This window comes from Zingiber officinale, chromosome 9B (genome assembly GCF_018446385.1).
Source record: "Zingiber officinale cultivar Zhangliang chromosome 9B, Zo_v1.1, whole genome shotgun sequence".
Taxonomy (NCBI): domain Eukaryota; kingdom Viridiplantae; phylum Streptophyta; class Magnoliopsida; order Zingiberales; family Zingiberaceae; genus Zingiber; species Zingiber officinale.
Window position 1 is genome coordinate 15,198,682 of NC_056003.1, and position 72,089 is coordinate 15,270,770.

Consider the following 72,089-nt stretch of genomic DNA (forward strand, 5'->3'; position numbering starts at 1 on the left):
TTATCTGAATATTTATTCTTAATTATTTAATCGATCTAAAAAAATATCTCTATACCTTCTTCTATTTGAATTGGATATCGAAATCGACATCGAATTACCATCTCTATTCATCATATGTGATTTATATGAAAACTTCCTATCCCCCTTTTATAGTATTAAACATAATTTTTTTAAAAATATTTTAAATACTTATAGGGTATATCGGATAAAGTATTTTGATATCTTAAGCATCTTACCTGTACATCCCGTACGTATTTAAAATATTTTTAAAAAATTTATGTTTAATATTATAATAAGATTCTAAAATTTTAAAGATAATATATATATATATAAAATACATTCACATAGAAGGCAACCCGGAGATAAAAACGGGTCACGGCCTTAATCGGGGCCCATTTCATAACGGGGCGGTAGCCCACTTAGGCGTTTGTTCGAGAAGGAAGTGGAACCCTATAAAACAGGTCAACCCTCCGTCTCTTTCTGATTCATTCTCTAATCTAGATCTGATCTCCAACTCCTCGGAAAAGAAGATGGCTTGGAGAGGACGAGACGAAGCGGCGGACGACTTCGATGAGTACGATCCCACTCCCTACGGCGGAGGCTACGACCTTGCGCTTACTTATGGCCGCCCGCTCCCGCCGTCGGAGGAGACCTGCTACTCCATCTCCTCCTCCGGCGTTGACTACGATAGGCCGCAGTACTCTTCTGGATCTGTCCCCTCCGCTTACGGAGGCGGGGGCTACGAGGCGCCGGATTACGGTCACTCCAAGACTAAGCCGCAGCCGGCCTATGGCTTCCAGCCGCAGCAGGAGGTCGAGGAAGGTGGATCAGGCGGTTACGGTGGCTTCGGCGGCCGTCGCCCCGAACCCAGGCCTGGTTATGACTATGGTAATCAGGAGTACGGATCTGGCTACGGAGGTGGAAGGCCCAATCGTGAAGAAGAATCTGGGTACGGATCTGGTTACGGTGGTGGAAGGCCCAAGCGAGACGAAGAATCTGAGTACGGATCTGGTTACGGTGGTGGAAAGCCCAAGCGAGACGAAGAATCTGAATATGGATCTGGTTACGGTGGTGGAAGACCCAAGCGAGACGATGAATCCGAGTACGGATCTGGTTATAGTGGTGGGAGGCCCAAACGCAACGAGTACGGGTATGATCAACCAAAGCCCTACGGCGAACAGGGGACTGAGCAAGGGTATGGATATGGAACTGGAAGCAAGTACCAGGGTGGTGGAGAGTACGGATATGGTGGTGGGCAGTCGTACCAGAGCGGCGATAGCTATGGCTCGAAGCCAAGTTATGAAAGGCCGAGCTACGGCGGAGAGGAGGAGACTGGGAGCTATAATAGGCCAAGCAGATATGATCAAGGTGAAGAATATGGACGCCCTAGCTATGGAAATCCTGGCTATGATCCTGATCAAGGCGAAGGATATGGACGCCCTAGCTATGTAAGTCCTGCTATCAGATAACCTTTTCAACACAATTTCTATTGCCCACATAATTGCTTTTTCTTCTATAATCATATCACTCCTCAACTTTTTCCACTGGCGTTGGCTCTATTTTTATCTATTAGAATTTAACAAGAGTCAGATTGCTTTCAAAGAATTTGCTATGGTTAATCCTCCTATAACGTTGTCTTTAGAAGGATTTTACTTGTGCAATTATATGTCAATACATGTTAGAATTTCAGCAAATATTTCCACTGCCTCACAATAGAAAGATTAAGGTGGAGTTTATTGTTTGATCAAATTAAGGGACAGGAACAACAAAATAGCTTCAAAGATAAAAAAAAAAAGAAATGAAATTCATGAATTTGCCCAACCAAGTATTAAAAAAAGGCTTTTCACGAGAAGGTACTTGATTTACAGATGAAATTAGATGAAGATTTAAATTGTGTACCATGTTAAGGTTTTTAGGAGTAATTGATAATTTGTTTAATATTGTATTTTAAATTTTAAAAAAAATTCTATAGTTAATAAAGGAAAAGCTTGTAATACCAATATAGAAATACAGTACTTATTAGAAATTGCAATATGAAAATTGCAAGCCTTAAACATTCCTGCGACTAATCTATAGATTCAAATATGAGTATTTGTGTGGTTGGGCAACCATAGAAACTATTTATTAGTTCATCAAGTCAATAATGGAACATAATAAGCGTTGAAGAATGATTTTTTCATGGCACATCTTTACCTTGTAAATGCCTGCAATAGAGTTCTTAGAGACTTGTTGTGGATGTTAGAGAAGAACTGCATCTTATTAAGTATCGTTGACACAATAAAAGTCACATGTGATAATGATTAACATGTAACTAATGTTAGGGTAGTTAGAGGGTGTTGAATTTCCTATGCATGGAAATCATCTTTAAATCAGCAATAAACCTGACAGTTTTATTCTCAATGGGTTTACATTGGAACTGTTGGTGTAATTGTCCTAAGTCAAGGTTGACTAAGTTGACTAAGCTCGAATTGACTCGAGTTTGAATTTTGATATTTGATAATATGTGAGAGAGAAGTCAAGTATGTCAAAGGAGGATCAGATACTTGATTGGGAAAGCTCTAACGGGAGGTTAGATAATGGAAAGTCTTAACTAAGGTTAGGCAAGGGAAAATCCTAATTAGAGGTTAGACAACGAAAAGTCCTAATTGATGTTAGACAAAGGAAGTCCTAACTAGAGGTTAGGCAAAGGTGAGAAGTTTACTTAGTGATTAGTCCTAACTGGAGGTTAAGCAAATAGAAAGTTCTAGGGGGTTATGCGGTGGAACTAGGCACTGAAAGTCCTAGCGGGGCTAGGCAATAGAAAACTTAATTGTTTAGCGGGGCTAGACAAGGGAAAAGTCTAAGTGAGTTAGACACTCGGTAATCGATTCTGATAATGGCAATCGATTCTGATAATGCCAATCGATTAGGGCAATCGATTGGGCAGTGTCTCTCGCCAACAGAAAGGTTCATAATAGATTGAGGCAATCGATTCAGACTTCACCAAATCGATTGCAACAAATACCAATCGATTAGGCTTCCATGCCAACATTTCTATTCTTCGTGTTCTTAACCACTTTATGTTTGACTCACTATCCATGTCCAGGATAAGTCCGCAACAACTTGTGTGTAACTGAGATGTTAATCAATGATTTTGTGAAGTAAACTTTAATCATGACCTTTGAAACTCTAACCTTTAACTGAGAGAGTAATTTAGGAACATCAAGGCCTCATCTGGTATATGGGATTTGTTTTTCTGTACCATATCAGCTAAGATGAATAGATTATTAAAAGACGGTAGATGGTTGGTGGATTTCTAGATACCTCGGACCATTCAGGAGATTGACAATGGACTTGCTTGCTAGTCAATAATCATTAATAGAGCTATTGTAACCATAAAGTTTGCAACACATGCCAGTCTTCATGCTTTGGTTTAAGATTTGAAATTTTGGGTAATGAGACTCACCAAGTTATAGGTCGGTATGTAATAAATGTGAAAATTTGAGATTGATATTTAGGTGTAGAAGACATAAAGAAAATACTTTACTATTAGAATGAAAGAGACGACTTATGTTGGTATTCTTCCATTGCTAAGAGAAATGACCCATGGATTCAGTAGTTGTGAAAAAATGGGTCAATAAAGGGGTTATGAGATAGATAGGGAAAAATATTTCAAGTACATTAATAAGTCGAGCAAAGAACCTTTTCTTTTCCCCTTCTATCCAATCTCCTTTCTTTCCCCCTTCCCACTTCTCCTTTGCTTCATTTATCTTCTGCTTCCTTCATCTAGGTAAATGGACCATAAGCAAAAAACTTGTCTCACCCCTTTGTAATTGTAGATCATATAGCACGCTCATTAATGGCTCAAGATAAAATCTATTTTATATTACACATTAAACAACATAGCAACAGCTAAACTTTTGAGTTTAGACTCATCCAATACATTGTATCATCTCTAGCTTATTTTCTGCTCTATTTAAAATTTGATCTTATAAGAAGCTACTTGTCAGTGTCTTCCCTATGCTGGACTAATATAAGCAAATTGCCAGGGTGGTGACCGCTATGGTGGGGAAAAGAAGCATCATCAACACCACCACCACAGGTACAATGATGATGAATGAATGACTTCCACGTTCCTAAATGCTCTGCTTGCTGTGTTGTCCCAAAATATCTACTAGCTAAAATAAAGTTGGGAATATAATATGTTTGTGCTTGTTTTACTGGTGCTTCCCCAGAGAGTTTCTATTTGCTTGCCATGCAAACAATATTTTCAATATTAAACTGTTTGAATGACTGCAATGGATTCTATAAGCACTGCGGCTTAACGTGTTGTGGGATTATCAATTATGGAATTACAGTAGAATTAATAGATAATTTTGTTAATAAACAATTATATAAGGAAATCAACTAAAATTTTTCTACGATAATTTATCAAAGGATGCATGTAGAAATTTAAATTTACCAAAAGATGTATGTTATTTTGGTATTTATCAAAGAACGTATTTTTTTAAATACATTTTTTATTTTACCCTTATGACAATTTGATCTTTTCTATTTTTTTTTTCATTATATTTCTCTCTCTTTTTTATGGGCAGAACATATAAATAACATTAGTCAATTTTTTAGTAACATTTTAATACATTTGAAGAAGTAAAAATAAATAATAAATAACATATTTAAACTCCTTGCAATTTTAGAAATTCACTGGAACTAAAATAAGTGTAATCGGAGCTCTCTAGGTCGATCAGTGGATTTCGGTTAAAATCCATTGATGGACCTAGAAAGTTTCGATTGAACCCATTTCAGTTCCTATGAATTTCTGATGTTGCAAGGAGTTCAAATTTGGTGTTCATTATTTATTTTGACTTTTCATAGATGTTAACATGCAAAATCAAAGAATCGACAAAAACACCACGTTGGGCTTGATATGGAATGATATCAGGCCCAACGTGGGTCTGATATCATTCAATATCAAGCTCAACGTGGGCTTGATATGAGTTCATATCAGGTCCAACGTGAGGTTTTTTTTGTCGATTCTTTGATTTTACATGTTAATATCTTTGAAAAGCCGAAATAAATAATGGACACCATATTTGAACTCCTTGCAAGATCAAAAATCTATAGGAACTGAAATGGGTTCAATCGGAGCTCTCTATGTCCATCAATGTGTTTTGACCGAAATTCACTGATCGACCTAGGGAGCTCCGATTGCATCCATTTTAGTTCTTATGGATTTCTGATGTTGCAAACGTTCATTATTTATTTCGACTTTTTATAAATGTTAACATATAAAAATAAAACATCAGTAAAAAATTTCACATTGGGCCTGATATGGAATCATATCAGGTCCAACAAGCGTTCATTATTTATTTCGACTTTTTATAAATATTAACATATAAAAATAAAACATCAGTAAAAAATTTCACATTGGGCCTGATATGGAATCATATCAGGTCCAACGTGGACCTGATATGATTCCATATCAGGCCCACGTTGGGCCTGATATGAAGGGAGAAAAAGTACTTGCTCGTTACGCATAATGCATCATCATGTGCCAGGAATTGTTTGATTCAAATACAGATAGTAGTTGAATGTAGCAGAGGTCGAAGGAAAAACAATATTATGCCTCTGTTCGCAACTACACATTTAAATCTTTAGCTAATGCTTTATCCTTCTACATTTAGAGTACAAAAATTCAGCCCGATTTTTTTTTGACAATTAAGACCTGAGAAAAATTATGCTCTTATTTACAGAGGAAGCAACACAAAGATGAAATTATTATCTAGAACTACATTGATCCATTTCCGGTGGTCAATTACTTAGCCAGCAATATTAACAAAATGATCAGATCCTTGTTTAAGGGCATGACGCTGCGACACTTCAATTCTCTAAACGATTTTGGAATCATATCATTTTGGAAGCAATATTAACTAAATTATAGTGGTGTTGATGAAAATTGGGCCTGATATGGAATCATATCAGGTCCACGTTGGGCCTGATATGATTCCATATCAGGCCCACATTGGGCCCGATATGAGTTCATATCAGGCCCAACGTGGAGTTTTTTGCTGATTTTTTATTTTTGCATGTTAACATTTATAAAAAGTCGAAATAAATAATGAACACCATATTTGAACTCCTTGCAACATCAGAAATCCATAGGAACTGAAATGGATGCGATCGGAGCTCCCTAGGTCCATCAGTGAGTTTCGGTCAAAATCCACTGATGGACCTAGAGAGCTCGAACCCATTTCAGTTCCTATAAATTTCTGATGTTGCAAGGTGTTCAAATATGGTTTCCATTATTTATTTCGGTTTTTCAAATATGTTAACATGCAAAATCAAAGAATCGATAAAAAAATCTCACATTGGGCCTGATATGGACTCATATCAGGCCCAACGTGGGTGTTTTTGCCGATTCTTTGATTTTGTATGTTAACATTTATGAAAAGCCAAAATAAATAATGAACACTAAATTTAAACTCCTTACAACATCAGAAATTCATAGGAACGGAAATGGGTTCAATCGGAGCTCTCTAGGTCCATCAGTGAGTTTTGACTGAAACCCACTGATCTACTTAAAGAGCTCCAATTACACTCATTTTAGTTCTAGTAGATTTCTAAAATTGCAAGGAATTCAAATATGCTATTCATTATTTATTTTTACTTCTTCAAATACATTAAAATGTTGCTAAAAAATTGACTAATGTTATCATATGTTCTGCCGATAAAAAAAGAGAAGAGAGAGAAATATAGTGAAGAAAAAAAAACGGTAGAAAAAGTCAAATTGTCAGAAGGATAAAATAGAAAATGTATTTAAAAAAATACGTTCTTTGATAAATATCAAAATAATATATACCTTTTGATAAATTTAAATTTCTACATACGTCCTTTGATAAATTACCGATCTTTCTACATAAAATATTCATGATACCGAACCCACACCCTACATTAGCCAATTGGGGCAGTGAAATTGTGAAAAAGTGCATGTGGAAACCTTAAGTTAGTTACTCCAGTTCAATCAGTTGCTTTTGATTATTGTGTTTTAATCTTTTTTGTTGTCTCTGAATCTCTTTTTTATATATAGATATTGCAGATTGGGGTATTCATTAGAATAAATAACATTGAAATATTAAACGATTTCATGAACATAGCAATTGACATTGCATGTGCATGCATGACATGCACAAGACTTTGTCGCATGAAGTGGTGCATCAGATATTGAAGAACTCATACATTGTGGACTCGTTGAGATGCATTTAATTTGATATTAGAGAATCGATGTATTTGAATACCTTTCAGCATTTTACATTAAAGAATGGATGCATTGGAACGGTCTTTCTTTTGCAAGCTCTCCTCTGCTTACAGGTCTCATCGTGGGCTCGTCGTCCTAATACATGAGCGTTTGCCCTCGTTTATCAATCTTCCTGTACTCTCCCGGTGCCTCCGCCTATCCACCTATATGAGCCCCTTCAGTTCACTCTTCCTCCTTGTGTCAGTGAACTCTTTTTTACTTTGTCCATTTTCTGTGAGTCTTTTCTCTTCCTTGAGTTCCTCTTCCTTCTCCTTTAATTGCCCAGAAAATAAGGAGAATTTTCATCAAATACAGAAATAACTCTTTCTCTATATTTGTTTGTTCTATATACAAATCTCATTTAACATTTAATGCTAGGGAAACGCACTAAATATATTTATATTATATGTCAACACGTCAGTTTAATCCTGGCTCGATCAAGATTCCCATTGTTGCACGTTTCAAATCTACTAATCAAAACTCTTTATGCCCATCCATTTCAACCCCTCGCAACGAAGGAGAATTTCAAACAATCCAGATGCAGTACGGTCCAATATATTTTTGAAGTGGTGTACTAACCGATTGTGAATTTCTTCTCAATTAGATCAGCAACGATAATATATCATGCTGAGGGTGGTAATGGTTTAGATAGCTTTCCGGTATCCTCATGGTACTCTCGTTTCTTGCCATCGCAACATTTAGATCAGCTCAGCTCACATACTGTGTTTGCTACTTTTGTTATTTCTCTAGTTGCTTGTGTATTATCCTATCCCCATCTAGCCAGCCATTCAAATCGGCAACGGTACATTATATTATTTGTGACCCGCAACAACAGTCAAAGATCAAACCAACCACAGCTCTCATCTTCATGATATCAATGGACGGTCTGATGTCCTATTCACAAGGTTGAGATTGTTATTATGGCCAGAACTCTCTATGATAGGCACGGATTGATTATCAGTAAAGTCAAATAATTCTTCTTGTAATAGTCAACTATAATTTTTCTATTTATCTTTTTATATAGTCATGAGATCAGAGCATGTGAAATTATTGGGATGATAAATTCTATCCTTTTACTTCAATTAGGGTTCGGTTTGAATCACTTCCCCCTAACCGTCTGACCCTTGCACCGTTCCCAACTCAACTCGCAGCTATATTTAATTGCACGATGGAGACAGCGAGCTAACCCCACACCACCCTAAAGATGTGCCTCCATATCCCACCAACCCTAAACTTAATGCCCATATAAGCATGAGATCACCTTCTCCTTCATTGTTATATCTTCTCTTAATGACTTTATGAACGCCAACACAGTGATCGAGCTGAACGCAGCACGCAGCACGCACTGTTCTTAAGTTACCTCAGCTCTTGCTAGAGGGACAGAATTTCGTATCAAGTTATATATTTATTAAAAAAATTTAATTTTTCAATTTAGACAGTTCGTCGATCCTCCAAATTAAGTCTAAGATGACGGAGAACTGGCGATGGCCATGCCCCATCGTTTTCCAGTAACAGTTCCACGTCGAAATCCAGTTCACTGTTCAATTACATTTCGGCGAGGTAATAAATTTGATTATTGCTCTTCCCTTCCCGCACCACACTGTGGCTGATAGTGAGAGAGGCAAGAGGCAGCAAAAGAGGCGCATGGGGATTGGGGAAAGGTATGGAAAGATGAGCGCAGCAGAGCAGCCAATAAATGGCCAATCGAGGCGGCCGCGGCCGCAGCAGCAGCACCAACAAAGCCGTCTCCTTGGTGGCGTCGAAAGTGTAGTTCTGCTGCAGAAGCGAGAGTGATCGATCATTATAGCGTCTAAAGTGTGTTGGCGTTTTGCTCCGGCGACGGTGAAGATTAGGCAGAAAGTCTGGCCGGTAATTGATGCGTTGGCGAGCAGTGAAGTAGAAGGAGAACAGGAAAGAGTGGTTCTTGCAGCAGCAACAGTGATCATTATCGCGTCTTTTCTCTGGAAAGTTTGCACCTGTGTTGGCGCTTAGCTCCGGCGACGGTGGCGATTAGAGAAGAAAAGCCGGCCGGGAATTGATGCGTTAGCTAGAAGGCTGATCGGAGTGGGAGAAGAAGAGGAAGAGATCATGGAGGCTGGATTTCCTTTCGGAAGCGGCGGGGAGCAACAGCAGCCCCCGCTGAAGGAGGCTTTCTTCCTCTATGGCGGCGGTGGTCCTAGCCGGAGCGACGACATGGATGGCTGTGTTTACACTCGCGGTTTCGAGCTTACGTGGCAGCAGCAGCAGCGACGGAGGTACTCCGGCTTCCCCCACGAGCTGCCGCTGGCGGGCTCGGCCGCCATCGGCGGCTGCGGGGGGCAGAGCTGTCAGGATTGCGGCAACCAGGCGAAGAAGGAATGCGCCCACCTCCGTTGCCGCATCTGCTGCATGAACCGCAGCTTCAAGTGCTCCACTCACATCAAGAGCACGTGGGTCCCCGCCGCCAGGCGCCGCGAGCGCCAGCAGCATCAAGCCGCCGGCAGCAAGAACTCCAAGCGAATCCGCGAAATCGTCCCCTCCACCACCGCCGCCGCCACAACCGCCGTCACCACCACATTTGGTACTACAACGAACTTCCCAAAACATAAAAAAATTGGTTTTTATTTTTTATTTCTAACTGCAGGAGCAACCCTCGACTCTGGGATCTTCCCGCCGGAGTTGAACACCGAGGCCATGTTCCGCTCCGTCCGAGTCAGCGCCGTCGACGACGCCGACGAAGAGTACGCATACCAAACCACCGTCCGCATCGCCGGCCACCTCTTCAAAGGCATCCTCTACGACCACGGCGCCGCCAGCAACCTCCCCTCTTCCCAACTCGCCCGCGAGGCATCCACTTCCTCTGCCACCCCCGCCGCCACCTCCACACCGGAGCTCCTCGACGGATACTCGACTCCCCTCACCGCCATCGTCGCCGACGCTTCGTTGCCGTTCTTCCCCCAACAACAAAGGCCTTCCTGATCAATCAATCAAAACACTACTAGCAAGAACACTTCCATGCATTGAGATAGGCGATCGACCACTACTTCGTACAAGTACTTTTAACAAATTATCTGTCTCTCTCTCTAGCGAATCAATAATTTGATATAGAGAGCTGCTTTTCCCATCCGCTCTTACGCACACCCCCTCCACCTCCTCTCTCTCCCGGCCAAAATGTAGTCTCCTCTTTAATTTTTTTTATTATTTTTTTTATTTCATTTAATTCTTATTTAGTTTTAATTTTTTAATTAATTTTATTTAAAAATAACTCTCATATAATTATATTTTTAAATTTATTTAATTTTATTTTTTAATTAATTTAATTTATTATTTTTTATCAATACTTTATTTTTTAATTTTATATAAATTTTATTTAGTTTTTATTTTTTAATTAATTTAATTAATTATTTTTTTATAATACTTATATTTTTTCAATTGATTTTTAAAAATTTTATTTTTTTATTAATTTTTTTAATCAATTTCTTTATCAATTTTTTATAGTTTTATTATTTTCAATAATTTTTTACATGTTTATAATCTTTTATTTATTTTTAGTTTGTATTTAAAACTAAAAAAAATACTACCAATTAATAATGAACACATTCATAACTTAGGAACAAACATATTTTTTTCAAATGAAGAGTACATGTAATAATATAAAAAAATATAAAAATATATAAAAATAGAAGTTTTAATTAATATTGCCTCCAAATTCTGCTTCCGTGTTTGGTGGTGGTGCACCTATTACTTCGTACCACAAATGAGCGCGTGTCTTGTAACGAGTGACCCATTTAAAGGGAGAGAAGATTATGACATGTGTTAATAGTTGAATGCGAGTAATTTAAATGTCAAATTAGGAATGTAATTTAAAGGAATGAGTACTTTAAAATTTATATAAAATAAAAAAATTTAAAAATTTGATAAAAAAATAATAAACAAAATTGATTAAAGAAATAAAATTAAATAAATACTAAAAAATTTAAAAAATAATAAATAAAATTAATTAAAAATAAAAATAAATAAAAATTAAATAAAATTAAAAAATATAAGTATTAATGAAAAAATAATAAACAAAATTAATTAAAAAATAAAACTAAATAAAATTAAAAATATATATAAGTATTAATGAAAAATAATAAATAAAATTATTAAAAATTTAAAATATATAAGTATGAATGAAAAAAATTAAAAATAAAATTAAATAAAATTAAACTAAATAAAAATTTAAAAATATATAAGTATGAATAAAAAAAATTACAAAAAATTTAATTAAAAATAAAAAATTAAAATTAATTAAAAATAAAAAGATAAAAATTAAAAATATATAAGTATGAATTAAAAAAATTAAAATTAAAATTAAAAAATTAAAAAAACAAAAAAGATAGAGGGTAGAATGATCTTTTGGCCCGGAGAGAGAGAGAGAGAGGAGGGGGGGTGCGTGTGTCAGGGGAGGGGGGAAAAGCAATTTGCTTCAATATAATGCAGAGAGTGTGGTGATATTAGGGCGTGGATGAATGCTGCCATGGCAGCTCAGGCTTTGAAAGTCTGAAATGCTTTAAAAATGGAGGAAAGACGTCGAGGAAAAGAAGCTAATCTGCAGGAAAGGATTTATTGTACGGAATTTTATGTGGTATATCATATTTTTTTTTTTTACCAAAGGCTAATTTTAGAATTCTGAGTTTCTAACAAGAAAGACTAACAACAATTAGATTGGTATGAACTATATCTGCTCTTGTTAGCTAGCTATATTGCTATAATTTATTCATGTTGTATTCTCTAGGTTGACTGTGCGTTTTTGTTCATTGTTCACATATATATACAGTATTGAATGAACTATATATTATTTAGAATTATATTTTCGGTGACTTTTTATCGAAACGTGCATGTTGAATATATTATTTATCAAAAACATAAGTTGAAATGACGTATAAAAAAATATAATTCTCCTTTTACTTCTTTTACTTCTTCTGTCAACTTTTTCTTTATTAATCATTTTTCAAGCATCTAAATTATATTTTTAATTAAAAATAATTTTATGATTCGGATGAACATGATCTCACTCTCTTTCCCGTCATCCTTCTTCTTAGTCTTATAAACATGAAATGATCATAAATCTTTTTTGCTTTCTCTGCTTGTCATACGTCTTCGTGCTGCTTGTCATACGTCTTCGTGCTGTAATTTGGTAGGATTGCAAAAGACTATTTAGACTTTAGGGATATGTTATAAGAGCTTCAAGAGACAAGTTGAAAGGACAACAACGATTAAGAACCTTTATATTGAAGGATAAATTTCTAACAAGAGTGAAATTAGTAGAAGAAAATATTTAGTGATGTATGTATAAATTTATTATTTTAAAATAGGATTGTTTTATAAAAAGAAATTACACTTTTGTAACAAGGGTGATGACAAAAATCGTATTTATGGTATTTTTGAATGTGTGGAGAATAAATATTGAACAACACCTGTAATATGATGTACTTCATTACTTAATCGATTTGCAAGGTGTTTCATTGTAATGTAAGATTTCAGCTAGACTTTGCTCATGCATATTAGGTTAATATAGTAGGTAACAGTACGTTGGGCTTGATATGCGATCATATCAGACTCACTTTATTTCTTGATCAAAATTTTGATTTGATACCATATCTATCTTCTCATTGTTCAACCCTTCGTAGTGATTGTGAGTTTGCATAAATCCAATTACACTAGATCCATCAGTGGATTTTTACCAAAATCTACTGATTGATCTAAACATGTTTGATTACACCCATTTAACGTGTTGTGAGTTTTTGGTGTTGAAGGAGTTAAATTGTGCTATCCATATTTAGGGCTCTAAGTGGTGGCCCAACGTTGCGAGAAGCTTCTGCTTCAATGTGGGCCTAATATGGGATGATATTAGGTCCATGTTGGGCATGATATCATCCCATATTAGGCTCAACGTGATCTTTGGTTAAAACTTTGCTTTTACATCATATAAATCTTTTCCTCGCTAAATTCTTACTAGTGGTTACAAAATTACAAAAATCCTATGTCTATCAGTCGAATTGTGTCATAACCACTGATAAATTATGAAAATATAATATGTACACCATATCTATCAAGTGGTCTTTGCTAAATTAGTATGTACAACAACAATTGATTATGTAGTTGTTGTTGGGATCGTTCGTACTCGGCTAGAGAGGGGGGGTGTGAATAGCCGACCCCAATCTTTCGCGTTTCTTCCTACGATTAGGTTAGTGCAGCGGAAATACAACGTAGAAAGAAAACAGGAGAAGAAAGACAAACCATATAACGAGGTTCGGAGATGAACTCCTACTCCTCGGCGTGTCCGTAAGGTGGACGAAGCCTACCAATCCGTCGGTGGATGAGTCCCCGGAAACCCGGCTAATAGATACTCCTTGTGGGTGGAGAAACCTCGCCACAATAACTCGCAACAGCAAGATAGAATACAAGGAATACAAGAAGTAAATACAATGAATGTAACAATACAAGCTTGCCTTCTTGTCGTCGACTGAAGTCCTGGAAGCAACAACTTCACAGACGAATGCCAACAAGCAGCTCAGCCGAAAGAAGCTCACACGGGGCTTCGGAAGTGAGCTCAACAAAGCTCAGTCGAAGCTGAAACTTCAGCAGCAGAACAGAAGTTCTAAGGAGGAAAAAGAAAGAGAGGTCTGCACAGAAGATGCCCTCGTATCCTTATACCTGCGAGAAGAAACTAGCCGTTGCGTCACAACGGCTAGAACCCTGATCGGTCTGTGGACCGATCAGGCAACATCCTGATCGGTCGGACCGATCGAAGAAGCTTCGGCCCCGATCGGTCCATGGACCGATCAGAAACATCCCTGACGCCCGATCAGGGAACCTTCGATCGGTCCGTAGACCGATCAGCTTCCTCTGGTTCGTCAGATCTTCGCCGATCGGTCTCCGGACCGATCGAGAACACCAGCATTTTAGCACGCCCGATCGGTCACCAGACCGATCAGATGAGCCATGTATCATTGGATCGGTCTGCAGCCCGATCCAAACTTCTCAGCCCTAAACCTAAGGCTTCCACACAACCTTGACCTGTTGGTACATCATGCCTAGCATCTGGTCACTCCCTTGACCTGCTAGCACTCCCCGCTAAGTGTCCGGTCAATCCCTTTTGACCCACTTAGACTTTTCCACACCAGATGTCCGATCATCCCTGATCCATCTGGATTTTCCTCTTCGTGCCAAGTATCCGATCACTCCCTTGACCTACTTGGACTTTCCAACACCAGAAGTCCGATCTTCCCTAATCCATCTGGATTTTCCCTTGCCTGGGTTCACTCACCAGGACTTTCACCTAGCTTCACTCACTAGGGTTTTCACACTGCCTAACATCCCAGTTAGGACTTTCTCACTACCTGGCTTCACTCACCAGGACTTTCCAACTGTCTAACATCCCAGTTAGGACTTTCCCACTGCCTGGCTTCACTTACCAGGACTTTCCAACTGCCTAACATCCCAGTTAGGACTTTCCCACTGCCTGGCTTCACTTACCAGGACTTTCCAACTGCCTAACATCCCAGTTAGGACTTTCCCACTGCCTGGCTTCACTCACCAGGACTTTCCACACTGCCTAACATCCCAGTTAGGACTTTCCCACTGCCTGGCTTCACTCACCAGGACTTTCTCTCGTGCCAAGCTCCCTGCTTGGACTTTCCGCGTGCCAAGCTACCTGCTTGGACTTTTCCCCAATCAGGTCAACCAGGTCAACCTTGACCTAAGGTTGCACCTACAATCTCCCAAACACCTATTCTTGACAAACATCAAGAATACAATTCTCTTCTCGTCAAACATCGTCAAACATCAAAACACAACTCGAGTCAGGTCAACTCGAGTCAGGTCAATCAGGTCAACCTTGACCTAAGATTGCACCAACAGTTGTAAGTTTGCTAAATTAGTTTATAATTTATTTATCAGGGACGATCATATTACTAAAGAAATTCTCTCCAAGATATAGAATACACTTGATGCAAATTCTTGCATGGGATATGGAGCTAATGTATGAGAATTATTCAAAACAAATATTACATTGTCTTCTAAGTATAGTAATGTGCAGAACACAAATATAAATACAAGCAACAATTTGACATTTGATTTAAATAAAGAAGCAAGTATTTTAGAAGATGAGGTTATGAATCCTTGTACAACACTTGTTGTTATGAATCCTTGTACAACACTTGTTGATTACTTTGAGCCTACTTGGAGTGAGGAGGAAGAGCATTATACATGAATCGGAGAGGAATTACAATACAATATAGATGTAAAGAATTCTTAGCTGATGATATGTAGATTGAACAATATGAAATTCTCCCAGAGTAGTTCAGTGACTTAGAGGAGTTCCAACAGCTGATGATCTATATATTCTAAATTCTTGATTGCTCCAAAGGCCAATTGAAGAGGCAACAGATGAGCATGAATTTTATGTTGGACAAATTTTTTCCGTCTTGACAAGAGTTTAAGAATTCACTTATGAAACATGTCATGATTAAACATATGAGACATAACCCAGTTGACGCAAAAAAAAAAAAAAAAGCTATCTGCTTCAATCAATCATGTACATGGAGAGTAGTTGTCTGGGGGATGTAGAGTTCGCTGTTATGAAATATGTAAAGGAATACCAATGTGACACCATTAGGAAAAGTGCTAATCATCAAGTATGCTCTTTCTCCTTTGTAGTGTCTTTTATTGAAGAGCAATTTGTTGCTAATGAATAGTACAAACAAAGTATGATTATATCGGATATAAAAGTTAGGTTTGAAGTAATCATATCATACAGAAAAACATACATAGCAGAAGAGAAAGTGATGAAGAAGGTCGTTGGAGATTATGATCAAACATATAAAGATCTTCCACTATATTTGCATGAGTTAAGAGTTAAGGATCTTGAAACTTATGTGACACTACATAGGAATGGTAATAATCAGTTCCAGCGTTATTTTTGGGGGTTTGGAGCTTGTCGAAGTGTATTCAGGTCTTATCTATGCAAATTTATCGAAATTAATGCCACCCATCTAAGAGAGAAGTATCAAGGTGTGTTGTTGATGGCTAGAATAATTTATGCTAATGACAATGTTCTCCTAGTAGCCTTTGGAATCGATGAAGGTCCTGTTTGATTTTTGATCCCTGTGTCTAAGTGTGCAGGAACTTAGGAGCGCAGGAAATCGAGCGGAAGACGCAGCTAGCGACAAGGATGACACGGGAAGGGAGCCAACGGGTTCGGTGCGTCCGAAGGACGAAAGAGCTGCGGAAGAGTATTCCGGTGGATAAGAAGAACATGCACGACGTTTTTGGGACGAGAAGCCGGGACAGAAGCTGCTCGAGGAGAAGGCTGGAAATTGGGTTCAGGTGAGCCCTATTTCAGTTGGCCGAAATCACCTAAGCGATTAGAGCTTCAGAAGAAGAAGAAAAAGAGAAGTTGGAAGCTATTTATACCATGCAGGTTGAAGGCACCCTCAACAGCATTGAGGGCATCCTCAACATTGAAGGCACCCTCAATGCCATTGAAGGCACCTTCGACCTAGTCTACTTGACCGTTTCGACTTTGGATACAGTTTTATCCGATGCCTCGGTTGGAGGGGCCCTCAACCCTTTTGGAGGCACCCTCAAGACTCAAGATAGAGTTTCCAAGAGCTATATAAAGGCCCCTGGAGCTAGGAATTAAGCAATCAACTCTGTAATCAATTCCTAGCAACTTGTGAGCTTTCTTAGTGTGTAAAAAGATTTATCCGCCTACAGTGAAGGAGATTCGTAGTGCACTTTTTCAACTGTCTTGAATTAACAACCATCTAGGTTGTAACCAAGTACAACCCTGAGTCTTCTTTTCCCTGCTTTACTTTTATTTCTGTTTTATTTTATTATTGTTGTTATTCTTGAGTTGAAAGAACGAGGAGGGTTTTGTTTTATTTGCAGGCAATTCACCCCTCCCCTCTTACCAGCCCCGCTGCACCAACACTCTACACATTAGAATGAATACGATCAAAAGGATTAGGAGAAAAAGATAGACTTTTATTGAAAGGTAATGCAAATTTTTTTTATCAATTTACAACCACTATAATTTGAAATATCATGACTTTTTAAAGTTCCTAATACTCCAGATGAACCTAAAAATTATAAACGAGAGGCTGAAACATAACCTAGACGAGTATGTCACAAATAAAAATCAGAAGAAGAATGATTCAATCAGAAAAATGACAAATCGATACTAGAAGCTGCAACATCTGGTACTTGAAACTTATCCAAGACATAGAGTTTCCCTTGCCTACGACCTATCCCAATCACCTTTTGAGATAGCGGGTCCTGCATATAATAATTGGACAAAGAAAAAGATATTGAATATCCAAACTCAAACAATTGACTAACAGAAACAAGATTAAGTGTAAAATTAGGAATATAATAAACATTAGGAAGAGACAAGCAAGTTGTAACAATAGAACCAATACCTAAAAATGACATTAGAGTATCATCGGTCGTCATAACTGATAAAGATGAATTAAAAGATAAGGAGATAAAAGATGACAAGTTAGGTGACATATGATGAGAGACTCTAGAATCTAAGATCTATAAAGAGGAAGATATATCTGATGTCCTAGAGGATGACAAACCTATTTGAGAAGAAATAAACATGACAGAGGGTTGTGAAGTAAGGAATTGTTGAAACTGCTCAAGTATATGTGGATCTAAAGAGGAGGCAACCACTGCATTACTAAACTGAGATAGTCCATTTGACAAATATTGTGGTTGATTATCATATTTCCATGAAGTATTATGATGTAGCAATGGTGGCTGTTGAGGTTGTTGCTATTGATATTGCTATTGCTATTGCTATGGTTGTTTTTGCTGTTACGGTAGTTTATCTTTGTTCAACAATAATTGACACTAAGACTTCCAATGTCTTTTTTCTTTGCAATAAGTACACTCATCACTAGAAACCTTTGAAATTGACCTACTTTGATTATGTGGCATAGACCGTTGTGGTGCAAAAAAAATAGATGGCGTAGATGGTGCAATAGTCCTCTTATCAATCTGAGACTTAAGACAAATCTCCTCAGCTAACAATTCATGTACTACTGAATCAACGGAAGGAAGAGGACTATGATGTAAAATTATACCACGAAATCCTTCAAAGTCATCATGAAGGACTATTAAGAATTGGATCAGACGTTGTTCTTCTCTACGAGTGACATAAACTGGGAATGCTAGTAATTCTGATGATTCTTTGAGTGCTAACTGATTCCATAGTTTTGACATGACATAATAAAAATCTTGGATTCCTATATCTTGCTGGCGAAGTGCGCGAATATCTGTTTTCAATTGATATTGTTTGGCATAGTTAGACTGAGTGTATAATCTTGTCAGATGATCCCAAACCTCTTTGACTATCTCGTACTTGACTAACTGAGTACCAATGGAGTGTGAAATAGAATTATTGATCCAGGTAATAATTTTCACATTATCGGTCTCCTAAACATCTAATGACTTTACATAATCATTAGCATTGATGTCCGTAGATTGAACTCACACACCTGAAACATATTCCCACATAGATTTTCCTGGCAAAATTTTTTTCATAACATATCCCTAATATGAATGATTTTTTCCATCCAGTCGGACATTGATCGATTGAAGCGAATCTTCTGTGCGACCACTTATGATGATAGAACAAATTGTGTTCACGAATAACCGAACACTAAACAAAACCAAGTATTGCGAAAATAAAAGAAACCTAATCAAAACTGTACGGATCTGCGAAAACTGTGGATCGAATTAAAAGTTTTTCAATCAAATTATCAAAAAATATAAAGATGAAGGCTCTGACACCATTTAGGAATTAACACTAAGAAAAAATAGTCATCTTGATTTGATGAATCCCAAAAGTCATTAAGAAATAAAAAGTACAAAGTCTTATATAGAAAAACTTAAACCCTAAATTGAAAAGATAAAAGACTAAATTGCCCTCAAAGCTATAAACAAATAATTCTAATAAAATTATATAATCTAATAGATAGCTCCTATGACACACATTAGAGTCCACCCAAAAGTCGAGAGGGCCACTTTGCCCTTCTCTATAGTCTCTCCTATTCTACTCACCATCATTACTTGCTCGCCTCAGAAGATAATTTTAGAAAAAAAATTATTATTAACCTCGGAATTGTAGAAAAGGCTTCTAAGATTTTTTTGATTTTGGATTATATATATTCCCTGATTGCTGACGTGATGGGGATGTTATTTTAATGGAATCACTGATGCTTAAACCAAATAAGGTTGTCATTAATAATCTACCAAGGTTATAAGCGATAACCCCAACCAAACATGCCCTAATGTCTAGGGTTGTAAACGAACTGAGCTGAGCCGAGTTGAGCTTTGACGTGTTCAAGTTTGTTTGATAAGGTAACTGAGCTAAGCCAATCTTAAAATGAACCAAACTTTTGAAATAATTGTTCAAACTTGGCTTGGTTTATTTTTTATAAGTTTGAGCTTGTTTGAGAGCTTGGTTCGTTTAGATGTTATCGAGCTCTTAATTCAATCTTGGCTTGAGCTTGGTTTGTTTAGATGTTATCGAGTTCTCAATTCAAGTTTGGCTTGAGCTTGGTTCGTTTAGATGTTATCGAGCTCTTAATTTAATTTTGGCTTGAGTTTGGTTCGAGCTTGATTCGTTTAGATATTAATATTATCGAGCTTTCAATTCAAGCTTGTTTGATTATGTTAAACTTTTAGTTGTTTAATTGATTATTGAGTTTAATAATTTAAATTTATTTGTTTATTTTATTTTATTATTTATTTAGTATATTGACAAGAGTTCACTTAATAAATATGGTTCGTGAACTTTGTCATGAACATTGTTCACCAACATTATTCATGAACGTTGTTGATGAACATTGTTCATGAATATTGTTCACGAACGTTGTTCATGAACGTTAATGAGCTGAATACATATGTGTTCAAGCTTGTTTGTTTATTTGAACGAGTTGTTCAAGCTTGTTTGTTTAATTGATTTGGTGTACTTTGAACGAGCATAAACAAGCTCTTATTAAGGTGAACACTAAGTTTGTTCACGAATACTTGATTTATTTACAACCCTACTAATGTCATTGTCAATGCATTGAAAATCTATTATTTTTCTCAATAGAGAGTTTTGTGATTGATTTAAATGTTTCGGGTTAAAATTGCATTGGTTTTACAATTCAGTTCATCTTAATGTGGTTTTAACAATGTGATTAGATTGCAATCCAACTTGTTTATAAGTCATTAAAATTAAGTGAAATGATTAAAATATTATTTTAAATGTGATAAAATAAGAAAAATTAATAAATAAATATATGTAAATTAAAACCCTAATTAAATTTAGGAACTATTCTAATTTAAAATTATTTACTATACTTTGTGATTTGTATTTCTGTCCCAATTGCACATTTAAATTTTCAATTAACTTAGTTTAATTTTAAGCAAATTAACATTGGTGTGTATTTGAATTAATATTTAAGGTTATAGGTGCATTCATAGACTATGCTCGTATAGGAAGATAGATCCGTTATCTTAACGTTATCTAGTACCGGCTCCATAGGAGCTTGTACTCTACTTGGATTATAATATCAATTCGGACTAGATTGAAATTAGTGATCCTTTTCTTAGTTGATCGAATCAATTGGAATTGGATTTTAGTTTCACTTCCACTCAAAAATTTGTTTTTACAGCAATCTACTCTCATTGATATAATGACAAATCAATTTCCGACAAGTCAAGCATTCCATAAATTGTTGGTATAGAGTTGTATAACAATTAGAACAACGCCTATCACTTCACGGCCTTATCCTGATCAGGCAAGCAAGAATTAAACTTGTGTAAAAAATAATCAGATATCTTATTGCTTGCTAAGTAGGCATCCGTGACATCAAAGTCTTTAGCAAGTAACGCACATATGCTGACTTGCCGGGAATTAATTGATATGTTAGTCACCATCAATTAAAGAAAACGAGAGAACACGAAAAGCTTTAAGCTACCTTGGAACCTTTACTTGAATGCATAGCCCTGTGCATCGACCCAAAGCAGCTAGCTAAAATATCTATGGCGACAATATCGCAATTGAGGCACATACTGATGAAGATCCTGCCGGCGCCCGAGATGGTGGCACAAGGGAAAGCATTCCGCATCTCGAATCACTTGGAGATGATTCAGGACTGCCTTTGGGCCATCAATTCCTTCCTCATGGACGCTGCTCTTCGCGTGCTCACGGAGCACAATGTGGAAGAGTGGATGGAGGATGTGGGTGTGGTAGATTGGATGAAGGATGTGGGTGTGGCTGTTGAGGATGTGGACAGCCTGCTGAAGAGGATCTTAGATTATTGGGAACCGAATGAACAAGATGAAGCAAAAAAGAAGAAGAAGATGAGCAACTTCTTTCATCCCTTGGTCAACATCAACAACAACATCCAATCAACGAGCAGCCGCCAGGCCATCCTAGTAGAGCTCAAAGAGACGGCTTGTTTGTTGAACTACCTAGTCAAGAGGGGGACTGCTTTGGGCCTTTGGGCGGAGATGATGGATTCCATGGATCCATGCCATGATGACTATGCTGCTATTCTTAGTAAGGAAACGATGGGAAGACAGGAAGACGAGGACCAAATCATAGAGCTCCTCCGACAACAACATTGTGACGAAGATGGAAATGTACCCTTCATCATTGACATAAGAGGTGAGGAATTCTCTGGGAGGACAACCCTAGCTCGCAAAATCTACCATCACCCTTGGGTGCGCCAACATTTCCAACATCGAATATGGTTGGATGCTTCATCTTTCAGAGAGTTCAACAGCAAGATGATCGCCAAAGAAATTGCAAGATTATTGACCGGAAAGGCATGTGCCAACATCAATTGTTGGCCACTTATCATTGAACATCTTCGTGGAGATAGATACTTGCTCATCTTGGATGACGCTGATGTACCCAATGTTTTCAGATACAAGTGGGAGGAATTTAAGTTGAATCTCCTTCATTGTGGTGCACCGGGGAGCAGAGTCATCCTCGCTAGGCATACTTTTGCTGGGAATCCTTATGGCGGATATGGAATTGAATTCAATGTCAAGAAATACAAATTAAAAGAGCTGCCTGAGGATGCATGGGTAAGAATATTATTAAGGTATGCAACATTTGCCCATTCAACCGAAGGTAATAACAATATTCACAAAGAGAAGGCTTCTCCAAGTGCTACCACTAATATGCTAATTCCACTTGCTAAGAAATGTAGACTAGATCATTGGCATAGAGATAGGAATCTTCTAATAGCAAAGGGTGTGGGCCTCATGTTTAGGTGGAAAGATAGGAATGAGTGGCAAGAACTACCTGATCAGCTGTATCGTTTTGAAATTTTACACTGTTATTTTTTGTTGGTGCACCAACAATATGGGTCATTTGAGAATATACGACCTTCTCTTTACAATTTATTGCTTGGAGAATCTGAAGCTGAAAGTTTCGGTGAAGCGGAAAGTTACGGTGAAGATGTGCTCTATATGTTGATTGCTGAAGGCATTCTAACAAATACAAGGCTTACAAGGAATATTCAATACATCGGATCGGAGTTCAATTTAGATCCATGCTTTTTTAGAATGAAGGTTAGTGAAGATTCAAGTATCCCACCGCAATGTCGCCATCTGTATTTACCTATCCATTCTAAAAATGTTTCAAAATCTAAAAAGGCCATTGAAAAGGCTGGGGTAGCCAACAAGCTGAGAACTTTGGTTTTGCATAGAGAAGAGGAAAAAGGACATACTTATCATATAGAAACAAAGAAATTCGAAGGAATGTTTTTGAATCTCACTTGTTTATGTACGTTACATATGAGAGCTATTATGATTCAAGACCTCCCTATTACAATTTGCACATTGCATTGCTTGAGATACCTCAACCTTGCGGAGAATAAGATAGAAACATTACCTGAATCCCTCTGCAACCTTAGTAATTTGTGTGTTCTAATTTTATCACTTTGCAAAAAGCTTAAGGAGCTTCCAAGACAAATCTACAAGCTTAGAAAATTACAGATTTTGAAACTGTCATACTGCCAAAGGATTCAGAAGTTGCCAGAATCAATCACTCGCCTCATGAATTTGAAAGAATTAGATGTTGGAGGTTGTTGTTGGCTTTCAAAGTTGCCTGATGATTTGAGCGATATGAAGAACTTGGTGCAACTTAACATGTTGGGATGTGCATCATTGACTAGAATGCCGGGTGGAATTAGGCAATTGACAAACTTGGAAGTGCTATGCGGATATGATGCTATAGATGGTCTTGGAAATGCCATGTTGTCAGAGTTGCGAGATCTTACAAATCTTGAATCCCTGCATATACAACACCTTGAAAGATTAGTATCAGCGGAAGCAAAAGAGCCCAACGATATTACTGCACCACCTACTATTTTACAAGAGAATCAACATGTAAATGAGTTGATGCTGCATTGGGAATGGTGGAATGATATGGTTGCTGAAGAAACTTTCGAACCCACACTGCAGCTGACCCAAGGCTTCCACCGTAACATCGAAGAGTTGAAGATCTTGCGGATCGTTTCGTACATGAGCATCAAACTACCAGGTTGGTTGATCAGGGAGGAATCAACTTCTGTTCTGAATAAATTAACTACAGTTCATCTTGTTAATCTCAGGAGATGTGAGAGACTACCATCACTTGGAAACCTACCTAACCTTAAGGAGCTTGCCATAAGTGGTTTTGATTCGATCAGATTAATAGACGATGACTTCTACGGGGAGGGTAGCTCAGCTCTATTTCCTGGGTTGAGGAGACTCACTTTCTCTCAAATGCCTAGGCTAGAGAAGTGGGACCCACCTTCATATTTTAAAGAGAAATCATACCAATTCCGTGACAGGACTTTTCATTTCCTCGAGGAATTGACCCTAATTCAGTGCCCAAAGTTCAGGGAATTCCATATGCCTATTTGCGTTTCTCACACTTCTCGATCTTCGTTGAAAGTATGGTTGAGCAATGAGATGCTAATGCCTACTTCTAAATTCAATGATTGGGGGAATCTTTGTGGAATCCAATCGTTGCAGATATTTGGGTGCCAAGAATTGAGGAGTCTACCAGATGGTTTGAAGACGTTGTTATATCTAGATACATTGGTAATAATAAATTGCAACAAATTGGAGGCTTTGCCAATTTGGCTCGAACAGTCGCGTTTGGAGTCCCTGTGCGTATATGGTTGTCCGGCGCTATCAATCATTCCAGAGGGATTGAAAGTCACAGGGCGACTGAGAAATCTGATTGTTGAAGCTTGTGCTTGTCCCAAATTGCACAGTCAGGTATAATTCTACTGAGAAATCTGATAGTTGAAGGCAGTAAAAATGAGTTTTGTATATATCATTATTTTTTTTTTACTTTGGATTGAATTCGATCAAATCCTGTTAACCACTCTTTCTAACAATCCTAGCTTGCACATGTTTTTTAAACCCAATTATTATTTTTATGCCCTAGGAATTGATATCCTAGTCCTACATATACTCACCAAAGTAGTGATCTGTGTATTTTGGTTCACAAATATTCTGTTTATGAGGCAGCATACTTATCACATAAATATTTTGGCTACCTAGGTGTCATGATCGGCCTCCATAACTCTTTAATATAATAGTTGAAACAAATCTTGAGGTTACTTAGTGGAAAAGATAGTATTAAAATTTGATAACAACTAATGCACTTGCTTCTTCTTTACTTATTGGAGTGGTGCAGCTGTGATTTTTGATCAATGTGTTCCTATGCATATATGAGATTCACATTCATTGTCTCTACTATTTTTCTTCTTCTCTAATTAGTCCTGTTTGCTCCATCCAATGGTTAGGCATGTAAGAATAGTTCTTTTTTAAAGTATTATGTGGATGTATTTAGTTAAATTTGTCGATGCATTTAATGGACTGAAACTACTTGCTCGAATAATTCATAATATATATAATTAATAGCTAAAAAAGGATAGTAGTGTTCAAGAAAAGTAATTGGAAGTTTCACTAATTTAATTTAATTTGTTTGCAGAAGTATATAACAAAGAATCTGTATTTTCTTCATTACTGACATTAGCCATGTCGTGACTTCATAATTGGAAGGTCAGACTCTAACCACTCTGTTACTTTGTTAGAATTTTATAATTCTAGCTACTATTTTGTTGTTAACTCACTTTACTTTTTGCCATTAGGATAACTTCGTGTTCTCTCATTTTCGTAGGTTGGCTCAGCACAACAAACTTTGTTATTGTCCATTCTGTATCTTCTAACTTTGCTGTTCCAGTTCCGCGGCCATAAAGTAAAGATGAGAGAGCATCATCAAAGTTCTACACCTACCTTCGAAGAATTGTATGATTTCTTGAGTTATTATTCCGTTGCAAGTAAATAAGCTACGGAAGTGAAACTTAGTTGGTTATATTATGTTCTAAGTATATGTTTTATAAAAAAAAAAATCATAAACATTAACGTTATGTTCAACAATCTACCGGAGATTTGGAGAATTAGCCAAATTTAAATTATATTGAATTAAATTCAACTTATCTGTTGAGATTACCTGAGCAGATAATCTCAGGTTGTCAGCTGGGGTCGGTTTCTTCCAAGTGCTAAGTGTAGACTGTGCAGTGGCTGAGCGGGTAGAGTGTGCAACCGACCGGGCATGCGGCCGGATGGACAGAGAGGCTGAGTGGCTGAGCGAATGAGCAGAGTGGTTGAGTGAATGAGCAGAGTGGCCGAGCGGCTGAGCGAATGAGCAGAGCGGTCGAGCAACCGAGTGGTTGAGCGAATGAGCATATGAGCGGATAAGCGAGTAGAGCGGATGATCGGATAAACGAGCAGAGTGGATGAGCGAGCAGAGTAGATTATCGAATGAGTGAGCAAAGCAGATGATCGGATGAGCGAGCAGAGTGGATGAGTGGATAAGTGAGTAGAGCGGATCAGAAGATGAGCGAGCAGAGTGGATGAGGGGATGAGCGGATGATCGAGGCCTGCAATGGATGAAGTTTCCTTAAAACAAATTCGCCCCACCTCCAGCTGTGCTTCGAGGGTTTCTCAGGTATCTGTTTCCCAGGATACAATGATTATCCGTGATGTACACCAATTACTAGTGATCACAGCAAACTGAGCGGTACCCTATTGTTATCACGAGCATATTGTCGAGCAAGAGATGCACAATAGAGGAGGGGAGAAACGTAGGCAGAGAGCTCTGTTGGTGCAGCGATGCCAGCAAGAGGGGGGGTGAATTGCCTGCAAATGAAAGTATACTCTCCTCAAGACTTTCAACTCAAAAATGCAACACTAATAAAAATGAAAGAATAGAAATAAAGAGGAGATAGAATTTTAACTTGGTTACAACCTAGGAGGTTGTTAATCCAAGACGGTCGAACAAATCTACTAGAATATCTCCTTCACTGTAGGCGGAAATGTCTTTTTTACACACTTAGAATGCTCAGAGGTTGCTATGAACTTAATATAGAGTTGAATGTTTATTTCCTAGCTCCAGGGGCCTTTATATAGTTCCTGGAAACTCTATCTCGAGTGTTGAAGGTGCCTCCAAGAGGGTTGAAGACGCCTCCAAGGAGTTTGATCGGATAAAACTTTATTCGATTGCAAACGTTCATTTTTACTGGGTCTGAGGCGCCTCCATTATCCTTGAAGGCGCCTCGGACTGGGTTTGAGGCGCCTTCAAGGTTATGGAGGCGCCTTCAGCACTTCGTTGAAGGGGCCTCCAGCTAACTTTCCAGCTCCTTTTGATTTCATTTTAGCTTCCGATGCTCCAATAGCTTGGGTGATTGTGGCCAACCGGAATAGGGCTCACCCGAACCCAATTCCCATTCTTTTCCTCGAGCAGGCTTTCGTCCCGGCTTCTCATCCCTCGAACGCCGCACACGTTCTTCTCGTCCACCGGAGTACTCTTCCGCAGCTCTCTCGTCCTTCGAACGCACCGAGCCCGTCGGCTCCCTTCCCGTGCCGTCTTTCTCGCTAGCTGCGTCTTCTGCTCGACTTCTTGCGCTCCTAAGTTCCTGCACACTTAGACACAGGGATGAGATAACTAGCAGGACCTAACTTAACTTGGTTGATCACATCAAAACACCCACGGGGTCCAACAATCTCCCTCTTTTTGATGTGCATCAACCCAAGTTCAAGTTAGGGTAAAAACAAACAAATAGTAATTTAAGAAAAATTACTAACCTAACATTGTAAGCACAAAAATTGCAATAATAGAATTTGCAACCTCAAATATTAAGATTTTTGATTTTCCTAACTCCCCCTAAACTTGTACCTAACTCTCCCTCTTTGATCACAGCAAAAAGAGTGGGGAATCATTTGTAAAAGAAAATTTCTAAAACATAATTATCTTTAAGAATTTTCAAAGAAATTTTGAAGTTAAACAATTATTAACGTTTGCAAAACATATTTTTAAAAGGAATCACTTGCACAATGACTTAAAAAATTTGTTTGAGAAAAATTTCTAAGTAAAAAGGAATTTACTAGAGGAATGCTAAGTAGGTTTTAAAATTTAAATTATTTTCAGAATAATTTTTAAGTAAAAACTTAGTTAAGAAATGATTTTAACTTAAATAAATCGAGAATTTTCTAAGTCGCGCTTTTATGCAAAATAAAAAAACATTTTTCTAGAAAAAATTATTTTTAAAGAATTTCCAATAAAATGTTTAAAAATTTTTTGAAAGCATTATATAATTTTAATTTTAATGCTTTTATCAGAAAGTTAATTAAATATTTTATTTCGATATTTTGACTTCCAGGTCATGACGATACACTGGGCCTTCTTGGTTATTAGAGCAACAACCACTTCCTTAAACAAAGCCTCATAAAGAAACTCACTTTTTAATTTCTTCTAAAAGCCTTAACTTAAAGAATTTTAACCTAATAAAGATTTTGGAACCCAGTATACGTTCCTTTCTATAGGGTTAGCTAAATATTTGGGCGATACATAAGTCTTGGGAATCTTTCTAAGTTGTCCCTGATGTTTTTTTATATACCAATTTAGCTTTCCATAAATTTTAAGTTTTGATTTTTGAAAAACATTTATTTTTGAACATGCAGTAATTTTTAAATTTTAAAGTTGTATTTTCAAACTGTCATTTTCTGATTTTAAGTTGTTAAATAACTCTAAGAGGCATGATTCTTCTAATTTTAATTTAACATTTTCTTTTTCTAATTTTGTTAGATCTTTCGTAAGTACTTTGATAAATTGAAACGACTGAGTGGGGATGAGATCACGTACCTTGCTTATCTCACTTGGTGATGCTCCCCCTTCATCATAGCTTTCCTCTTCTGATTCTCCCCCTTGATCTATGCTCATCTCTGAGTCCGAGTCATCTTCAAAGAGATAGTTGGCCATCAATGCTACTCCTGAGAAGGCTTCGACTTCTGACTCAGAGGATGAAGGATCGTCCCATGTAGCCTTCAGACTTTTGCGTGTAGAGGATGTCGGTCTCTGAGGCTTCTCCTTATGCTTTTTCTTCAACTTGGGGCAGACATCCTTGATGTGCCATTGCTCGTTGCAGTTGTAGCATCGGACCGTCCTTCTGTTGCGTTGATGCTTCCTCAACTGTGATTTAAATTTATTAGTTTTAACAAATTTATTTAACTTTCTTACAAGTAGTGTCGCTTCAGATTCGTCGATGGATGCTTCGGAGTCGGGATCGTCCATCTCGGCTTGTAGGGCAACGTTGAGTTTTGACTTCTCTATAGGTTCTGCAATTCGAGACTCGTGAAGTTATAATGTAGAAAATAAACTTTTTAAACTACTTACTTCAAAGTCCTTAGAGATGTAGTAAGCATCTACTAAGGACGCCCACTCTGGATTTCTTGGGAAGGCATTGAACGCATACCGGATGGAATCTCGGTTCGTTACTGATTCGTCGAGATTTGTTAGTTGCGTTATCAGCTCCTTAATTCTAGCTTGGAGTTGCACTACCTTGTCGCCGTTGTTCATCTGGAGATTCGTCAGCTGAGTCCGAAGGATGTCGCGCCTTGCTAACTTTGCTTCTGAGCTGCCTTCGTGGAGCTCTAAGAATTTTTCCCAGAGGTCTTTAGCGTAGTCGTAGCTTCCGATCCGACTTACCTCTTGGGGCGGCAAGACGCTGAGAAGGTGGAATTCCGCCTTTCCGTTGGCCACGAAATCGGCTTGCTCCTTCTTTGTCCAGTTGTATTCTTCCTTGTCTTTGGGGGCTACAAAATCATATTTCATAACAAGAAGAATATCAAACTCAGTCTTAAAAAATACCTCCATACGACGCTTCTACGTCGTGAAGTCTTCGTCAAATTTTGGGGGATGGATGCTGGTTCCGGCTGTCGTCTTGATCTTTGTGCTTCAGTCGGCGGTCAGTCCTTCTGAGGCGGTCTGGATCTGATACCACTTGTTGGTGTAGCGGGGCCAGCAAGAGGGGGGTGAATTGCTTGCAAATGAAAGTATACCCTCCTCAAGACTTTCAACTCAAAAATGCAACACTAATAAAAATGAAAGAATAGAAATAAAGAGGAGACATAATTTTAACTTGGTTACAACCTAGGGGGTTGTTAATCCAAGGCGGTCGAACAACTCTACTAGAATATCTCCTTCACTGTAGGCGGAGAAGCCTTTTTTACATACTTAGAATGCTCAGAGGTTGCTAGAAACTTAATACAGAGTTGAATGTTTATTTCCTAGCTCCAGGGGCCTTTATATAACTCCTGGAAACTCTATCTCGAGTGTTGAAGGCACCTCCAAGAGGGTTGAAGGCGCCTCCAAGGAGTTTGATCTGATAAAGCTTTATCCGATTACATACGTTCATTTTTACTGGGTCTAAGATGCCTCCATTACCCTTGAAGGCGCCTTGGACTGGGTCTGAGGCGCTATCAAGGTTATAGAGGCGCCTTCAGCACTTCGTTGAAGGGGCCTCCAGCTAACTTTCCAGCTCCTTTTGATTTCATTTTAGCTTCCGATGCTCCAATAGCTTGGGTGATTGGGGTCAACCGGAATAGGGCTCACCCGAACCCAATTCCCGCCCTTTTCCTTGAGCAGGCTTCCATCCCGGCTTCTCGTACCTCGAACATCGCGCACGTTCTTCTCGTCCACCGGAGTACTCTTCCGCAGCTCTCTCGTCCTTCGGACGCACCGAGCCCGTCAGCTCTCTTCCCGTGTCGTCCTTCTCGCTAGTTGCGTCTTCTGCTCAACTTCCTGCGCTTCTAAGTTCCTGCACACTTAGACACAGGGATGAGATAACTAGCAGGACCTAACTTAACTTGGTTGATCACATCAAAATACCCACGGGGTCTAACACTCCAGTTTTTTATATGCATAACCCTTTTACTAATGATTGCAACCTCCTTATATAAGAGCTCAGACAAATGGGCAGCGCCAATGATCAATCAATGATCATCACTCGCCGAGCTGTGAAACATCAACATTTCACTCGGCCGTTTAAATTCTGCATTAATCTTAATTTAATGCATCCGTTACATACTTAAATAAGCAGCAAAAAATTTATGTGGCAAAATGTTGGTTGTTTCACTTAAGAAAACTTTGCCCTGACCAGTCTGACATTTAGCACGCGCAGGTCGTGCTCGCACACGAGTCAACTTGGTTTAGTGCAATCTGGGTCCTGAATTTACACCCCCCTGCGCACCCACGCATGAGAGAGAGCATCTCCCCATGCATTTGTTCATATTATCAATGAATGTGAAACAATATAAACCAACTAATATGCCTTGAAACTCCTAATGTGGGAATAAAGTCTCATTCACAATAGAACTTCTTTCCTCTTCCACCTCTTCTCCATTCACATATATCCAACAATCCCCCACATAAATAGAGATAGGATATGTGATAGCATTCAGAAATTGAGTCCAGTATAGGACAGGTAGGTTTTTACCCTTTGAACCTTTCCTTGTGAAAATATGTTTGGTTCCTGGCTAACAGTAGACACGATGTCCTTGAACTGTTCTGCTGTCTGTGTAAGCATTGTCAAATCTTACCCAAGACTATTCCTGATACAATTTAGTTCTCATGAGTGCGTTCGTTCTTGTCCATGAACACACCTAGATCTATGAGAATCTCTAAGAATTGTGCTTGTAATTCTCTTCGAAGCGGCCCTACTTCTTTCTCATAAAAGTGATCTCTCGAGAGTAACCATCTACTTTTTTTTTATCATTAAAAGTCTATCGGCTTACCCCGGCCCAACCACTATTTTATTGGGTTATCCCCTATAATGTGTCTAGTTAGTGTAAATTAGTTGTCCCTTTGAACCTAGTTATTGGGATCTCCAGTTAACATAGGTTGGGTGTCATCTACACTAATCGCCGACAATGGCATTAAACTCATCCCTCGCAATGAGTTTGCAAATAACTCTCTGTTTAACCCCTTGGTTAACGGATCTGTTAGATTATCCTTTGACTTTACATAGTTAACAGTGATAACTCCCATTGAGAGTAATTGTTTAATGGTATTATATTTACAAGGTATATGTCTAGACTTTCCATTATAAAGATGGCTTTGTGCCCGACCGATTGCTGATTGACTATCGTAATATATGCAAACTGTCAGCACAGGTTTCGACCATCTCAGAATATCTTATAAGAATTGTCGTAACTATTTAGCCTCTTCACCACATTTGTCAAGAGCCACAAACTCAAATTTCATCATGGATCTGGTTATTACTATTTGCTTAGAAGATTTTCAAGAAATGACTACATCTCCCAAAGTGAATACATATCCACTCGTAGACTTAGAGTCTTTTATATTAGAAATCTAACTCGCATCACTGTATCCTTCGATCATAATAAGATATCTCATATAGTGCAGTCCATATTCACCTTAAGTACCTCAGTATTCTTGTTATCCTTTTCCAGTGCTCAACACCAGGATTATTCGTGTATTACTTAGTTTACTAACTGCATAGGACAAGTGTGGTCGTGTACAAATCATCAGGTACATCAGACTTCTAATCACTCGAGAGTACTCTATTTGAGAGATACTTTCACCTCTATTTTTTGATAGATGTTGACTCTTATCTATCAGTGTTCATGCTAACGTTGTATCATCCTTCGTGAATTTCTCAAGAATTTTGTCCACTTAATGAGACTGATTAAGAACAAGTCTTTCTGTTGTTCTAAGAATTTTGATTTCTAGAATCACATCAGCTAGACCCATGTTTTTCATGTTAAATCTTGAGTTCAACAATCCTTAGTGGATATGATAATCTTATCATTACTATCAATGATAAGTATGTCATCTACATATAGACACAAGATGACGTAGTCATTTTCTGTGGCTTTTATGTAGACACATTTATCATGCTTATTGATTTTGAATCCACATTCCTTCATGGCATTATCAAATTTCTCATGTCACTGCTTTGGTACTTGTTTTAAGCCATATAATTACTTCACCAATCTATAAACCTTGTTTTTTTTGTCCTGGCACATAAAACCCCTTAGGTTTCTCCATGTAGATTTTCACTTCTAAATCCGTATTTAGAAAGGCTATTTTTACATCCATATGAAGTATTTTGAGATTTCATAGAGCAATTATAACTAACAATACTCTAATGGAAGTTATTCTTGACACGGGAGAATATGTATCAAAGTAATCAAGGCCTTCATGTTGTCGGTATCTTCTAATTATCAATCTGGCCTTATACTTATCAATTGTGTCATCTGACTTCACTTTCTTCTTGAAAATCTGCTTGCAACCCAGTGGTTTACTTCCGGGAGAAAGATTCACAAGTTCCCAAGTGTGATTTTGCAAGATAGATTCTATCTCATATGCAATTTTCTCTCTTCAGTGAGGTCCATCAGAAGATCTTACTGCTTCTAAGTAACTTTGTGGCTCACTTTCCAACATGAAAGTGATAAAATCTTATGTGTAGGATTTTCTACTCGAGCTCTTTTACTCCGTCTAAGCTCAACCTTGACTGGTTCATCATCATCATCTTCATCTTGCGTTTCATATACCCGTTTTGAGGAGCTAACTTTCTCTCAAGTCTTATACGGAAACATATAATCGAAGAACAAGGTATTTCTTGATTCTATTATTGAGTTCTTATGTATATCTGGTATTTGTGACTCATACACAAAAAATTGATATACACTGTTGTTATGTGTATATCTAATAAATATGCAATCAACAGTCTTTAGTCCTATCTTAATCTTTTTCGAATTAGACACCAACACGTTGGCAAGACATTTAAATATTCGTAAATATTTGTAGGACGATTGCCTTCCATTCCATAATTCATAAGGGTTCTTATCTATTTTCTTGCGGGGGACCTTATTTAAAAGGTAATTAGCCGCTAACATACCTTCCCCCCACATGAAATCTGGCAGTCCAAAACTTTATAGAAGAGCATTCTGTTAGGGTCGATTTGTAGCTAGAGGGGAGTGAATAGCTCATCGCCCTTCAAGAGCTTGCTTCGATATTGTTGATATGTAGCAGAAAGAACTTGAAACAAGATTCACAATGCTAACACGTAGATTTACTTGGTATCCATTGTTGGTGCGGGAAGCATCTGACGATTGAACCTATATTTTGATTATGTCAAAGAGTTCAAAGTTAAGGTATTTTGTTTTCTAACATGTTGAATGAGCTTGTAGGAAAAGCCCTAAGTGTACTTAGGCAAAAGTCCTAGCTAGGTTAGGCAAGTGGAAAACCCTAGGGGGTGGTAACCCTAGGTCATTGGGGGTGGTAACCTTATGCGAAAAGTCTTGGCGGGCCGAGAGCTTCAGGCAAAAGTCCCCGGGGGGGGGGGGGGTAACCCTAGGTGGAAAGTCCTGGTGTCGTGAACCAGGTGAAAGACTGGACTAGCAGGGAAGCGGAAGTCCAGTAGAAAGTCCGGAAGCTTCGAACGCTGAGCAAAAGTCCAGTCGATTTGGAGGATCACACTGGCAACAGGTAAATCTCCTGAGTGGAGTAGGTGAGGACGCGTTCCCTGTAGAGGGAACAGTAGGCGTCGGGTCGACCTAGGGTTTCCGGTTGTAAATCCGAAGTCAGACCCAGACAGTCCGATGACTGTCAATTATATCTAGCATATTGTTTCTGTGCGAACTTTATTTTGCAGGGTTTGTGTTTGGGACTAACACATTTTGCAGGAACAAAGAAGCACACTTAGCCTCGGATGAACAGTGTCCGAGGTGCCTCCATGAAGCTTGGAGGCGCCTCGGGTGCAAGCCAGATGGAGTTCGCGAAGAGAAGCTGAAGGCGCCTTGGTGGGATCTGGAGGCGCCTTAGAGCTGGGATTGAAGGCGCCTTGGACTATCATGAAGGCGCCTTGAGTAGGATAAGCACAGAAGAAGTCTGCGCTGATCTACGCGGCTGAATCAGCTCTTTGGAGGCGCCTTGGATGGCACTAGAGGCGCCTCCAGTATGCTATAAAAGAAGGTCTCGAGCAACTTATTGAACAATCATCTTTCAAGCGACCCTTCTGCTATGATTTGCTAACGCAAAGTTCCAACAAAGATACGACTTGACGCTGACGACCCGGAACTTTACTTTCTCCAATTCTGTTGTCGGTATAACTTTAATATTTCAATTTGTAATCCATATTTGTAATCTATTTGCGCGAAATAGTGAATTGCCCATAGTAATTGCTCAATGAGCGAGAGCCTTGGAGTAGGAGTCGCCCAAGGCTCCGAACCAAGTAAAAATACTTGGGTTTTTATGTGTTGTTCTTTTCCGCTGCTTTAACTCGAGTTTTACGAATCGAACGAAATAGCCACGAGCGCTATTCACCCCCCTCTAGCGCTTTCGATCGAACAATTGGTATCAGAGCGGGGTCGCTTCGAATAGGTGAAACCGCCATTCGAGCATTTTTTTTGTGACTTTTTTGTCTGTTTAGGCTAAAAATAAAACCTTACACCTTTCGTTTTTTCCCTCCAAAACTATTTTCAAAAAATTCATTTTCATCTTTTCACAATTGATTGGGATAAACGAAATATCGCATTTAGAAAATTTTGAAATAATATTTTTTATATTATTTTAATAATATTTTTTTTATTATTTTATTATTTTTTCTCAAAATTTGTAAATTGTTATTTCTATCTTTATTCTGCATTACTAATCCAAGACCAAGTCTTGGAACAAGCTTTCTTGTTTCTTTGTGTGCAAGATTCATTTCTCAAATGACCCATCAAGAAGGATGCAGCACTGCTCGTCCCTCGCTTTTCTCTGGCGAAGACTTCGGCTATTGGAAGTGCCGAATGGAGTCTTTTCTCCAGGTCCAGTTCGACATATGTGATGATAATCAAGACTGGATTCAAACTACCAACTGACGGAACCGGCAATCCAACACTATGCGAGAACTGAGATCCTATCCTAATCAAGAAAGTAGAGGCCAACGCCAAAGCAACCTACACCCTACAGTGCGGACTAACAAATTCAGAGCTTGATCGAGTTGGAAAGTTCTCAAGTGCGAAGGAGTTATGGGAGAAGTTGATTGAGCTTCACGAAGGTATTTTTAATACGAAAATAGGTAAGCATGTTTTAATTAACGAATTATTTGAGCAGACTAATACTACTCCAGCCGAGAAAGGTGTTGCGTCATTTGCAGGTACAAGCAAGACGAAGAAAGTGTTAAAGGCAACATGGTCCGAGTCATCAGACGAATCTGAATCCGATGAAGAAGAACAAGCAAGCCTCCTCGCTCTACCAGTACTAGCACATGTTGCCGAAACCGAGTCCGAGTTTGAATCCGAAACCGAGAACGAATCAGACACCGAGTCCGAGTGAAGCCACAGATCCGTATCCGTTTCCGAAGGACCCAAACCCACTGTAAGTTCTATAATGTCTAGTATTAACCTAGATGATTCAGAAAACTTAATTCCTTACTTGCTTAAGAAATTGGCTAAATCCAACGTCCGAGTCAAGTCACTCCAAAAGGAGGTAACAACCCTTAAGGAAGTGACTAACTCGAGTCCTTTAACTAAGCCAGTTCAAATTGGAAATTCAACCCAAGTCCAACAACTTGAGGAAGAAAATTCTAATTTGAAAACTCAAGTTAAAGAACTCAAGAACATGTTGGAACGGTTTACTTTGGGTTCCAAGAATCTTGATCTGATTCTCGGAAAAAAAGTCGTTTACAACCGATTCGGACTTAGATTCAAGACCAAAAGGAAATACCAATCATATTTATCACTCGTTAATATATCAAATAGAAAGGTAGTCCAAGCATGGATACCTAAGTCCAACCTGATCAATCAAGTTGGACTTGGTCAATATTGGGTCCCCAAGGATCAAGTCTATTACCTTGATAGACCATATCGAGGCTATGATCCAGGGCGAGCTAGTAGAAAAACTATCTTAATAAAAAGAATTTAATTAAATCAAAAATAAAATTAAATTTAAAATTAAAATTAAATTCAAACTAAAAATTCAGATTAATTCTAAATTTAAGACAAATAAAATTTAAATCAAATTCTCACAAAATCTTAAGGGAAGGCTCCAGAATAGCTGACACCTCCAAAACTTAATTTACCCGATAAGGGTAACCAAGAGTAGACTACCCGGCAGGATAAATAAGGTTAGATTAAATTGGGCTAGGTTTAACTTGACTCACGGTACTGGTGAAGTATTGGATGATAGTACGTTGGGGAATCTTAGTCATCGCATGTCTAGGAAGATATGACTTCGACCTGGTGCATTTGGCTAAGTGGAACTGACCAAAGCTACCCTTTATGGATCCTAACCAGTTAGACCAAGGTTTTGTACTAAGTTCAATGGGTAGGACTATTTGGAAAACCTCGAAGGCATGATTACTTTAATGATGTCCTTGTGACTCACCATAGCCCAGAAGTTTATCCAAACAATGTATATTTGTTGAACCCAAAGCTAAACCTGAATTTAACACAAAGTTAAACCAAAACCCTAAAATTGAACCTAATTCATCTCATAAAATTATAGGATTCCCTGATTTGAAATTTAGATCGGGTGAGATAACTAAGGATTAAAATTAAATCAAATTAAATTAAAAATCAAATTAAATTAAATAAATAAATAATAATCTTTTAAAAATCTTTAATTTTTTTTTAAAAAAATTCTTTTAAAAAATCATTTCAAAAACCTTTTAAAACTTAATTTCAAAATTATTTGAAAAATCTTTTAAAAAAATCATTTCAAAAACCTTTTAAAACTTAATTTCAAAATTATTTGAAAAATATTTCAAAAAAAATCTTTTAAAACTTAATTTCAAAATTATTTGAAAAAACTTTAAAAAAATCATTTTAAAAATTCTTTAAAAATTATTTTGAAAAATCATTTTGAAAATCCTTTAAAAATTATTTTGAAAAATGATTTTAGAAATTCTTTCTTTAAAAATTATTTTGAAAAATCATTTTAAAAATCCTTTAAAAATTATTTTGAAAAATCATTTAAAAAATTCAAAATTCGTTGAGAAAAAAAAATTATTTAAAAACCATTTAAAAATCATTTCAAATTAATTTCAAAACCTTTGAAAAGTTAACTTCAAAATTACTTAAAATGGTTAATTAATTTCAAAATATTATTCAATTAATTTCAAAATCTTAATCAGTTTAAAGGGGTTTAAAATATCTTTAATTTCAAATCGTATTATCAAATTATGATTGCAAATGTTAATTCCAATTATCTTTATCTCACACTCACTCATAAGCTGAACATGCCTGAAAACCTAAATAGGTGAGATGAAAAATTAGGAAAAATATAAAAGACCTATTATATTTTGGACTCTAGGACCTTAGGGATTCATTAATTAAGGGGGAGTGAGCGGAATCAAGCTAATTATCAAGTAACTTTTGAAAAGCTTTTCAAATTTAGCTAAGTTTTTTTTCTCAAACTTAGCTTTTCAAATTTAATTAAATATCTTTCGAAAAAATTTTCAAATTTAACTTAGTATTATATGGTCTTTCAAAATTATCTCAAATTTGGTTATACTTTTGTTAAAATCATTTTCTAATTTAAAAAGTTAACTAAATATTTTTTTCAAGAAGTCTTTTAAAGTTAACTAAATATTTTTTTGAAAGCTTTTCCAAATTTAATTAAGTATCTTTTGAACAATTTTAACTAAGTTTTCTTCAAACTATTTCAAATTTGACTAAATTTTCTTTGAAAAATCAAGTTAAAATACTTTTGAAAATATTTTGACTATGTTATCTATCCTTAAATTAAGTATTTTTCAAGCTTAATCAAGTTTTCATTAAACTAAAATTATGTTCTAAACTTAGCTATCTGGCAAAGTGCTTTTTCAACGCAATCATTTTAAAAGCTAAAAATATAGCTAAGTTGATTTTTTCGAAAAATATGTACAACCTTTCAGTGGGAGTTTAAAATCGAATATTTGTTTTTCTCTTTTCCTAGTATTCTTTTTGATTTATGTCAAAGGGGGAGAGAGAAAAGTTAAGTAAATTAAGAGTAAACTTAAACATAATCAAAGGGGAAGCATAAAGTTTTTTTGTTATTTTTGCTCATCTTTAAGTTTCTGTACTTACCGTCATATTTTTTACTACTTAACTTTGAACCGTGTTGCCATAATCAAAAAGGGGGAGATTGTTGGTGCAGGAAGCATCCGACGATCGAACTTATATTTTTATTATGTCAAAGAGTTCAAAGTTAAGGTGTTTTGTTTTCTAACATGTTGAATGAGCTTGTAGGAAAAGCTCTAAGTGTACTTAGGCAAAAGTCCTAGCTGCGGTTAGGTAAGTGGAAAACCCTAGGGGGTGGTAACCCTAGGTCATAGGGGGTGGTAACCCTATGCGGAAAGTCTTGGCGGGTCGAGAGTTTCAGGCAAAAGTCCTAGAGGGGGTAACCCTAGGTGGAAAGTCCTGGTGTCGCGAACCAGGTGAAAGACTGGACTAGCCGAGAAGTGGAAGTCCAACAGAAAGTCCGGAAGCTTCGAACACTGAGCAAAAGTCCAGTCGATCTAGAGGATCGCACTGGCAACAGGTAAATCTCCTGAGTGGAGTAGGTGAGAACGCGCTCCCCGTAGAGGGAACAGTAGGCGTCGGGTCGACCTAGAGTTTCCGGTTGGAAATCCGAAGTCAGACCCGGACAGTCCGATGACTGTCAATTATATCTATCATATTGTTTCTGTGCTAACTTTATTTTGCAGGGTTTGTGTTTGGGACTAACACATTTTGCAGGAACAAAGAAGCACACTTAGCCTCAGATGAAAAGTGTCCAAGGCGCCTCCATGGAGCTTGGAGGCGCCTCAGGTGCAAGCCAGATGGAGTTCGCAAAGAGAAGTTGAAGGTGCCTTGGTGGGATCTGGAGGCGCCTTAGAGCTGGGATTGAAGGCGCCTTGGACTGTCATGAAGGCGCCTTGAGCAGGATAAGCGCAGAAGAAGTCTGCGCTGATCTACGCGGCTGAATCGGCTCTTTGGAGGCACCTTGGATGGTACTAGAGGCGCCTCCAGCATGCTATAAAAGCAGGTCTCGAGCAACTTATTGAACAATCATCTTTCAAGCGACCCTTCTGTTACGAGCTGCTAACGCAAAGTTCCAACAAAGCTATGACTTGACGCCGACGACCCGGAACTTTACTTTCTCCAATTCTGTTGTCGGTATAACTTTAATATTTCAGTTTGTAATCCATATTTGTAATCTATTTGTGCGAAATAGTGAATTGCCCACAGTAATCGCTCAACGAGCGAGGGCCTTGGAGTAGGAGTCGCCCAAGGCTCCGAACCAAGTAAAAATACTTGGATTTTTGTGTGTTGTTCTTTTCCGCTGCTTTAACTCGAGTTTTACGAATCGAACGAAATAGCCGCGAGTGCTATTCACCCCCCCCCCCTCTAGCGCTTTCGATCCAACATCCACATCAAGAAGAGGTGACTAATCCAAGGATTCACACATGACACACTCTCCACTATGAAAAACACTCCTTCTTGGTAACTATCAAAGGCGGAGAAGCCTTGTACAAACTCTCAATACAACAAGAAGAAAAGAAGAAGTGAATACAAAGAATCTCTTACAATATTTACATAAATGAAAACCCTAGCTAGCTTCTTCTTCTTGTGAGAAACACCTCTTGACCTTGGAAGTGCAGCAATACTTTGCTCTAAGAAGCTTCAAGAATTGGCGAGATCACCTAAGAGAATCATGAGAAGAGGGGGTGGAGAGCTGTGAACGAAGAAGGCTCGTCACGACTTTAAACTAGACACTTCCTTCGCAACGGTCATATCCCAATCGATTAGAGAGGCTTGAATCAATGATTAATCGATTCAGAGCGCCTCTGTGGTCTGCTAGAAAAGGCATGAATCGATTGTCTGATCGATTCAGCATTCCTCGCGTCGTATTGCTTCGCGCAAGATTACCATCACCAATCGATCGCCTGATCGATTGGCAGTGCCCAATCGATCGGCTGATCGATTGAGGAGGCTTTTGTGCTCGTGATAAACACCCATAATCAATCGGTCGATCGATTAAGCTACTATTTATCGCAGCACTCTCCTAATCAATTGACTGATCGATTGGGCTTCGGTTCAATCGATCAGTTGATCGATTGACCACCCTTGACTTGCTTAACTCAAGCTTAAGGGTCCCCAAATCCAACATCTGGTCAATTGTGACTTGTTAGAACTCCTCATGCTTAGCATCCGGTCAACCTTGACCTGCTGGGACTTCTTCACCAAGTGTCTGGTCAATCCTTTGACTCACTTGGACTCTTCTCCTCATGCCAAGTGTCCGACCAACCTTAACCCACTTGGACTTCCTTCCACTTGATGTCAGGTCACTCTTGACCTATCTGGATTTCCTTGTGCCAAGTATCCGGTTAATCCTTTTGACCTACTTAGACTTCCCAACATCAGGTATCCGATCAATGTTGACCCACCTGGATTTCCACGTGTCTGACTTCACTCACCAAGTTTTTCCATCTGCTTAGCTTCACTCACTAAGACTTTCACCTGCCTGGCTTCACTCACCAGGACTTTCCATCTGTCTGGCTTCACTCACCAGGACTTTCACCTATCTTCACTCACTAGGTTTTTCAACTACCTAGCTTCACTCACCAGGAATTTCATCTGTCTGGCTTCATTCACCGAGACTTTCAACTACCTGGCTTCACTTACCAGGACTTGCCTTTGCCTAACCTCCAATTAAGACTTTCCCAGTCGAGTATCTAGTCAACCTTGACTTACTTGAATCTTCTTCATATCAAACTGGTCAAACCTTGACCAAAGGAGAATTGCACCAACAATCTTCCCAATCAGATGATTCCACTTACAATCTCCATATATTGTCAAACATCAAAACTCAAACATCAAGACTCAAGCTTGAGCCAACTCAAGCTTAGTCAAACTTAGTCAACCTTGACCCAGGGATATTAAACTAACGCATTTATCATATCCTTTAGAATTTGATTCTTACACTTAGCAACTCCATTTTGCTGAGAAGTATAAGGAGCTATTATTTCGTGTTCGATCCCATATTCAACATATAACTCAGCGAACGGTGATACATATTCACCACCTTGATCACTTTGAACCACCTTAATCTTTTTATTAAGTTAGTTTTCAACTTCATTCTTATAGAGAGCAAATTTATCTATAGGTTTATCCTTACTTTTGAGAAGATACACATAACAGAATTTTATGTTATCATCTAAAAAAGTGATGAAATATTTATTTCCACTATGTGTTGGTGTACCTTTTAGGTTGCACACGTCAGTGTGGATTAGGTCAAGTGGTTCGTTACTTCTTTCAATATGTTGAAAAGATGACCTTGACATTTTAGCTTCAATATAAATTTTATACTTGTGTTTCGGGTTAAGGTGAAATGTAGGTATACTTTGCATATTTATTAATCTATGCAACGCATCGTAGTTAACATGCCCTAGTCTACCATGTTACAAACATGAATACTCAAGCATATAAGTGGAGGAGCTTTCATTTTTATTTATCTTCGGCCTAATGGTCATTACATTGAGCTTGAATAGTTGATAAGATACATAGCCCCTTCCTACAAACATTCCATTCTTAGATAATACAACTCTATCTGAGTAAAAAATAATACAAAAGCCATTCTTATTTAACAGTGATCCGAACGCTAGATTCTTTCTAATCTCTGGAACATACAGTACATTGTTCAGAGTAAGGTCCTTGCCTGAGGTCATCTTCAGTACCATCTTTCCTTGGCCCATAATGTTCGAGGTCGCTGAGTGCCCCATGAACAGCTTGTCTCCATTGACTTCTTCAAAGTTGTGGAGCAGCTTCTTATTACAGGAGAGATGTCTGGTGGATCTAGTATCAATCCACCATTGTCGTGGGTTTGAACCTACCAGGTTTAATTCAGAGACCATATCATAGAGATCGTCCATTTATGGTCCCTCGTTTAGATTAATCTCCTGCTTCTTCTTCGGCTTTTTGCACTCTAAAGATTTGTGATCAATTCGGTCACAGTTGAAGTACTTCCTAAAGAACTTTTTTTTATTGATGCCTCCTTGGGTCCCATTTTGGAAGACTTAGGGTTCTTTTATTTCGAGTTTTGATCATGCTCAACCACATTGGCTTTCATAGTAGCCTGAGAGAATAATTTCCTCTCTGAACTCTTGTTATCTTCTTCGATGTGAAGTCTAACAATGAATTTCTCCACATTCATCTCCTTCTTCTTGTGCTTTAGGTAGTTGTTGAAGTCCTTTCAGCTAGGAGGCAACTTCTCAATGATAGCAGCCACCTGGAAGGTTTCACTTAGAACCATCCCTTCTGAGTGGATCTCGTGCAAGATCACCTAAAGCTCTTGGACTTAACTGATCACCATCTTAGAGTCAACCATTTTATAATCTAGGAATCGGCTCACGATGAATTTCTTGGCCCCTGCATCCTCCGTCTTATACTTCTTATCCAGGGACTCCCATAGCTTCTTAGCTGTTCTCTTCATGCTATACATAGCGTACAATGATTCGGCAAGGTAGTTGAGGATGTAGTTTCACAAAGGAACTCAGAATGAGTTCATGCCTCAACCGCACTGATGGTCTACGCATCAACATCCTCAGCACGCTTGGGAGGGGCCTCAGTTAAGAGCCGAGCCAGATTGAGCGTGGTCAAGTACAAGAGCATCTTCTGTTGCTACCTCTTGAAATTTAGTCCACTGAACTTCTTTGAGTTTTTTCTGTGATTGATTGACACAGTTCTAATCGGGGCAGAAGGGGCCATCATGTGTTGAATTTGTTGCACTTCAATACTTTGACCATCTCAACAAAACTAGAATATTTTTCAATATTGTTCCATAATTTGCCAGAGATTTGGAAAATTAGCTGAATTTAAATTAAATTCAAGTTATCTATCAAGATTACCTAAGCAGAAAATCTCAGGCTGCCAACTGGGGCTGGTTTCTACCAAGTGCTGAGTGCAGACTGCACAATAGCTAAGTGGGTAGAGCGTGTAACCTGCTGGTCGTGCGGTGGGGCGGGCAGAGAGATCGAGCGGCTGAGTGGCTGAGAGAATGAGCAGAGCGGCTTAGCAAGTGAGCAAAGTGACCATGCGGCTGAGTGAATGAGCAGAGTGGCCAAGCAGCCGAGCGAATGAGCAAAGCGGCCAAGCGGATGAACGAATGAGCAGAGACACTGAGTGAATAAGCGGATGAACAGATGAGCGAGCAGAGCAGATCATCAGATGAGCGAGCAGAGCGGATGAATAGATGAGCAAATGAGCGAGCAGAGTGGATGATCGGATTTGTGAGCAGAGTGGATGATCGGATGGGCGAGCAGAGCATATGAGCAGATGAGCGAGTAGAGAAGATGAGGGGATGAGCGAGCAGAGTGGATGAGCGGATGATCGAGGCCTGCGATGGATGCAGTTTTCTTAAAATAAATTCGCCCCACCTCCGGCTGTGCTTTGAGGGTTTCTCTAGTCATCTGTTTATCAGGATACAACGATTATTCGTGATGCACACCAAACACTAGTGGTCACGACGAACTGAGTGGTACCTGACTGCTATCACGGATATACTACCAAGCAAGAGATGCATGACAGAGGAGGGGAAACGTAGGTGGAGAGTTCTAGCTTTTGTGTGCATAACCCTTTTTGCTAATAATTGTAGCCTCCCAACGTCAATGATCGATCAATGCTCTTACTCGCCGAGTTGTGAAATGCCAACGTTTTGTTGGATCGAATCACACTTGAGAGGGGGGGGGGGGGTTGAATCATGTGGTTTTGAAAACTTATTCTTTTTTTAATTTTAAAAGATAAGTACGCAGTGGAAAACTAACAAGGAAAAGAAAAAACCAAGCAGACAGTATACGAACATAAGCAGTTTGGTTCGGAGCCTTTGGTGACTCCTACTCCAAGACCCAGGTCCCGCGAACCTATCGATGGATAATTCACTAAAATACCTATTCCGGTACCTTCGGAAGAGGGAATCGAGTACAAAGAATTTTGGTATAAGTACAACACACTGTAGTTGCCCTTTTGCAATAATTAAGTACAAAAACTAAAGTTATGAAACACATTTCAGAAGACGGTCAGCTCAAGCTCGGTGTTTGGGCAGCTTCTTAGCAGTAGGTGAGTATAGCAGCGTTGTAGCAGAGTTGTAGCAGGAAGCCGAAGTTGTTGGAGCCTCAATCGGATGCGTTGGAGATTGTATTTCAGTTGTTCTTGAAGCTTAGGTCGAGAAGCCCTTATAAGGGTTGTGGAAGGCACCTTCTACGGCCTTGAAGGCACCTCTAATACGACAATTCTGATCCCGAACAAGCTGACCCTTATTCGTGATGTGGTCTAAACTTTATCAACAGAAGGCACCTTCTATGCATTAAAGGTGCTTTCTATGAATAGTGTCAAGGCATCTTCCATGCATTGAAGACGCCTTATGAACAGTGTCAAGGTGTCTTTCATTGCTTGAAGACGCCTTGGGTACTATTCACCCAAGGCTTTTCTTTGCTTTTCTTGTCCTACAAAATATGTTAGTCCAATAAACCAAATAATAATCTGTAAGGCAAGTGCTAGCACAATATTATTGAGTAGTAATTAGACCCTGTCTCTCCTGAGACCAGGATCTAGTCGAGATCTTGGTTTAGGGATCCGAAATATACCTAAATTGGACTGACACATACTATTCCTCAACCAGGACTCGTCCTCACCGAGTCATTCTCCTCCAGTGATTTACCTTTACTTACCAACTTGCAGTCGAATGACTAGCCTCTTGACCCACTAGGTCTTCATGTCAGTTGTCAGGTCCGTAGACCCAACTGGACTTCTGTCATCTGTCAGATCCCACATAACCAACTGGACTTTCTACCAAATCTCAAGTCAGCTCGTTAACCTATCTAGACTTCACACCAACTATCCAGTCCCGTGGATCTAGCAGATTTCAATCTGGTGTTAGGTCTTTTAGACCCATCAATTCCTGTATACTTAGTAGAGTAATCAGATCATAAAAACACCTACCTTAACTCACTTGTCATTCATCAAAACTTGAGTTAGATCGTTAGTACTGTAAATGTCTCACTCGACCATTTAAATTCCGTATTAATCTTAATTTAATGCATCTATTACACACTTAAATAAGCAGTAAAAAGATTTATGTGGTAAAATATTGGTTGTTCCACTTGGAAAAATTTTACCTCGGTCGGTCCGACATTCGACACACCAATCAACTTGGTCCAGTGCAATCTGTACCTTGAATTTGCCCCCCACCCCTACACACCCATGCATGAGAGAGAGCCTCTCCCCATGCATTCGTTCATATTATCAATAAATGTGAATCAATATAAACCAACTAATATGCCTTGAAACTCCAAATGTGGGACTAAAGTCTCATTCACAATAGAGTTTCTTTCTTCTTCGACCTCTTCTCCATTCACATATATCCAACAATCCCCCATATGAATGGAGATAGGATATGTGATAACATTTAACAGTTGAGTCTAGTATAGGATAGGTAGATTTTACCCTTTAAACCTTCCCTTGTGAAGATTTGTTTGCTTACTAGCTGAGAGTAGAGACGATGTCCTTGAACTATTCTATCGTCTGTGTAAGCATTGTCAAAATTTACCCAAGACTCTTCCTGATACAACTCAGTCTCATGAGTGTGTTCATTCTTGGCCATGAACACATTCACAGTACTTCGCACAAAGATGGTTCGACAGACTGCTAGTCGGATATATCACTTGTTTCAAAGAGTTCAAAGATATTTTCCTACACTACTTCGCCAGTAGTAGAAGATACTAGAAGACGAATTATAGTCTGTTCACACTCAAATAAGAACCCAAGGAGTCCTTGAGAGTGTACATCAAGTATTTCAACCAAGTGGCGATAGACGTCCTATTTGTCACCTCAACAATATTAATAGGCTTCTTCTCTCAAGAACTATTGGAAGGGAATTTTTTCCAAGCCCTTGTCAAGAAGCCTGCAAGACATTTCAACGACCTATTGGGGAATGCGACCAAATACATTAATGTGGAGGAAGCTTAGGCCGCCCAAAAGAAGGAAGCGAAGGCCCTAGCTCCGACCGGTTATGCCAATTAGAGACTACCACCACTTCCAGTCCGCCCGAGAGACCCTAGACCAAATCTTCCATCAGTTCGAAAAGCGAGAATGGCACAGTGGGTTGAGGTTGTTCGGACCCTGCCAATAAGCTTTTCCAGTGGGAACCCGGTACTGTACTTACCATCGGTCTTATACTCACGACACGGGAAATTATTTCCAATTTACTTAGGGCGCCCCTCGAGCAACTGAGCTAGGCTTACCTCTGCCCCACATCACTCCTCAACTCATGAGGCAGCATGCCAATAACCCCAATACCTCTGGTCGCTCGACCAACCCACCTCAATGGAGGGAAAATCAGGATGGTTGATTAACTGGCCGAGGAAAGGAGCCAATGGAGACCCGGGAAGAGGAGAACCAGGGAAATACCGCAATACGGGACATTGGTATGATTTCAAGAGGCTCCATGGATGGGGATTCAACCACAGTTAGAAAGATCATGGACACCGACTAGAGATCTGTGCAGTCAACTACATCCAAGAATAAGCGGTGATGTCCCAAATCAACTTTAGACCTCAAGACTTGGAAGGAGTGGAGCTCCCTCACGATGACATACTCATCATTAAGGCAGTCATCACTAACAGCCGAGTGACCAGAGTTTTCATTGATACTGATAGCTCTGTCAACGTGTTGTTTGAAAGTGCATTCGACAGTATGCAGCTCGACGCAAGTGACCTCCAACCAGTGGCCATCACCTTGTATAGATTCATAGGGAATGAGGTACAATCGATTGGCTAGATCAAACTGACCTCATTCACAAGGAATGAGGTATAATTGTGGATTCTCCCTCCTCTTATAACGTCATCTTGGGGAGGCCTCCCTTGCATGAATTTTGGACGGTCGTCTCTACCTTCCACTAAAAAATAAAATTCTCGGTGGAAAATCAGGTCAGTGAAGTAAGGGGAGAGTAGCTGATCACGTGATAGTGTTATGTGGATGTAGTAAAACCTTAAGCGCATAAGGCCCAAAAAATCTAGGACGAAGGGGTGCATGTCATCCAAGAGGAGCCTCTACTTCTGGCCGAGGAGCCAGTCCAACAAGAGGAAGTGTAACTGTATCTTGACCAACCCAAGAGTATTACAAAGATTACATCTGACCTTCCACTAGAGACTAAGAAGAATCTGGTGGATTGTCTAGTACGAAACTGGGATATCTTCGCCTGGTCTCCTAAGGAATTGATAGGAGTAGCCTTGGTAGTAGCGGAGCACAAGCTCGACCTTATACCTGGCTCACGATCTGTCAAAGTAGAGGAAGAGAGATTTCTCAACTGATCAGAATAAAATTATCTAATCATAGGTAGACTAGCTCCTCAAAGAGAGACACATCCAGGAGGTACAGTTCCCTTCTTGGCTCGCCAACATCGTCCTGGTGGTCAACCCTAATAACAAGTGGTGGTAGATCTTATTGCGGACATTGAAGAGACTTTCGGCACCCTGCGACAGTATGGGTTGAAGCTAAATCCCTTGAAGTGCATATTTAGAGCTAAAGGAGGAAAATTTCTGGGATATTTTGTTATCGAGCGGGGAATTGAAGCCAACCCAGAGAAGGTGCAAGCACTCTAGGATATGCAGGCCCCGTTAAATCTCAAGGAGGCCTAGAAACTGGTGGGTTAGATCATGATGCTCTCAGGATTCATATTCTGATAATCTGACTGGGCTCTCCCATTTTTCAAATTACTCCACTAAGCGGCAAAGTTCTAGTGGGATGAAGAGTGCGAATAGGCTTTTGAAGAATTGAAGCAACACTTGGAAGTCCTGCCTTCCCTTTTTAAACCTATCATTGGAAAGTTGCTCTGGTTATATTTGTCAACTACCTAAGAGGCTGTGGGGGCGGTTTTAACTAAATAACATAATAATATACAATAGCCGGTGAATTTTTTCAGTCATCTATTGAAATGAGCCGAGCCCCACTACATCATGCTTGAGAAGTTGACTTACGGGTTAGTCTTTACTATTCATCGCTTGCAGCCTTACTTTCTTGCGCATTTAGTAATGGTGCTCACCAATGGCTTGCTGGGAAGAGTCCTTACCAACCCTGAAGTAGCCGACTAGCTAATTAAATGGACTATTGAGCTAAGTGAATATGATATACACTATCAGCCTTGGACGACCATCAAGACCCAAGCCTTAGCTAACTTGTTAACTGAAGTTCATCAACTTGAGTCTGAGGGAACATGGAAAGTTTATGTAGATGGGCCCTCCACTCGGCAAGGAAGCGATGTAGGTGTTCTTGTCATATCCGCGCAAGAAGACATCTTGCAGTTGTTCGTCTGACTAAACTTCCCAGCCTCCAACAAGGAGGCTGAGTATGAAGCCATGCTAGTCAGGCTACAAGTAGCCAGACACATCGGAGCCACCCGAGTAATTGTACACTTGGACTCTCAGGTCGTGTCTCAACAAGTGGTGGGCAACTTCGAAATCAATAGTTAGAAGTTGCAAATGTACAAAAAGGTCAACGAGAAACTAAAAGAAAGCTTTGTGGAGGTCACACTAGTCAAGATACCTCGTTTCGATAATCACAAGTCTGATGAATTGGCGAAAATAGCTAGCTCACTATCCACTTGGGTCCTGGACCATCCGATGGCACAAAGCCTACTAATATCTCAAATCGACCTGCAAGCCAATGTGGAGGAGCCGATCGATTGGAGAGCCCCAATCACTTTATATCTGCAACAAGGAGTTTTGTGAATAGACTTCGAGTTAGCTCAGTTAGTTAAGAGGAGGGTCAACCACTTCACTTTAATTGGAGATTAACTATACAAGCAAACATTTTCACAACCCCTACTCAAATGCATCGGGCCAAATAGAGTTGATTATATCTTACAAGTAATCCTTCAAGGTTGCTACAACAACCACGTTAGGGGGAGAACACTAGCTCACAAGGTGTTACTAGCTGGTTATTTTTGGCTCATTCTATAGGCGGATGCCATCCGACTAGTAGCTACTTGTGTTTCTTATCAGAGACATCAAAATATACATCACTGACCGATCGAGCCGTTGAAAATATCAATAGTCTCTTGCCCCTTCGACTAGTGAGGGGTAGATATCATGGGCCCATTCCCCATCACCCTAGCTTAGAAAAAGTTCCTTCTCGTGAAAGTGAATCATTTCTCCAAATGGGTGGAAGCAGAAGCCCTGGCCAAAATCACTAAGCGGGTCATGATCAAATTATTATGAATTAATATCCTATGCCGATTCAGAATTAATCACAAGATAGTCTTAGATAATGGTCGACAATTTTAAAGGCACAAAATTCAAGAATAGTATCAAGGGTTTGACATTACCTAAGCCTTCACCTCTATGCCATATCCTTAGAGCAATGGCCAGACCGAAGTCACCAACAGGGAAATCATCAGGGGACTTGAGGTCAAGCTTGATCGTGTGGGAGACGATTGGGTTGAGGAGCTCCCAAGCATCATGTGGGATTATCGAACAAATCTCTAGGAAAGCATCGGACTCACTCCTTTCCACCTCGTCTACAGTAGTGAAGCAGTCATTCTAGTTCAGGTTGGTGAAGAGTCCACTCGACGATTATTGTACAACCAGGACAATGTCGAGTAGCACCTCCTCGAGCTGGAGCTCATCAGCGAGACCAAGGAAAAAATTGTCGTCCGACTAACAACTTACCAACAGTGAATTTGGAAAAACTACGATCGGTGAGTGATTCCCCATTCCTTCCAGGAAGGTGACTTAGTCTAGAAGAGAATAAAGTTGGTCGAAGATGTGACTAAGCTGTCACCTCAATGGAATGAGTCATACAAAATCATCAAGAAACTTATGTCTGGCGTTTACTACCTTTAAGATGATAATGGTAAGAAGCTGGATTGCCCATTGAGAATGAATTACCTCCAGCCTTACTGCACTTAAGGGGCATCCCGCATTTGTATCCATCTTTATCTAATAAAATTGTTCCAGACTCTTATCCCAATGATGAGTTATAGGTGTGCATGGCTCACGCACTTCTTGGACTCTCATCCCATTGTGAGTTATAAGTATGCATTACTCGTGTGTCTCCAAGACTCTCGCCCCATCATGAGTTATAAGCATGTATGACTCATGTGTCTGTCAAACTCTCATCCTAGTGATGAGTTAAAAGCATGCATAGCTCACACACTCAACGACCATCCGATCGAGTCCCAGACTCTCGCCCCTAGTGCAAGTTATAAGTGTACATGGCTCACGTGCCTCTCAGACTGTCGCCCTAGTATGAGTTATAAGCGTGCATGACTTATGAACCTCCCAGACTCACCCCCTAGTGTGAGTTATAAGTGTGCGTGACTCACGCACCTCCCAGACTCTCACCCCAATGTGAGTTATATGGGTGCATTGCTCACATGCCTCCCAAACTCTCATCCCAATGATGAGTTGTAAGTGTGCAAGGTTCACGTGCCCAAGGACCATCCGGTTGGGTTCCAGACTATCGCCTTAGTACGAGTTATAAGCATGCATGAATCATACGCCTCTCAGACTCTCGTCCTAGTGTGAGTTACAAGTGTGCATGGCTAAGGCATCCAGTGACCATCCGGTTCGGTCCTAGACTCTTGTCCCAGTACAAGTTATAAGGGTGCATGGTTCACACACCTCCTAGACTCTCATCCTAGTGCAAGTTATAAGCGTGCATAGCTCACCCGCCTCCTAGACTCTCATCCCAGTGATAATTTACACACCGAACGACCATCTGATCGGGTCCTGGACTTTTTTCATAGTGTGAGTTATAAGCATGTATGGCTCAAGCACCTTCTAGACTCTCATCCGAGTGATGAGTTATAAGCGTACATGACTCACACGCCAATGACCATCCAGTCGGGTCCCAGACTCTTGCCTTAGTGTGAGTTATAAGCGTGTATGACTCACATGCCCAACAACTATTTAATTGAGTCTCAGACTCTCATCCTAGTGCGAGTTATAAGTGCATGGCTTACATACCTCCCAGATTCTCATCCTAGTGCGAGTTATAAGCGTGCATGGTTCACGTGCCCAATGACCATCCGGTTGGATCCTAGACTCTCGCCCTAGTGTGAGTTATGAGTGTGCATGGCTCATGCACCTCCTAGACTCTCATCATAGGTATGAGTTATAAGCGTGTATGGCTCACATGTCTCCCAGACTCTCGCCCCAGTGATAGTTATAAGTGTGCATGGCTCACGCGTCTCCTAGACTCTCGTCCCAGTATAAGTTATAAGCGTGTATAGCTCACGCGCCTCCCAGACTCTCATCTCAGTGATGAGTTATAAGCATTCATGGCTCACGTGCTCAATGACCATATGGTCGGATCCCAAACTCTTGCCCCAGTGTGAGTTATAAACGTGCATGGCTCACGTGCTTCCCAAACTCTTATCCAAGCTATGAGTTATAAGTATACATGGCTCACACGCTCAATGACCATCCGATCAGCTGTCAAACTCTCGCTCCAGTATAAGTTATAAGTGTGCATGGATCCCACGATACACCTCAACTCACTATGGCATGACTTCCTACACTAGCTCATTCAGATAGCTCCCGACTATAATTCACCAGAGTATGGCTCCTTATCTTATGTTAGAGCAATCTATATGCCCTAGGTTTTAATGTTTGAGCAAAGATTTAAGTTAGGTTTATTGTTGTATTTAATATGTGCTGTGAGTGTGCAGGATATAGGTACAACAAGGAGAGTCCAAGTGTGATCTTGACAAAGGATTAAAGTCCAAGGGTGAGTCTCGGCGGTGTAAGTCTAAGCATGTAGTCTTGGCAACGCAAGTTTAAGTGTGACTTGGCAATGGATGAAGTCCCGGAGGCATGACCTCTTAGTAAAGGAAGACCCGACAATAATGATAAGGCCGATAGAAGCTCCAAAAGACAAGGCGTGAAGGATGGGAAGACATCCAAGGGATGCGAGGATGATGGAGAAAGCTAGAAGGCTAGGTCTAGGTTGTGCGGGCAAGGACTAGTGCATGAGAGACTGTACTTAGGGTAAAGTTATTATAGCGTCATTGTTATGTTGCTATAGCACAACTATAGTGTTACTGTAACATTATTATAACATTCGACTGGTATTTTTATCAGTCGACTAGTATCGAATCGAACTGTTGGCTTGTAACAGTCAAAATCCATAAAGGTCAGTCGACTGGTAAGTATCATAGTTGACTGGTGGAAGAAACATTGCTTGGATGTTTCCATTCGAGCTCTATTAAATGGAGCTCAAGATGCTTGAGTAAGGTGATGAAATTAGTGATGGTTAACCTCAATTAGAGTCTCCAAGTGCTCAAGTGATCTAGTATGGTCTTGTACGAGTTATTGTTGGATCGAGAAGCGCTAGAGGGGGGGAGGTGAATAGAGCTCGTGGCTATTTCGTTTTGGAATCGTAAAATACGAGTAATTAAATGCAGTGAAAATAAAAGAGAAAACAAGAACACACACAAACGCAGGATGTTTGCTTGGTTCGGAGCTTGTAGCGACTCTTACTCCAAGGTCCGCGATCGTTGATCGCTTTCTGTGAGCAACAACTATAAGCTCGGTAAAAGGTTACAAATGAATTACAATCAATGCAGTAATTACAAAATAATTATACCAACGATAGATTAGTTATTTCAGATCTCTGGGTCGTCGGGAACTTGTAGCAGCACTTCAGGGCGTTTTAGAAGTAGCACGTTGTAGCTTGATCACTTAGAAATTGTTGTACTGAGCTGCTGCCTCGACCCCTCTTTTATGCTGTGCTGGAGGCGCCTCCAAGCCTGTCTGAGGCGGCTCCAAGCCCTGAGTCCACCGCGGTGATAAGCGATAATCTGGTCGCGCTTTATCCCTTTGAAGGCGCCTCCAAGCTGCTCCAAGGCGTCTCCAACGCCTGGTCCAAGGCGCCTCCAACGACGTCCGAGGCGCCTCCAAGTCTTCTGCGTAGGCTTCTTCTGGCTTGCACACGAGGTGCCTCCAAGCCCCATGGAGGCGCCTCGGATACTGTTCATCCGAGGCCAAAGTTGCTTCTTTGTTCCTGCAAAATGTGTTAGTCCCAAACACATACCCTGCAAAACAAAGTTAGCACAGAAATGATATAACAAATGATAGTCGACAGTCATCGGACTGTTCGAGTTTGACTTCGGATTTCTAAACGGAAACCCTAGGTCGACCCAACGTCTACTGTTCCCTCTACGGGAAATGCGTCTTCACCTACTCTACTCAGGAGATTTACCTGTTGCCAGTGCGATCCTCCAGATCGACTGGACTTTTGCTCAGCGTTCGAAGCTTTCGGACTTTCTGCTGGACTCCCACTTCCCGTCTCGTCTAGTCTTCCACCTGGTTCGCGACACCAGGACTTTTCATCTAGGGTTACCACCCCCTAGGACTTTTGCCTGAAGCTCTCGACCCGCCAAGACTTTCCGCATAGGGTTACCACCCCCTAGGGTTTTTCACCTGCCTAACTGCAGCTAGGACTTTTTCTTAAGTACACTTAGGATTTTTCCTACAAGCTCATTCAAACTGTTAGATCACAGGACGACTTAACTTTGAACTCTTTGCCATTATCAAAACTTGGGCTCGATCGTCGGATGCTTCCTGCACCAACAATCTCCCCCTTTTTTATTATGGCAACTCAAATTCAAAGTTAAGTAAAAAAAATGCATAAATAAACATAAGCATGCTTTTAAATAAGAAGTTTAAGCACAAACGTAAGCATACTTAAGTAACAAGTTAAGTACAAGATAAAAAAATTTTAAACTTTATAAAAGTTAAGGTAAATTTAAAATTTTCAAAGTTAAGGCTCCCCCTTAATAAGAGAACTCTTATCTTTAATTTGAATTTTTTGTCCTACTCTCCCCCTTTGCCATATATCAAAAAACTTTGTAGGAAAAACTTAGTAAAAATGTTGAAGCCCAAAAATAATATTTAAAACACCTGTAGGGAAAATTTGTAAGAATGTTGAAGCCCAAAAATAACATTTAAAACACCTGATTTTTAAAACTTTGTAGGGAAAACTTTGTAGGAAAAACTTAGTAAAATTTTGCTAAGTGAAAATAGTTTAAGTGAAAAACAACTTTATTTAGCCAAAATTTTGAAAACTTAAGCTTTTAAAGACTTTATTTAAAGATGTTTCATTAAACTTAAAAGTCTTTTAAAAAGGGATTTTCTTAAGTACGAAAATTGAATTAAGTTTGGGAATTTTTTTTAAAGAAAACACTTAGCTTTAAAGAAAGGATATTTGGCTAATCTAAAGAACTTTTTACACACTTAGCTTTTTATAATTAATTTTCATTGTAAAACTCTTAGCTAAATGTCTAAAGAGATAATTTTCTTTCAACTAAGTTTAAAGAGCTAGTAAAAAGTTTACTTTAAAAAATAACTTTAGCCAATTTTAAAACTTAGTTGAAATCTTTGGGGAAAAATAAATTTTCAAACTCTGTTAGATAGATTCGAAAAGCTTTGTTGGTAAATATTTCCTTAATTTTGAACAAGCTTTTTGAATAATAACTTGGAAAGAAAAAAAAATAAACTTCACTAAATTTTCAAAAGACTATGAAAAGTATATAAAAAAATATTAAGAAAGTCTAAGACTTTTTTTAAAAAATATTTCAACAAATAATGAATTCTAAAATACTTAACGTCCAAGGAGGAGCAATAAGTTTAAACCTTAATGTCCAAGCATGAGTCGGGTTAAATTGATTGTAAGTTAACTAAGTTCTTTTAGTAAGGTATCAGAGCCCTAATGTGCAAGTTGAGTAACCCTAAAAATCAAACACTTAATTTCTTGGCCACATGTCTAACCATCTAGCTACTAGCTGATTGCCTAGAGGACAACAACTTTCACTTGGTTAGTCAAGTTAAGTCAATGAATCCATTTAGATTTGACTAGTGTTGGATGACTTAAATTGATTAATGTATATAACATATTTTAATGCCCAGACTCACTATGATGCACAGAAATAAGCATTCTGGAGTCCAGGCTGAACCCTATGCATCTCACACCGTTCTAAGTTTAGTAAACACAAACAAGTTATGCCTAGTGTGCTTGTGAGATGCTCTGGTTGAAACTAAGGGAACAGGATATCTAGGGGGAGGATCCTAGTCTAAGTCCAACTTTTAAAACTAAGATAACTGGGATTTTGAAAGCATTATTTTTCCTAGTTTTTCAAAATATAATTTTAAACTTAAGCAGATTTGAAGATCAATAGAAATTTTAAAGTTAGATTGTAGGAAATTTGAAAATAAGATCTATTCTACCCAACACATCCTATTTATGCAGAGTTAAATAAATAAAACTGGTAAGCATAAATAAGTAGAGTTCTCTAACACTAGTACAACTAGAGTAGAAAATGGAGATGTCTGTGTAATATCCAAGATACATGATAGTGTCAAAAAGTAGGATCATCAGCTGGAGGATCGTCAACTGGAGGTGGTGCAAGGGGCTGCTCGGGTGCAGACTCAGGTTGTCCCTGGCGACGTATCTCACCCCGGAGAGAAGCGAATCCTGTAGCTATCTTGGATCGTAGAGATCGGAGGAAGCGATGGTTATCTAGCACAGCCCGTCACATCTGAATGGACTGGATCTCGAGCCGAGCAAGTCTGTCCTCGATGGAAAGTGGTGCAGAAGTCGAATGTCCGACTGATGTGGAAGGCTCGGCAGAGGTGGAAGGTAACAGATCTGCGAAAAACTCCTCTGCTAGGAAGTCGGGCCACTCCTCTCCCTCGCCCGGTGCATCCTCGGCCTCTGGAGCGATAGGAGCAACGGCTGGCTGTGGCCGACCCTTCCAGGCCAGAATCCCCTCAGCGGTGACCTCTATATTGGCTAATCGAAGACTACGCTGCCCTTACTCATCGTATAGTGTAAGTGGGATGAGTGTCCCTATAGCCATGTCTATCCTAAAGGTGGAGAAAATCTGAGTCAAGATATGACAGTAGGGCATGTGGACTACTCCAGACGTGATTGTACTAGATGCATGTATAATGTTATGGAACATATGCAGTGCAATGTCTATATCTAGGCATTGACTCAGGGCGTACAAAAAGAATGAGTGAGAGGATCGCATCTTCGTGACGTCACGAGATGTGATCGGCAAAATGCATGCTGTCAGGACTCTGTACATAACGTAGTCCTGAACCCTAAGAAGAGTTGACCTGAACTCAGTCAAGCCAAATGGTCTCTCCTCCTCGAAAAAGTGCAAATAGATGGTGTCTAATGTGATATGAGAGTAGGGATCACCAAATGGTATATCTCTACCTGGGTAGCATAGGAATGTACATGTAGACTCCCTAAGCTCTAAACTCGTACGAATCAGGGAGGGGGTAAACTGGATGTCAGTTCCACCAACTCTGGTGGAATACGTACTATTATCAACCTTTTCGAGGTTGTGATAGAACTGTGCACACAAGTCCTGGTTTACTGTATTGTTGCAGTAAACCAGTTTCCCTAATTGATAGTAATCTATCATCTGGACTGCGGGGTGACAGAACTGGGTAAAAAATATCCTACCTACATACCTAGGTTTAATAGACTCAAATGTAAACCTAGCAAAATCTACCCTATGCTGCTCTGAGGGGAACCTAGGATCCGTAGAAGGGGTCCTGGCCGGTATAGGATCAACAATGCGATGTTTCCTATTTTTAATAATATACAAGAAAATAGCAAAAACTAGTACTAAAATCATTTAGGAGATGAGTAAGGGTGGTTTAGAGTATACCTAGGAGGCATTGCTAGGAGTAGAGGAGGAAGAGTTGGGAAGGCGCCTTGGTTTGGGGAGAAATCGCACGGGAAACTCGTGTGAAGCTTCGGCAGAAAACGAACAGAAGGCTTTCTGTTCGTGGCAATATCGCGGGTTGAAGGCGCCTTAAATGTTGTTTAAGGCGCCTTATAAGTGTTGTTGGAGGCGCCTCGGAGATGATCCGAGGCGCCTTAGGTTAAGTCGGCGGGACTTTTCCTGCCGCTCTTTAGGGCGCCTCCCTTGTGTCGGAGGCGCCTCTGAGAGGCGCCACGTGTAATTTTTTTTTAAAATTTAAAGTTAAAAATCTTTAGATTAATTTAATTGTGAATAAGTTAAAAATTATTAATTTGATTTATGCTTTTAAATTTTGAAGAAATTATTTAAGTTAATTAAAATTTTGAAAAAGTATTAATTAAATTTTTGAAAGAGTATTAAATTAATTGAATTTTTGAAAGAGTATTTAAGTTAATTAAATTTTGAAAAAGTATTAATTAAATTTTTAAAAAAGTATTAAATTAATTAAATTTTGAAAGAGTATTTAAGTTAATTAAATTTTGAAAAGTGTTTAAGTTAATTAATTTTTGAAAGAATATTAATTAATTAAAATTTCAGATCATCAAGTTAATTTAAATTTAACAAAATGTTAATTCAGTTTAGTTTAGTTTAGTTTTAATTTAATTCTAGTTTAATTTTAATTTAATTCAATTTAAATTTAATTTTATTTTTACTTTAATTTTGATTTTAATTTAATTAAAATTTAATTTAATTTTAATTTTAATTTTGATTTATCCTTAGTCATCTCACCCGATCTAAATTTTTAATCAGGGAATCCTTTAATATTGTGAGATGAATTAGGTTCAATTTTAGGGTTTGGTTTAACTTTATGTTAGATTCAGGTTTAGCTTTGGGTTCAACAAATAGACATTCTTTGGATAAACTTATAGGCTATGGTGAGTCACAAGGACATCATTAAAATAACCATGTCTTCGAGGTTTTCCAAATAGTCCTACCTATTGAACTTAGTACAAAACCTTGGTCTAATTGGTTAGGATCCATAAAGGGTAGCTTCGGTCAGTTTCACTTAGCCAAACGCACTAAGTCGAAGCCATATCTTCCTAGACATGTGATGACTAAGCTTCCCCAACGTACTATCATTTAATACTTCATCAGTACTGTGAGTCAAGTTAAACCTAACCCTTTTTATTCTAACCTTAATTACACTGCCGGGTAGTCTACTCTTGGTTACCCTTGTCGGGTAGATTAAGTTTTGGAGGTGCAGCTATTCTGGAGCCTGCCCTTGGATTTTTAAGATTTTGTAAGAATTTAATTTATAAATTTGATTTAAATTTTGAATTAATCTGAATTTTTAATTTGAATTTAATTTTTAATTTGATTTTTGATTTAATTTTAATTTTAATTTTAATTAATTTTTTTTTATTAATATAGTTTTTCTACTAGCTCCCCTTGGATCATAGCCTCGATATAGTCTATCGAGGTAATGTATTTGATCATTGGGGATCCAATATTGACCAAGTCTAGCTTGATTGATCAGATTGGACTTTGGTACCCATGCTTGAACTGATTTACTATTTGGTCGGTTTACTAAGGATAGATAAGATCTATATTTCTTTTTGATTTTATATCCTAGCCCAGTTTTGTTGTAAACAGCTCTTTGTGTCCTAAGAATTAGATCAAGGTTCTTGGAGCCCAAAGAAAATCGTTCTAAAGTTTTCTCCAAATCCTTGACCTGAGTTTTCAGACTAGAATTTTCTTCCTCAAGTTTTTGGACTTGAGTTGAACTTCCAGTCTGAACTGGGTAATGCAAGGTATTGGAGTTAGTCACTTCTTTAAGGACTGCTACTTCCTTTAGAAGTGACTTGACCCTAATATTCGATTTTGCTAATTTACGTAGTAAATAATTAACTAAATTATTTAACCGAGGAATACTTATAGCGGTGTCAGGCCCTTTGGAAACGGATACGGATCTGTGGCTTCGTTCGGACTCGGCTTCTGATTCGCTCTCGCTCTCGGACACAACGAGCTAGTCCCAGGCCATCAGTGCGAGGAGACTCGTCTGATCGAGTTCGTCGTCGGTATCTTCTTCTGAGGATTCGTCCCATTTCGCCTTCAGCACCTTCTTTTTCCTCTGCTTCTTTGCATCCTTCTGATTTGGGCAGTTGGCATTGATGTGCCCTTTCTGGTTGCACCCGTAGCAAATTATCTCGAACTTGACTTTTGAGCTTGGTTGACTCTCCTTGGATTGGACTGCTTTCTTTAGGTCTCTCTTGTTGAAGCCCTTCTTCTTCTTGTAGAGCTTCTTCACAAGATTCACGAGTTCGGAGGGCAATTCGTCATCTTCATCGTCTGAGTCGGGTTCATCTTCCGACTCCGGTTCAGTTCTTCGCCGTGATCTTGGTTCGCGTGTTCGACTGGTACCTGCAACCAAAGCAATACCCTTCTCGGTTGGCTGTGTATTAGTCTGTTCATGCAGTTTGAATTCAGAAAATAATTCATCTAGTCTAATGGAAGATAAGTCCTTGGAGACTTTGTAGGCATCTACCATCGATTCCCACAATGTACTCCTTGGAAAAGCATTTAGAGCGTACCTTATAATATCCCGATTTTTGACTTTCTGCCCGATCGCATGGAGGGAGTTGAGAATGTCTTGTATGAGAGCATGGAGTTGACTTGCTGTCTCTCCTTCCTGCATCTTTAGATTATATAATTTATTAAATAACAAATCTCTCTTACTAACCTTGGTGTCGGAGGTGAGCTCGTGGAGTTCGATCAGCTTCTCCCATAGCTCTTTTGTGCTGGAGAACGGTCCAACTCTGTTGAGCTCTTCCTTGGTTAGTCCGCACTGGAGGGTGCAGGTTGCTCTGGCATCGGCTTCCACCTTCTTGATTAGGGTCGGTTCCCATTTTTCACAGGGTGTAGGCTTGCCATCTTCGTCGGTTGGTAGTTGCAATCCCGTCTTGACGATCATCCACGTCTCGAACTGGATTTTGAGGAACGTCTCCATTCGTCCCTTCCAATACCCGAAATCTTCTTCTGTGAAGAGCGGGGGACGAACGGTGCTGAAACCCTCTTGTTGGGCCATTGATAATATGCAAAACAAAGAAAAAATAGAAAAGATGTCCTAAGACTAGGTCTTGGATTAGTAGTGCGGGAAATAAAGTTAATATCACGAGCTCGAGTGGTGTTGCACCAACTTCGAGAAAAAACCGATTCGTAAAAAGAATTAGAATGTAGCTATTAAACTAGATTCTAATTGACTCCGTAAAATCTAAAACACCATGAAAAAATTGCGTGATTGGTGGTTGCACCAAATCACGCGACCCCGCTCTGATACCAATTGTTGGATCGAGAAGCGCTAGAGGGGGGGTGAATAGCGCTCGTGGCTATTTCGTTTTGGAATCGTAAAATACGAGTAATTAAATGCAGCGAAAATAAAAGAGAAAACAAGAACACACACAAACACAGGATGTTTACTTAGTTCGGAGCCTGTGGAGACTCCTACTCCAAGGCCCGCGATCGTTGATCGCTTTCTGTGGGCAACAACTATAAGCTCGGTAAAAGGTTACAAATGAATTACAATCAATGAAGTAATTAAAAATAATTATACCGATGACAGAATAGTTATTTCGGATCTCCGGGTCGTCGGGAACTTGTAGCAGCACTTCAGGGCGTTTTTGAAGCAGCACGTTGTAGCTTGATCACTTAGAAATTGTTGTACTGAGCTGCTACCTTGACCCCTCTTTTATGTTGTGTTGGAGGCGCCTCTAAGCCTGTCCGAGGCGCCTCCAAGCCCCGAGTCCACCACGGTGATAAGCGTTGATCCGGTCGCGCCTTATCCCTTTGAATGCGCCTCCAAGCTGCTCCAAGGTGCCTCCAACGCCTGGTCCAAGGCACCTCCAGCGACGTCCGAGGCGCCTCCAAGCCCCATGGAGGCGCCTCGAACACTGTTAATCCGAGGCCAAAGTTGCTTCTTTGTTCCTACAAAATGTGTTAGTCCCAAACACACACCCTGCAAAATAAAGTTAGCACAGAAACGATATAACAAATGATAGTCGACAATCATCGGACTGTCCGGGTCTGACTTCGGATTTCCAATCGGAAACCCTAGGTCGACCCGACGCCTACTGTTCCCTCTACGGGGAACGCATCCTCACCTACTCTACTTAGGAGATTTACCTGTTGCCAGTGCGATCCTCCAGATCGACTGGACTTTTGCTCAGCGTTCGAAGCTTCCGGACTTTCTACTGGGCTCCCGCTTCCCGGCTCGTCCAGTCTTCCACCTGGTTCGCGACACCAGAACTTTCCACCTAGGGTTACCACCCCCTAGGACTTTTGCTTGAAGCTCTCGACCCGCCAAGACTTTCCGCATAGGCTTACCACCCCCTATGACCTAGGGTTACCACCCCCTAGGGTTTTCCACCTGTCTAACCGCAGGTAGGACTTTTGCCTAAGTACACTTAGGACTTTTCCTACAAGCTCATTCAAACTGTTAGATCACAGGACGACTTAACTTTGAACCCTTTGCCATTATCAAAACTTGGGTTCGATCGTCGGATGCTTCCCGCACCAACATTTATGGTGAAGTTTCTCCACCTACAAGGAGCTACACGAGCTAGCCAAAAGTTCTCCGGAGAATCATCCACCGATCGATTGGGATCATCCTGTTAGTATTAGCCTGAAGAGCCAATCATGCAATAAATTAGATTCATAGAGTTAATTTAGATTGATGATATTTAATGAGTTAGACTCATTGGGTGAACTTGAATTCACCATGGAAGATGAAATGTTAATTTCGAATATGGCCATCAAATGTTGATTTGAATTCTAAAAGGAAGACCAAAAGACTCTTCATGAAAGATAACTGAGAGTCAATTCATGAAGGAGATCGGGAGGCTCTTTATTAATTGAATTCATGAAGGAAGATCAAAAGGCACAAGGACTTTTGGTATTCCATGAGAGTACAAAAGGTGTGTTGATGATTTTCGGCTTGAACTTGAAGGGTTCATATTGTCTTCCTCTCTTCCTCCCTATCTTGGCTGAACCTCCTAGAAAGGGTTGCTAGCACAACCTTAAGTGGTTTCCTTCTCCACTTCATGAGTTTGTGAGACAAATGAAGGCTTGTTCATGTGGATATCATAGAGGTGCGACCACTTGATCACGCTGAGATCTGCATCTAAAGAAACATTGTTGTCGAGATTGTGAAGGGCACGCAACAAAGGTATAACTCTCAACAAATACTTAGTATATGGTTTTCCTTCGTATGGATCTTTTGGAGAGGATCTGCATAATTTTTCATTATACTTTCTGCGTGTTTAGCACTCTAGATCCCTACACGTCCACCTTGCGGACAGCTGTATAGTAGGAGTAAGTGAACCATGTTATATAAACATGTTAGAGGTTTGATTGTCTTGGTTATTGCCTCTAGGTTTAGCTTTCTATTTGTTAGTTTTGTTTTATATTTCTGTCGTGTACTAACAAGCATAGGATGCGACGATTTAGGTGATGAGATATTCACCCCTCCTCTAGCCGAACGTCTAGGTCACAACACCTTATTGTTTATGGGCAGGGCTCCCACTCTAAACAAAGAATCTCAATCACCACTCTGCCTGACACTCATCTCAATCGCTACTCTGTCTGGCCCGTATCTCAATCGCCACTCTACCCAGCCAACCCACTGTTAGAGTGTATACTGAAAGCCTAAGCTTTTGTAAACATTTATTTTGAATAAAGAATCATATTTGGTCAAATTGTCTACATTTAGTTGTAGTTGTTCAATTAATTTATATTGTAGATAACATAGTATGTGGTGTCACATACAGAAGATGATGTTATCAGTACCTTATAAATTATAAACAGTAGCTCACGACCAAGATGGAAAGGAACAAACCATTGGAAGGTCGTAGTGTAATTAGGTATTAGTTTATCTTAACTATATAATGACACTAGTACACTTAGAGTGTATTGAGTAGGACCATCAGAGGTCATTTTCTTTTATACTGACTTTATAAAGGAACAAAGACCTCAGTTATTATGGAAGTGTGTGCTCTTAATCCTAATATAATAACAAGCACATATATTTGATATTTATTTCTTTAATTTATTAATGGGTGAGATTTAGTTTGATAAATCAATAAGCCCGATAAGTTAGGAAATGATATCACTTATAGTGTGTGTTGTTGATTATAGAAGGAAACTGTGTCCTAGTAATCTAGGTTGATAATGTCCCTAAGAAGAGCTCATAAGGATTGTCATGTTAAACCCTGTAGGTGGACTTAGTCCGACATGACGATAAGGTTGAGTGGTACTATTCTTGGATTAAGATATTAATTAAATGAGTTGTCAGTAACCCACTTAATTAGTGGACATTTGACATCTTAAACACAGGGAGACTAACACACTCATAATAAGAAAGAGCCCAAAAATGTAATTTGGGATTGGTGCGGTAGTTCAATAATAGTTCTCTAGTGGAATGAATTATTATTGATAAAATTAAGTTGTGTGTTCGGGGCGAACACGGGATGTTTAATTTTATCGGAAGACCAAAACCAATTCCTCCTCTCGGTCCCTATCGTAGCCTCTTATTTATAGAGTACTATATCCACCTATACCCACCTTCATACCCATGATAAGGGGGCCGGCCAAGCTAGCTTGTGGATCAAGCTAGGGCCGGCCAAGCCTTGATTCATGGGTGGCCGGCCCTAGCTTGAACCCAAGCTTAGGTGGCCGGCCCCCATTAAATTAAAAGGAATTTTAATTTTAAATATTTCTTATGTGAAAGATATAATTTATTGGAGAGATTAAAAATTAAAATATCTCTTTTAAAAGGATCTACAAAAGATTAAAGAAAGAGATTAGATCTCTTTCCTTATTTGTAGATTGGAAAGATATTTTATTTTTCTTCTTTATAAATTATTCACATGTAGAATAATTAAAATTATAGAAATTTCTTTTTATCAATCATGAAGGGATTTTAAAAGGAAATTTTATTTTTTAAAATTTCCGAAGACAAATAAGGAATTTTAATTGTTGATTGAAATTGCTTTGTTTGGTCTTGTTGATGTGGCCGGCCAAGACATGGAGTTTTAAGAAATTTTGTTTAATTTTTCTTAATTAATTCATGTCAAGGAAAGTTAAGGAAATTTTATTGTAATTAAATTTCCTTATTTACCAAAGCTAAGGAATATAAAAGAGGGGTTGGGGTGCCTTCATGAGACACAACCTCTATTATTCTCTCCCTCTTTTCCTTGGTGTTGTGGCCGACCATCATCTCTTCCTCTCTTCCTCTTTGTGGTGGCCGAAACTCTTCCTTGCTTGGAGCTTTTGTGGTGGCCGGATACTACTTGGAGAAGAAGAAGAAGAAGGAGAGAAAGCTTGTATCCCTTGGAGCTTAGTTGGTGGAAAAAGTTCTTCATCCTTGGATTTTGGTGCTTGGCCGAAACTTGAAGGAAGAAGAAGAAGATGCTAGGTGGTCCTCATCTTGGAAGATCGTTGCCCACACAACGTCCGAGGTTAGAAGAGGAATATGGTAGAAGATCTAGAGGTCTTTCTAAAAGGTATAACTAGTATTTTTCCTTTCCACATCATACTAGTTATTTTTGGAAATAATACCAAATACAAGAGGCATGCGATTCTAGTATTTCGAATTTGTTTTCGATATTGTGTTCTTTGTTTTATTTCTTTTCCTTGTGATTTGATTGTTCTTTTCGGTTAACCTAAAGTTATTTTAGGAAATTAAATATTAGCTTTCCTTAAAAGGCTTTGTCTAGTCGGTGGTGGTTGCTCCCATATCCAAGAAGGCCATGTGCCTCGCCACGTCAGTACTGGAAGCCAATTTTGAAAATTAATATTTAATGGAATTAATAACCTAAGTGATTTGGATCGAATGTGTTAAGTTCCGCAGGAGATCCAAGTCAAAACCTAAAAGAACAAATAGATTAAACTTTGGATCAAACGTGTTAAGTTCCGCAGGCGATCCAAGTTTAATTTAAAAGAACACATGGTAGCTAGGAAAAGGTTCAGACCTTTGTACAAAATTTTTGTACAGTGGAACCATTGGGTTTTTCGAGTAGCAACCAACACCCACTATGGCGCATGCTAGATCTACTTCATAACTGTTAATTTCATCAAGATCTCCTTCACCTGACTTCCATATTGGGGGAAGTTCCCTTACCTTTTCATTCCTTTTGAAAATTTTCTTATTTTGCCCGAATGGATGATCAACTAGTAAAATTTTATCAAACTAAGATATTTTTCCACTACAAGGTAATGAAAATATATCAGACTCCCTCATATAATGTGGACGTGTTTGTTAGAAACAAAAGATTTCAGATATCTCCATAATAGTATGATATTATCCACTTTCGGCCTAAGTCCTCATGAATTTAATTTTGGGTTCTATCCAAATGATCTCATACTAATGGAGATATCTTCATCTTATAAACTCATGATCTTTTCCATGTATTTCTAATGTCGGACTTTAATTATACTTCCAACAATCCACCCTCAAACAAAGGACCACCATTATTCTCATGGTTTGAGCCTCCCCTCAAGTATCAGGTCACTCTTGACCTGCCCAAGGTCTCCCCTTGAGCATTGGGTCACACTTGACCTGTTTAGGGTCTCCCCTCAAGTATGGCCTACTCAAGGCCTCCCATACTTCTTTCAAGGTTTCACTCACATTGTTCGATCTGGATCATAGCTCTAGTTCGTGCTTCTTCCAACGGTTAGTACAGTGAAGAGAAACATTGTTCAGATATCAATTGTTATGACTAAAATATTTTAGTTATCTCCACAATAGTATGATATTGTCCACTTTGGGCCTAAGCCCTCATGGATTTATTTTTGGACTCTACTCAAAATGTCTTATACCAATGAAGATATCTTCATCTTATAAACTCATGATTTTTTCCATGTATTTCTAATATAAGATTTTGATTGTATTCCCAACAATGATAACTTACCATACATGCTCAATCCTGACAACATTGAGTATGTTGAAAAATCACTAATCGTCCATAATAAAACAACATGGATTGTAAAATTTGATTTACTTACAATGTCATAAGTTTTCGACCCTACATTCCATAAATGATCTAGCTTTGCAATCAAATATTATAAAAAAAATATCTATTTGTCCTTTTGGATTATGAGGACATAGAATAAGCATAGTAAGAAATATGAGTTCGTCTTTCATGCACATCCATGAAGGTAAGTTATATGATGTTAATATAACTAGTCAAGATGAATATTGTTATCCATAGCTTCCAAATGATTGAAATCCATCTGCGGAAAGTCCAAGTCTCATATTACGTGGTTCCATTGCAAAGAAGAAAATTATTGTATTAAGATGTTTCCATGTAAGGGAGTTATAAGGATAACACATTATATCTCCTTCGTGTACATGATTTTGATGTCACCTTATGTGACTTGTTGTTTCGGTAGATACATACAAGTGTTGAAGTCTAACAGTTAATGAGAAATAATACATGACTTTTAAGGGAATAGTTTTTTTCTTCTTCCTAGGCATGTGAGTACTCTACTTATAATGAGGGTGATTATACATTTTGCATTCTATCAGTTCTCTATTTTCATTCCAAAAGATTATGCAGTTGTTGATACAATAATGAATCTTCTCTACTGATAAACACAAATCTCTAATCAATTCCTCTATATTAATACATACAACTTTCCATGACAATACCAGTTTAATAATTTGGAACAATCTCATACCTATGTATGTATGTTTTCACTGTATCCTCATCACAAAAAGTTATATTTTTACATCTGTGATAATTACATAGACACTCTAACTCAACACCATTCAAGCATTCTGGATGAGACTTAGCGAAGTTCACAAACTCTTTAACTCTAGTAAAATATTCTTAACTGATAAATCCATTGTCTAACCTATTCTACATCTAAACCTTGTTCATATACATTATATCCTAATGAGAATAAAATTTTCAACATGGTTAATCATGTCAAACATAAAGGATCATAAAGCGCTAGAGGGGGGAGTGAATAGCGCGAGTCGCTTTTTTACACTTTTCAAAAACTCGAGAATACAGCGAAAAATAAAAAGAGAAAACCAAACTCTAACACAAGTTGGTTTTAGTTGGTTCGAAGTCTTCAATGACTCCTACTCTAAGGCCCGTATTTGTTGAGTGCTTTCATTGGATAATCACTATAAGCTTGAATAATTATACATATTTTAAGTATAAAGCAAATAAGTAAAATATATCGACAACAAAAAGAGTAATAGATTGAGCATTGGTTGTCATAGTGGTTTTTCAGTGTCGTAGAGATCTTCTTAGAGCAGCACATGAGTAAGAAAGTCGGAGAAAATGTTGTATTGAGTTTGAGCCCAGACCACCCCCAGGTGCCTCAATCGAGGCCTATTCAAACATACTTCGTCGTTGAGTTATCTACCTTCGGGCGTCTGGATCGCTGACATGGTCACACCTCGACGAAACTCTATTTGCGAAGTTCTATCCAACTCTAGGTACCTGGACTACTTCGGGGGCCTAAACCCTGATGTGTGCCGATCAATTGGAGCGTGTCACTCAGATGCACAAATGGCTTGGTTCCATCCCATCCAAGTACCTAGACCCACTCGGGCACCCAAACCTCCGGGTGCCTAGACCTTTCCCGAGCACATGGAGACCTTTTCTCCAACCAACTTTTAACTTTAATTTCTTGTATCATAGAGTTAGAAAAATAAACAATAATATGAAAAATAAGTAGTATATTTGACAGCGTTTGGACTGTCCAATCCTGACTTTGGGTTTCACTAAAACCCTAGGTCAGACCAACGTCTATTGTTCCCTCAACCGGGAAGGTATCCTTACTATATCTCTCCTCCAGTTTATTACCTTTACTTACCATTTGTGGATTTAGTTGACCTTGATCTCTTGACTCACCAGGTCTTCCTATCAGATACCCTATCTAGACTTTAGCCAATCGTTTAATTCTCTCTGACCTGACTAGACTTCCTGCTAACTGCCTAGACCTCTCTGACTGAATTTCAGCTTGGTGTCTGGTCCCTATCATGTCTTTCATTCCTATACACTTGGTAAATGGATTAGTACACAACATCTAACTTTAATTTTTTATCATACATCAAAATCTAAATTTGATCATCAGTGTTAACTGCACTAACAAAACTAAGTATATTTATATTTAAATCATTTAGGTCTCATGAAATTAATCATGCTTTTCTAAGGTAAATGTCGGGATCCTTAGTATCTTGTAAGGGGTTATATGATTGGATTAGAAGAACGGACTCCATTTTTTTGTCTCATGAAACTAATTGCAATTGAATAGAAATCATTGCATCTCTAACTTAGTCTAATTATCAAACATCACAATTAGCATGTATGCAATCAAAATAACATATATATGAGAACTTAGAACAACAATATTGTTCTAAAAATCTAAATATACATGGAGCATACACATAATATCAGCAAAATGATAATGTAGGATTGGCTGGACTCACTAGCACAGTGAGTTCGCAAGCATAGCAGCCTCGGAAGCAAATCTGACCTCGCGCGCACAACGTGAGGCCATAGGCAGCCTCTCAAGCATACACGACCTGAGATCACCAAAACTTTATCTTATGACGGAGAGGAGCAAACAAACGATGCTCGAAGGAGTGCTCGTGGACGACGAAGAGCTAAGGCATAGTGACGCTGGAGAGGAGCTGGATTCTAGAGAGAAGCTGGATCATAGTGAGGAGAAGGAGCTCAAGCACACTGACTTGCAAATGCTGGAGAGCACCAATGACTCGAGAACGCTGGAGAGAGTGCTGAGGAGATCGAAGACGAGACTGAGCTTGCTAGACACAAGGCTGAGGCCATTGGATGCCGCTGTTGAGGACACGCTAAGGAACGCTGGAGAGGACGCACTAGAGAGGATGGGTCGGAGACGAAGTTCACTGGAGATGTCACGGACAACCGTCAGATAGGATCACTAGAGGGTGAGAGAGAAGGGAGATTGATCGCATGAATGCAAGATCGATGGGGCTAGAAATTTTATATTTTCTCGATTTTAGCGACGGAATATTTACTCCATTGCTATTAACAACGGCTAATATTTAATCCGTCGTTATTACTAATGGAATTAAATATTTAGTCATCAATGATCAGTTAATTTTTTAAATTTTATTATATAATTAATAACTAGTAAATATTTTATCACTAATCATGATACGAACAAATTATTCATCACTGATAATGATGGAATAAATAATCCATCCCTAAAATAATGTAGTAATTATTGCCTCCGTCGTCGGATCAGTTCCATTGCTGTGTTGCTACTTTTGTTATTTCACTAGTTGCCAGTGTATTTCCCCCATACGGCCATTCAAATCGGCTACGTTAACGTTACATTATATTTTTCCGTAGATTCATCTATAAAAATTGATTTCATCTAAAAATAAAGGAAAATGTTTCGACTGGACCGACAACATAATTTGGACCGCAACAACAATCAAAGAGCCAGTAGACCACAGTTCTCATCTTCAATTAGGGTTCTGTTTGAATCACTTCTCCCCTAACCACCTGTCCTTCACACCATCCCCAACTTAACTCGCAACTATATTTAATTGCACGATGGAGACAGCGAGCTAACCCCACACCACCCTCTAAAACACATAATGCTCCTCTTCCAAAGGGCACCTCCAATGCTGCAAAGGTTGGAACCGCCAACCGGCCCCCTCAACCCGGCCCCACAAGTATGAGAGGAAGTAAATCACGGTGAATACGGGCCCGGCTATGACATGATGGTCTCAGGTGTTTAGCACGGACAGATATTGATGTTATCGCATTTGCTGCCGCAGACCCTCGACCTCTCGACTCATGCTGCAAGAATCCATGTCATAACCAGTTGATCCCGCCCGTGGGGGGAAAGGGCACCTCCAATGATCGAGCTGAATGTAGCGTACACTGTTATTAAGTTACCTTACCTCTTGCTATACAGATGGAATTTTGTATCAAGCTATATATTTATAAAAATAAGACTTCATTTTTCTATTTCGATCGTTCGTCGATTCTCCAAATTCTAAGATGATGGAGACATGGCGATGGCCATGCCCCATCGTTTTCGAATAGCAGTGCAACTTGACCTTTCCGTCTCACGTCGAAATCCCCTGCTCAGTTACATTTACGGCGAGGTAATTAATTCATTATTGCGCTTCCCTTCCCGCACCACCCCGCACACAGTGGCTGATAGTGAGAGAGAGAGAGAGAGGAGGAAGCAGAAGAGGCGAATGGGGATTGGTAAAGGGATGGAAAGAAGAGCGCAGCAGAGCAGTGAATGAATCACCGATCGAGGCGGCCGCAGAAGCAGCAACGACAAAGCCGTCTCCTTGGCGGCGTCGCAGCAGTAGATCCTTCTCTTTCATTTTCTTTCAAACTGCTAGTCTTCCCGAAGAAATCGAAGCTCCTGAAGAGAGAGAGAGAGGAGAAGACGCAGCCGCTGCTGCTTTCGACTTGCAGACCCCAAAAAAAACATCGAGAGAGAAAGAGGAAGTGATCGTTCTGTTGCCTACTTCTCTGCAAAGATCAATTCTTTTTACGGTTTTAGGAAGAAAACGCCACGAATTGATGTGTTACCAAGCGGTGGAGTAGAGGAAGGAGCGAAAAATTTGCTCTTTTATGGTGGTTTGCTCCGGCGACGGCGGGGATCAGGAAGAGGGAAGTAAGTGTAGTTCTGCAGAAGTGAGAGTGATCATTATAGCGTCTAAAGTTTAATGGCGTTTTGCTACGGCGACAGTGAAGAATAGGGAGAGCAGCGAAGTAGAAGGAGAACGGGTTCTTGCAGCAGCAAGAGTGTTCATTATCGCGTCTTTTTCTCTGGAAAGTTTGCACTTGTTTTAGCGCTTTGCTCCGGCGACGGTGGGGATTAGAGAAGAAAAGCCGGCTGGCAATTGATGTGTTAGCTAGAAGGCTGATCGGAGTGGGAGAAGGGGAAGAAGAGATCATGGCGGCTGGATTCCCTTTCCGAAGCGGCGGGCGTCAACAGCAGCCCCCGACGACGGAGGCTTTCTTCCTCTACGGCGGAGGTCGTAGCCGGAGCGACGACATGGAAGGTAATGTTTACACTCGCGGTTTCGAGCTTACATGGCGGCAGCAGCAGTACTCGGGCTTCCCCCACGAGCTGCCGCTTGCGGGCTCAGCCGCCATCGATGGCGACGGGGGGCAGAGCTGTCAGGATTGCGGCAACAAGGCGAAGAAGGAATGCGCCCACCTCCGTTGTCGCATCTGTTGCATGAACCGCGGCTTCAAGTGCACCACTCACATCAAGAGCACGTGGGTCCCCGCCGCCAGGCGCCGCGACCGCCGGCAGCATCAAGCCGCCGGCTGCAGAACCTCCAAGCGAACACTTAAAATCGTCCCCTCCACCACCGCCACAACCGCCGTCACCACCACATTTGGTACTACAACGAACTTCCCACTCCGATCACCCAAACTCGACTAATTATTCCCTTGATTGATTTTTTTTTTTTTAATTTTAATTCACATCTCGATAATCGATCGACTAAAACATACAAAAATTGGATTTTTTTTTTTTTATTCCAACTGCAGGAGCAACCCTCGACTCCGAAATCTTCCCACCGGAGTTGAACACCGAGGCCATGTTCCGCTGCGTCCGAGTCAGCCCCGTCGACGACGCCGACGAAGAGTACGCATA

The 72,089-nt window shown here is 39.3% G+C and overlaps 4 protein-coding genes across 4 annotated transcripts in view; all 4 read left to right on the top strand.

Annotated features, from left to right (window-relative positions):
* The first annotated feature begins 463 nt into the window (after positions 1-463).
* LOC122024033 (uncharacterized protein At5g39570-like) lies at positions 464-4,290 on the top strand. Its single transcript, XM_042582537.1, has 2 exons — positions 464-1,448; positions 4,029-4,290. Exons 1-2 carry the CDS (start codon positions 531-533, stop codon positions 4,098-4,100), a joined length of 990 nt encoding a protein of 329 aa, XP_042438471.1. The 5' UTR covers positions 464-530; the 3' UTR covers positions 4,101-4,290.
* A 4,581-nt stretch (positions 4,291-8,871) lies between these two features.
* Positions 8,872-10,334, top strand: LOC122024827 (protein SHORT INTERNODES-like). The gene is made up of 2 exons (XM_042583543.1): positions 8,872-9,833; positions 9,897-10,334. The coding sequence occupies exons 1-2, from the start codon at positions 9,362-9,364 to the stop codon at positions 10,229-10,231; spliced, it is 807 nt and encodes a 268-aa protein (XP_042439477.1). The 5' UTR covers positions 8,872-9,361; the 3' UTR covers positions 10,232-10,334.
* An 11,006-nt stretch (positions 10,335-21,340) lies between these two features.
* LOC122022840 (putative disease resistance protein RGA3) lies at positions 21,341-25,658 on the top strand. Its single transcript, XM_042580954.1, has 2 exons — positions 21,341-24,580; positions 25,491-25,658. Exons 1-2 carry the CDS (start codon positions 21,341-21,343, stop codon positions 25,656-25,658), a joined length of 3,408 nt encoding a protein of 1,135 aa, XP_042436888.1.
* A 44,931-nt stretch (positions 25,659-70,589) lies between these two features.
* LOC122024441 (protein SHORT INTERNODES-like) overlaps positions 70,590-72,089 on the top strand; it is a 2,173-nt gene continuing 673 nt past the window's right edge. Inside the window, exons 1-2 of the mRNA XM_042583072.1 lie at positions 70,590-71,832; positions 71,984-72,089. The exon at positions 71,984-72,089 is cut by the window's right edge and continues 673 nt beyond it. Coding sequence (XP_042439006.1) covers positions 71,379-71,832; positions 71,984-72,089 — 560 coding nt within the window. The 5' untranslated portion in view covers positions 70,590-71,378. The remainder of the gene's footprint in view (positions 71,833-71,983) is intronic.

Excerpts from the sequence above, each read along its gene's own strand:
- LOC122024033 (XM_042582537.1), top strand. The coding sequence starts at position 531 with ATGGCTTGGAGAGGACGAGACGAAGCGGCGGACGACTTCGATGAGTAC. Across the intron at positions 1,449-4,028 it reads GATATGGACGCCCTAGCTAT|GGTGGTGACCGCTATGGTGG; the intron begins GTAAGTCCTGCT and ends GCAAATTGCCAG.
- LOC122022840 (XM_042580954.1), top strand. The coding sequence starts at position 21,341 with ATGGCGACAATATCGCAATTGAGGCACATACTGATGAAGATCCTGCCG. Across the intron at positions 24,581-25,490 it reads GTCCCAAATTGCACAGTCAG|GTTGGCTCAGCACAACAAAC; the intron begins GTATAATTCTAC and ends TCATTTTCGTAG.
- LOC122024827 (XM_042583543.1), top strand. The coding sequence starts at position 9,362 with ATGGAGGCTGGATTTCCTTTCGGAAGCGGCGGGGAGCAACAGCAGCCC. Across the intron at positions 9,834-9,896 it reads CGCCGTCACCACCACATTTG|GAGCAACCCTCGACTCTGGG; the intron begins GTACTACAACGA and ends TTCTAACTGCAG.